Consider the following 71141-nt stretch of genomic DNA (forward strand, 5'->3'; position numbering starts at 1 on the left):
CTTAGAACTCTAGCTTCATGATTTTCTCCACCAACGACCATGCTTGCTAAAAATGTATCAGATAATCATCAACTGAAGCCGGCAAATGAATTTGTGCAAGCAAATCAATGACGTTCCATGTTCTCACATCACATGAGAACAGCAAAACTCTATTTCGAACACCATTTGTACATTAACATGGCCATGCCAAACTTTGCTGCACTCCAGCATGGATCCAGACTTTTATTACCCTGACAGCGCAGGAACGTTGAATTTTGACAGGAGCTGCTGATTATTAGTACATTTCCTCATCCCTTGACGCAGCACAAGCTCACACACTAGCAGATATGTCAGTGACCAACAAGCAGAAGTTTGAGCAATGCCATCCTTATGTAGAGGCCATTCTTAGCCTGCCTAAAATATGCAGCTCTTGGATCACTATCGACTTCTGCCGTGATCTGCAAAAAAAATGATCTCATTTAGATATCTTGGTTAAGAAGGACGTTGTCCTCAGATCACAGGTTCAAGGCAGCCTCTACGCATTTGCGGGAGAGGCTTGCCTCAGTTTATCCCTTCCCTAGACCCTACTTATATCGGAGCCTCCGGCACTAGATCTGTCCTAAATTTCTTGGTTAGCATTAGACTGCAGTGACAAATGTAGCAATAAACATAAAAAATGCAAAAGAGTGTGTCAACTCCATGTGAATTTATAACTAGGGGTGGTAATGGATCACGATCCAAATGCTTCTTCACAAAATGGTAGGACCCTAAATAAATTTTAGTTAAAAATGAATAGAAATAGGGTCTGATCCTAATCAGATCCGATTCTTAAACTTTATAGTATAAAATTTAGAACCCATTGTCACCCCTATTTATAACCAAGATTGCTGATCATACAGTAACTATCATAGTTATTTTATCAAGTTATGTGGTAAATATAATAATTTCTCCCCAATGTTAAATGATTTTGTATTGCACTTCAATGGAAAAACAAATATGCACAATAATGACACAAAGGTGAAAAGGTTCCAACCATCAACTTCCAAATCTCAATGTGGTTTCCAGCCAACTTCTAGATAGACTCATACCAACTCTTGACTATTTCAAAGATCCATAGTCTGATATCCACTGGAACCAGCTGTGGAGCAATCTTGTGGCTAAGCAGCTCCAAAGTTTACAGGAGTCTTTGACATTGGAACAGCACATGTATACTTATGAAAAATTGGTACTCTCTCTGTTCTTTTTTATTTGTCGTGTTTTAGTTCAAAAATGAACTAGCCGACCACAAATATTCGAGAACGGAGGTAGTACTTAATATCTACTTATACCAAGCTATTTAGTTTGACACAGTAACTACAACCTAATCCAAAAATAAAAGTTTAACAACTCCATCCACATGTCAACTAAAGACCAACTTGTAGTAGTGGTAATTGTGCGGTTATGTGATATGCTGGATTTATTTATAAAGTTGTTGTCAAAAGCATTTGTCAAAAATTTAGCAACTTGTTCAGAAAATTACAGTTTAAACTTATAGTTAGAAGAACTGCGAGAGCTTTGTAAATGAACTCCCAATTTGAGTTTTTTGGCAAAAGGAAAAAAACACCCCTCCAACACCTTGGTAAAATAACTCCTTAAGGGCTAGTTTGGTAACCTCATTTTACCAGGGATTTCTATTTTCCCAAGGGAAATTAGTTCATTTTCCCTTGGAAAATATAAATCCCTTGGAAAAATGGAGTTCTCAAACTAGCCCTAAAAATAAGAAGTTGCTAAAACTCCCCACGACTCGTCATTTTTTCCACGACAAATAGCACGTATCTCCCCCGGGCACCCAGGGTTTTTTTTTGCCTTCTACGGCGTCTTTCTCTATTTTGCTGCTAGTCTGTGGAGCTCCCGACCTCTGTCTGCATCAGCCATCCCTTGAAGGTAAACAGGCCTAGCCAACTCTAGTCACCGCCTAGCATTGTGTGACCAAACCTAGCCACACCTGGCCACCGACTGGTCATGGCTCCAATCTGGGTGGTTGCAGCCACCCAGTCGTGTCTGGTCGCCAACAGCCAGACATGGCTTGCCCGCGTTTTTTTTCTGTTTTGGGCGAGTCTGTGGAGCTCCCGACCTCTGCACCAGCCGTTCCTTGAAGGTAAACAGACCTAGCCAACTCTAGTCACCACCAATCATCACGTGGCCAAACCTGGCTACACCCGGCCACCATCTGACTGGCCAGGGCTGCAATCCGGGCGGATGCAGCCACCCATGGTCAGCCACCAGCCACGCCTGGCCACCCACAGACAGACATGGCCACACCCAGCCAGACCAGGCAACTGCTGGCCACACCCAGCCAGCTGCAGCTCGCCCTGGCCTCTGGCAGGGGCAGCCCTAACCTGGCTTAGGTCAGACAGGGCTGGCTGCTCCTGTCTGTTGGCAACCATTTTCAGGATCATTGTTTTGTTGATGAACAGCACCTAATACTATATCGTATAAAAAATTCATGTAAACAATGTTTTCAGTTTTTATGTTGCAATCTGTTTTACATGTGAAATAGTTTTGTCGGTTGATGAACAGTATTTTTGTATGTGGATGGCAAATTGTTTTTGTTGTGCTCTTCTATTTTTGGTTGATAAACAGTACATTCATATGTGTAGTAGCATTATGTTTTTATATTGCAACTTATTTTGTATCCCATAAATACATTTATGACATTTAGTTCATCAATTGTGTATCTGGCCATGCCTACAACAAATTACAGCTCACTGGATACTGTGAAAATTATTTCATTGATAATGACAATTTCTTACCTCATCAAGCCTTGGAAGGGGATGCATGATCACAGCATGCTTTGGCAGCACATCTAAGACCTTCTTATCCACAATGTACTTACCACGAGCAGCTTTATAAAGATCAATCCTCTCACCAAATCTTTCTTTTTGAATACGTGTTTGATAAATAACATCACACTTGGATGCCACCTCCAACAAATCTGAACATTCTTCCCATTCAACACCTTGGGAATTTAAGTAGTCCTTGATATCATCCTTTGGACAGAATGAAAACAAACATAATTCCATTTATTCTGTGTCAATAAAAAAGAGGACAATGAAACAAAGTCAAAGATATTTTTTTAATAAGACTAATACCTTCATTTTAACAACATCTGGAGATACAAAGTATATCTTAATGTTCTGGTACTTAGCAATCAAGTAAGCCAGAGAACGAACTGTCCTCCCATTAGCAAGGTCACCAACCAAACCAAGTTTTATTCCATCTAGTGTGCCAATTTCTCTCTTTATTGTATAAACATCCAACAAAGCCTGAAGAAAAAAATGAAATTGCGAGTTAGAAATGATATTGTAAATTTTCAAACTAAAAGATAGATGCAACACAAAAGGTATTTAAGCAAGTTGTTATACAAATATAGAAATGCACTCCAGCGATTATGACTGACTTTGCTTATCATCGAGATGCAGCAGATATTTGGGTATTCCACATGAACCTTTGGGTAAATAACTACAACCAATTAGCTGTAGGTACTGTGAATATGTTTGCAGATCTATCGGAAGACATTCTTGCAGGTTTAGAATTTGCCATCACGAAGTTGCCAACACAAATAACCCTAGTTAATTTGTGAACAAATGGCACAAAGCATATGCCAGTACATAGTCTGTTCTAAGGAGAACTACGAATCAGTTTTGTTTTGTTTTGTTTTTTTGCTGTGGTCATTTTCATTCCTCCTATGCTATATCATATAACAAAATACTTAATGGACCACCAGACAGATCCAGGAACACAGATAGAAACTATGTGAAGAAAATGCTACAAGAATATTCAGTCTAAGCCCTTGCAGGAGTGTCCATCCTCAAGTCCAAGTGCACCTTCCTATCCTTTTTAACCTCCCAAAGTACCCAAACTTCAAAATAGCCATCCAGAAGATCATTGTCGCTCTTGGATAAGTTTGCAGGATCCCAACCAATTACTAGACAGTCACTCGCTAAAACCCAGTTTTTAGCTCTTGTGCCAATGTTAGAAAACTAAAAATTACTGTTTCAGGAGCTAACATCCAATGATGCCAATTGACAATACCATTTTTTAAAGTAGGACAGGAGGGTGGGTCAGAAACTGAACATTTACCTGGGTTGGATGTTGCCCTGGCCCATCACCTGCATTAATAACAGGAATATTCGCAGTATATGCTGCTCTCCTTGCAGCTCCACTTTCAAAATGTCTCAGAACAATAATATCAGAATAACCCTCAACGGTTCTTATGGTATCTGCATCATGGATACACACAGTTAATAGCCCCGAATTCACACAAGATACAGAAATTGGTAAAAGTTGATCTGAAATGTACATTAAGAACAAATTTAATTCTATAATGGAAGAGGCAATCCACTACATCATTTTCCTTCCGTTTCAATTCAATCCAGTTTTAATATCAAATTTGACTATATCGGGACTGGGATTTTGTGGGAAATGGAATTTAGCAATTGTAAACTGGCGCAAAGCTTGGTATGCTCGTTTCCTCACCTGCTCGTGTGTGCTCAAGCACCACCCGCCAGGGGCGAAGCTAAGTAGAAGGCTGTAGATGCATATGCACCCACAAAAATTTATAAAACCAGTGATTTTAACAAACTTTTCACCATATATGCACCACCTATATATTAGCACTATGCAAAGGCATTTGAACCCTCCTCTAATTCGCTCTAGCTTCGCCACTGCCACCCGCTCTATACAGCATCCATAATACAAATGAGACACCGAGTTTTCCAAGCCAACAACCCCATCGCCGTCACCGATACATACATAATTTAACCTACAGTATTCAACAAAGCAGCTGAAGCTCAGTAACTCACCTTCGAGTGTCTCCCCCTTGGCGGCGGAAGAGAACTCGCGCGCGTTCTCGGTGGTGAGCACCTCCCCGCCGAGCCTCCGCATAGCGGCCTCGAAGGAGAGGCGCGTGCGCGTGGAGGGCTCGTAGAAGAGAGTGGCCATGAGGTACCCCTCGAGGACGCGACTGGGAGCGCCGTGGGAGCTCCGCTCCACGGCCTCCATCTCCCGCGCCACCTCAAAGATCTCGTTAAGCGAGTCCCGATCGAACTGCTGCGCCTCTATCACGTCGCCCAGGCGCGTGGTGACCTGGTGCTGCTGCGGCGAGGCGGAGCTGCCGGCGGTGATGGAGGTGGCAGCGCCGCCGCGCAGGCGAGGTGCGGAGGAGGGCGTGAAAAACAGATGGGGCCTGCGGCGGGAGGAGGAAGCGAGAGAGAGGTGGGGCGTCGGGAGGGCGGCGCGAGCGGTGGAGACCATGGCCGGGGTGAACTGTGAAGCAGGCGGCGGGACGTAGTGAGGGTTCAGGGTTCAGCCGTTTTTCGGGGAGAAGCGAGTCTGCGAGTGCCACTGCCGGCAGGCGGCGGCGGGATTTTGCCTGATTTTAGGCTGGCGGTAGTAATTTCCGGTCTTAGGCTGTCTCTAATGTTCTCTAAATTTCGTATATTAAAAAAATATTCTCTATCATCTACAACATATTCTAAAAAAATTCATCTTTTATATCTTTTTCATCTCTAACAACATTATTTAAATTTGATCCTCTGTATCTACAATACTAACAAAATTCTTAAACTACTTTAGTTTTTTCTCAAAATTGCATTGTATTTCATTTGTAAATTATGTATGTATTGGAAATACATAAACAAATTAATTGTTTACATTCGAAATTAGTGGCCTTGTAAGTTAATTACAATAACACAAATTTATCGGGACTATATGGTTTATATTTTTCTATTGTCGAGCACCAAAAAAACATTATTGTAATTGTTCGTCAATCTTTGGTTATGTCTCTACTATATTAAAGCACCAGTTTTGACGATCATCCCGCGTTATATTTTTACAAATAACCATTTTCTATTGTTTGAAATGACCAACAAGACACATTTTCTTCACATCGATCACATCTAATCCAATTCGTCTATCCACTCCCCGTCCTCAGCGAATCCATGCCTTGCACGGGGCGCGAGCATCTGAGTCACCCACACAATGACACAAACCCACGCATGTTATGTCTTTCGTTCGTAGCAACGAACGATATGGTAAGTGGGCCTGCACCAAATGCACCGCGACAGGAGCCCAACAACCCATGCACGTCGCTCCATACGGGACAGGGAAAGCGGTTTCAGCAGCTACGGGGTGGAGCCGTTTTACTCATCCTAATCCGCCCATCAACCTAGCTACAAAACTTCTTATTGAGGCCCTAAAGCAATAGCGGTGGTGGATCTGCTCGCCGCCGGTGGTCTGACGCTCTACAGCTACTCCGACTTGCATACGTCCTACAAGGTACGCACATACATCTAATTTTCTAACTCACTGACTCCACGGGCATCTTCACAGGCATGTCCACCGAGTTCGTGTCGTGTTCGTGGGACCTAATGGAGACTGACGCTGTCGAGATGGAGGACATCGACGGTTAGGCACGAGCCACACGGAGGGCATCGCGCGGCAAGTCACCAACCTTAGGCACGACGATGGGCATTGGCGGCAAGGCGCCAACCTTCGGCACGACGGGGGCGGCAGCGTCATGTCGGTGTTTGGAGCCCGACTGTACACCCGGGGTTACCCCTCGCGGTGCTTTTGGGTAGGACGGTGCTGTTGACTATAACTCAATGGTTCGTGTGAGATGCACGAGAGATGACAGACGATTTTCTACAGGTTCGGGACGCTTGGAGAGGCGTAATACCCTACTTCCTGGTGAGGATCTTTATGTGGTGGGTTACAAGAGGAATCTCCGGAATGGAGAGAAACTAGTGATATGGGTTGGTCATTGACTTGGAAATGATGGGGTACCCCCTAGGCCTTATATATTCGACCATGGGGCACTACATGCATATGTGATGATGATATGTTCCTAAACAATAGTGAACCGACTGAACTGATCTTCCTATAATCTTGCCAACTTATTCCTAATTCGCTCTGATATTCAAGGTCGCTGCACGCAGGAAAGTCGGGTGGGCGCTGTGGATAGCGCTTAAGTCCAACGAGTCGCTTGGGCCTGAGTCTGCTTCTTTCTCGTGTTGGCCCATTCCGCCAGCAGTTTTCTCCTGGCCCACGAAGGGATGGTCTAGCGAGATAACAGGCCTAAAGCCTCTCGCGAGGCCTTCTTACCTTCTAGTGGACCCGAGGGATATCTGTCCCCCACAAGCCCCCAATCTTTGAGTTGATTTTGAAATAATCGGCCCAAAGATTCTAGGTCTAGCTCGCGAGTTTGTGGCATGATTTCCACTCTAGCAATGGGCGTGCCGAAGGTGCACCTATTGAGCGTTGCTCCTAAACTTTGAGTGACTCAGTAAAAACAGTCTTCTCAAAGGTCTTCATTTGATGCTTTGGAGATCAGCGTCTTGTCATCATATCATGCTTTAGAAGGAAGCATTTCGTCCTCTGGGATTAAAAATCTGCACCCAATGGGTGTAGCCCCCGAGCTTTGAGTGGATTTTTGAAAATAATCCACTCAAAGGTCTTCATCTCATGCCTTATAAATCAGCATTCTGTCATCGTCTTATGCTTTAGAAATCAGCATTTTGTCTTCTGGGATTAAAAATCTATTGTAGCCCCCGAGCTTTGAGTGGATTTTTGAAAATGATCCACTCAAAGATCTTCATCTCGTGCTTTAGAAATCAGCATTTTGTCATCATCTTATGCTTTAGAAATCAGCATTTTGTCTTCATCTCATGCTCTTGCGAATTCAAACAATATTATCTACCCACACCTTGTTAGGTCTGAAATTTATTTGATCGGTGACAGATTTGACGTTTGGTAGATGGCTCTTGGCTAGTCATCACCCCGCTCTGTGCTTCAATGCCTCTGCTGATTAGACTTGCGGTTCAGTAGCTATATTTGGATTTCCTCCGATCTCTACCGACCTCTTCCTTCTGTCTCAGTACATTCATTGCGTATACTGTATGGATATGACTTCTTCAGAAAATCTTTTGAAAATCCTGGTTACCCCCCCAATGGGTGTGACCAAGGGGCGTCTTGGTACGCAGAGCATTTAGCACACTGTCCTGGAGTAGTAACTTGATGTGATCGTGGGGTGTAATCATATCGCCCGAGCAGTTGACCTTGGTCCAAATGGTGTCATGTTACGCGAAGCGGCGCCTGTTGCCTGACTCATTTTTAGGCGGCTTGAATTGCTTATTGAATACTTGTGACTGTTCGACGAGCGTGGTAGGAAGTGGACGGTCACCTCCGGCATCTATAAATAGCCTGCTTGCACGTTGTTCTCTTCACTCATCTTTCGATCATCTGTTGCTTTCCTCTAGCTTCCTCTTCTTCTCCATCCAACCATGGGCAAAGGCAGGTGAGGTCGAGGCTCGCCCCGTCGTGCTGGTGACAAGCGGAAGCGCGCCCCAAGTCCTCCCTCGGAGGACTTCGGTGATTTAGAGTACTCGGAGGAAGTTTCCTTCGGGTCCGAGGGATCGCCGGCTTTCGCTTCCCCCGGTGTCGTCCGATGACTCGGACGACTCCCAAGGGTTAGCCGCTGAGGTCTGGACGTACATCCATTCCGTCGAGCGCGCCAGGCTCAAGGGGTCGGATGAGTCGGAGGTCTCCTCGGATGAGGAGAACTCCTTCGGCTCGTCCGAGGAGCGGAGCGGCGATGACAACAATGATGAGGGCGGCGGCAGCGGCGACGACAGCGGTGACGGTGACGGCGGCAAGGGCGGTGGTGAAGGCGACGGTGGCAGTGGCGGTGGAAGCGACGACGGCAGCAACGACGACGGTGGCGGCAAGGGCGGCAGTGGCAACGTCGACAGTGGCAGCGGCAAGGCTAGTGGCAAAGCGCCACTGGTCTAAATATTAGTATAGATAATTAGTAGTAGTAGTAGTAGTAGTAGAATAATGTAGTGAAGTAATGTAATGTAATGTAGTAAAAAAAGGGGGGAAAGGCCGACTCATAATGAGTCGGCTTTTGAGTTTGTGTAACCCCCTCTAATATTAATGAAGAACTTTAGTTGCTCCAAGTGATTGTTGTATTTTTGCTGCTTTTTCTGTTTACGTGCTTGATAGTTAGTCCATATGACTGATACTGCCGGCGTTTTAGAGGTAAACGCTGAGTGATGCCTGAAACTTTGCTTTCCCGAGTAGTGACTTGGCACTTTAGAAATAGTGCCCGACCCAGGAAACCCCATTTATACTCGCGCCGACGTGCTTTTTTGCTTTTTGAGCCCTAACTTCACTTTTTCCCTTCGAACCACTCCTCTGCTTCCCTGAGATTTCGATCCTGCTCGTTCCGCCAGAAAGTTCGCGATGGCGCCAAAGCGGAAGAGGCAGAGCACCGCTTCTGCAATCATCCCGCCCATCGACCCCAACAGCCAGCTTCCATTCGCTGGTAACCATACGTCTATCATTTCTGAATCCGACCTCCTTCATCTTGTTGAAGTTGGGGTTTTGCTTCCAAAAGAGCTCTGCTCTTGGTGGATTTGCTGCGGTGTCACTGTTCCGACAGAGGATACCCATGAATCTGTCGTTTACGTTCCTTTTCTCATTCGTGGGCTTGCTCTTCCCATCTCCCCCTTTTTTCGCGGTCGCCTAGATTTCTATGAGTTGAACTTGACTCATCTGAACCCTAATTCCATTCTGCAAATTTCCATTTTTGTACATCTATGTGAGGCCTTTCTCGGGATTATCCCCCACTTCGGTCTCTGGAAATATCTTTATCATTGTCGGCCCGGGATGGCTGGGGGACAGCACCAGCTTGTTGGCGGCGCAAGTCTAGAGCTTCGCCGGGGGAGGAAAGCAGAGTATCTTGACATTCTTCTCAAGGACAGTATCAAGGGGTGGCGCCTTGAGTGGTTCATTGTGGAGAACCACTGCAAATCTCTCCCCCCTCGGTCGGGGAGGCAGCCAGATGTTCGCACACCTAGCTGGATAGAATCTCCGACCTCTCCGGAGATAACAGAGGCCAAAGTGTTGCTTGCCAAGATCTACTCGCTGAAGGATGGGGGTCTAACTGCTGAAGCTGTAGTTGTTGACTTTGTATTCAAGAACATTCAACCCTTAAAGGACAGGGTTTACCCCGCTTACTTATATAGCGGTGTCAACGATTCTACACGGGTCACGAACAGAAGGATTCCTACTGAAGATTTGCTGAGTCGCCTGGACATGATCCTGAGGGGCAGGGTTTCAAATGCTGGTGCTCCTGTGGCCTATTTTGGATGGAACCTGCTGCCACTTAGGCCATTCTCTGAGTTTGTATCCAACCCTCCTGCTCGTGACGGTAGCCTGGGTCATAGAGTGTGACCCTCTCCTGAGGATATTGAGGCTTTGATTGCTCCACTTCGGAGTCTTCCCGAGGATGAGAGGTAGACTCACTTTGAGATGCCAGCCAGCACTGATGACGCTGAGATAGATGTTGTGCTTAGCCTGTTGGCTGGGGAATCATCCGACTCTACCCACACCGAGCCGATGGCCATCACAACTAGGCAAGAATTTGGTGAAGAGGTGGAAACTCAGAAACCCGAAGGTGCCCGCCCAAAGCATCCACATCGAGTGAACCGCCCGACTGCACCTGTCGAGGAGAAAAGAAAGAAGAGGCGACTTCGGCGACTATCGTGCTTGGATCAGGATGCCGACCCTTCTGTACCGGTTCCTGATGATGTCTTGGCAGAGGCCATTCTTGAGGTTGATGCAAAGGGTTGTGATCGTGCACATGCTGCTGGCTGTATGTTTGACGAGGACGAAGAGGAAGAAGAAGAAGTCTCGCTGATCTGCAAGAACAACCGACACTATAAAGGCAGCAAGGGGGGTAGCGATATTCCCTCCCTAGCTGTGTCGGCACTTGTCAGTCTTCAGGGGCTTTCAATATCAGATTTTGATCAAGCACTAGAGGAGGTCATCCCCAAAGACATGCTATAAGAGCCTCTTGAAGATGATATCCTAGCCGTCTGTTCAGAGGTCCCAGATGGTGGGCTTTCGTTGCTTGATTCCGCCGGGCAAGAGGTAACCCGAGTGGTGTCTCGTGCATCGTCGACCTTGGAGGGCAGGCTTCCATCCAGAGACGTTGATCTGAGTCACCCGACTCCCATGGAGGTGGCTGAGGGGCCTTCAGCCTTAGAGGTGTCTACTACAGAAGACCCAGCCTCTGAGGGTGGCGCTGGCAGCTACCCAGCCCCCGAGTGTGTTGCTGGTGGCGATCCAGCTCTTGTGGGTAGTGCAAACTACACCCAGCCCCCGAGGGTGTTCAGGTGTGCTCTCTTTCCAATGACTCCATGGATGTCCACATCGGTTCATCCCCACCTCGGTCCGATGGAGCGACGGCAGCACGTGCTTCTACAGCTTTAACTGGACAAGTCGCCTTAGAGGTCGGCAAGCTAGATGCAAGGAGCCTGCTGTCTGCTAGTGGGGTTGAGGTCACCCTAGATAGTGCTCTTCAGATTGTTCCTGCTGACCTTCCCTCGTCAAGCCATGCCCCAGCTCCTCCTGCCCTGGGTCTACCGTTGTTCCTTTCCAATCTCTAGGTGAGTCAGTCTTTTGCTCTATGTTGTACATACTGGCGAATTATCTTTCTTCTGCTCATCTGTCTATGATCATAGGATTTTGTTGATGGGGTATCTGCCTAGTTGAAGTCATGCGGCGCCGCTGTTCCTGAACAAGCTCTATCTCTGATATAGTGGAATCCATTGCTGCTCCATAAACAGATCAATGATTTAAAGGCGTCAAATGCTGGTTAGTGAGCTTACAGCTTCCCTAGCTGCTTTGATTGATCAACTTGTTCTTAATCGTGCATTCCCTTTCAGCTGCATTGTCAGATATGGCTCAACGATGCTCTGACTTTGAGGAGAAGTATTCTCAAAGTCAAGCCGACTTGGCCCAGACTTCTGCTTTTCTGGACGATGCACGCTCTCTGAATTCCTTTCTTAATGCCCAGCTTGACTCTGAAAAGATGGCGCATGAGGTAAACTTCCTTGGCTGACCCTGCCATGTTATTGTTGCCTTGGTACTGAATGATGTTTTCTGTTTGTAGGAGGAGAAGCGAGCACTTGTTGCCTCTCGTGACAATCTAGACAGGTTGTACCGTGACGCCTATAACTCCTTGACCATCTTGGAGAGGAGCCACCACTTCACCATGTCTGACCTAGATCATCACCGCCATGAGCTGCAGGTATCCCAAGATGAAGTTCTGCGACTTGGACAACTGCTATCGACCAAGGATTCCACCATCAAGAATCTACGCGCTTCCAAGAAGCTTGTCGCGCAGGAGCTAGAGGCCGCTCAACTGGCTGTTAAAGCTTTAGAGGACAGTTGCACCGTCTTGAAGGCTTAGCACGACAAAGCTATGGATAAAGCCGTTCGCGCTAGGCAGATCCTAATGAGGAGGCCCGGTGTCGTGGTGCCTGACGATATTGTTGCTGATGTCAAGGCCGCGCCTGATGCTGCAAGCCGTCCTTCTTCTGTTGCACCTGTGAAAAACATTGCCAGCAAAGATGTTTCGATGCAGTGATGTCCTGCAAAGCACTCTTTTTTATCGTGTTAGCATCTTTTTTAGAGGATGTAATATGAATTCTATGTGCATGTGACAGTTGTGTTAGAACTCGAATATTTTGTGAACAGGGTGCCAGAACACGCCCTAGTGCGAGCAAGTAAAACGTTCTTTTTTTCCTGAAGAGCTTTTAATCTTAGCTAATTATTTCGCTGTTAGGGTATAGTGGTCACCCTAAACAACACGAAAGCAAGTGCGCCATGCTGTTTAAAGGTGTTTTTCGACTTAAGCCGATCGCCTGGCTGGTAGGGCATAGTGGTCGCCCTAGGTCGAGTAAGCGCGAACATGCCACACTGACTTAAGTCGTCGCCGACTTAAGTCGATTGCTCTGTTAGTAGGGTATAGTGGTCACCCTAAGTCGAGTAAGCGCGAGCATGTCGCACCGACTTAAGTCGTCGCCGACTTAAGCTGATTGCTCCGTTGGTAGGGTATAGTGGTCACCCTAAGTCGAGTAAGCGTGAGCATGTCACACCGACTTAAGTCGTCGCCGACTTAAGCCGATTGCTCCGTTAGTAGGGTATAGTGGTCACCCTGAGTTGAGTAAGCGTGAGCATGTCGCACCGACTTAAGTCGTCACCGACTTAAGCTGATTGCTCCGTTAGTAGGGTATAGTGGTCACCCTGAGTCGAGTAAGCGTGCTCATTTCAAGCCTAGCCCAATCGAAGTCAGTTGTAAGTCAAGAGTCTGAATGTGACGGAACCTCCCAAGTAATTAGGCCCACCTACAGTTGTCCTTGTCCAACGGACATCAGACAACCCTGTAGGTGCCCCTGAACTACTTGACAAGTTCGGTATCTTTCCTTACCTTACCAGGAACGTCTCACCCATCTTGTAGACATTACAGAACATCGGAGATGAAGGAATGCGGAAGCGAATTACATAAACTTACATTTTATTTCAAAAGTAAGCTTGAGTTATTTTTATTACAGACCAGACTAAAAGTGAGTGCATAGAGTAATATTATACAAATCAGGGAGGCAAAAACTCCTCCCGAGAAGACAGAAGCAAAAGATCCTAGGTGGAGGACCGAGTCCTCCCGCACTTCAGTCTTGATTTTCTTCTTTTGGAACCGCCTTGGCACAGAAGCAGCAAAAGTCTGCTACTTCCCCACCTAAAAACAACGAAGGGATAAACCCTGAGTATGGAATACTCAGCAAGTCTTACCCGACTAAAGAAAGACTCTCAAGGGTATGCTGGCTTAAGGGTGTCAAGGTAAGGCTTTTCAATAATCAAAGACTCTGTTTTGCAGAAATGCTTACTAAAGTGGATCCTTAAAATCCAATTTTATTTGTCAAGTTAAGTAAAATTACCTGCCACTAGAGTTCTTTCTACCCTAGTTCAATCACTTGTCCTGCACTAGCCAATTTCTTAACAAAAACCCATCATCTTTAGTGGAATGCTACGTGTAAGTCAGTGGCCAAGTCTCCATAACCGCGGAGGTACGGCGATCCGAATCGATTATACTCAGCTGAGGATCTCCAATCACACGACATATGTAGCACTTAACCCTTGCATATGTCAACCCGCCACCGGGGTTCTTAAGACCGGATCAGGTTCACGCAGACCGAGAGCACAGATACGCCACCGTCCAGCCTCTTGCCACGGAGGGTACACGCTACTCTCGCCACCGCTCCACGTCCATCTCGTGTTGTCTTATTCCGGCCTTAGTCTGCCCGAGGCAAGGCTTACCCATGACGAGGCATGTGACCAGTTAAAGGGTCCTCGGTCAGCAGGCCTACATCGAGACGGTCCTTAATTGACTCAGACGGAGACACTACACCGAGACTCTCTTCTCGTGCAAGTCACCCGCCCGGTCTCAGCTTAATCTTTTTAACCCAAAAACTTGGTACCTGACAGAGGTACATCTTTTCCGATGTTGGACCCATCATGGCCATGATGGATCCACCATCAAGTTTTGTTTTTGAAAACATCCCAACCACTTTTGCCAAACATCTTTTGTAAAACAAATCCTTTTGTTTTTCTAAAGCAATACTAAGCATAGTAAAACCTTTTTGTAAAAACAGGGTTTCAAGGAGGGTAATCAAAATCAAGGAAGGTAATGCAGGAATTGTTTAACAATCAACTCCTATAACTTAATGCAGCAAGCAAGTGAGAAAGATTTTAAAAACATCAAGGGAGGTGGCAAATGCACCGGGGCTTGCCTTCGTTAACAGGTGATTCAGGCTCGGATCCACAAATGTCGAAGTAGAAACTATTCCCGGCCTGAGTGTCCAAAGGTGGTTGCACTTGCTCTTCAGTTACTTCTACCTCTTCTTCTCGTTCTAATCATAACCATACGTATGTATAAGAATGGATGCCATGGGATGCTCATGAGGATGCAAAGACAACATAAACTTATTATTTATGTCTTGAATACAACTTTCCTTCACGGAGTTTCGGGAACTTAGGGTTTCCGGAGTCGGTAAAGGAGTTCATAGGGCAGGGGGGTGTTTTGGGGTTTGGTGATCAAACAAGGTCCAAATCAATTCAAACTTTACCCAAGGCTTCTAAATATTGTATAACACTCATATAAAAGTTTTGGGCAATTTAGGACCTATCAATTATTTTCTAAAAATCCATAATCAACATTTTTAACCATTTTAAATACCCTAAAATTTCTTACTTTCACTAAAAACCACCAACTTATTTTTATTAAATACTAGGGAAAATAACAAACCTAGGAAAATTAGTTTCACAATTTTAGCATTTTTCTACATTTTTCTACACATTTCTAAAGTTTTCCTGAAAAAGAAAAAGGAAAAGGGATAAACAGAACTGGGCCGATTCTGAGCCCAGGCGGCCCAGGTCCAGGGAGGAAAGCGCCCGCGCGCCCTGGCGGTTTTGCGCATAGGTCCCTGCGCTTTAGACTAACTGTGACCAGGTTCTTTTACTGTTTTCTCAAGTCACTGACGGATTGCAGAAAGGCCCTTGGGTTTCTAATTCTTCTCCACGAGTACCCCTGGTCACGGCGCGCTCCCCATTCATCACCGACGAGGTCTGTACCGGCCATGACCGGCGACGACTGCCCGGACTAACCATCGGGGAGGCTTTACGGACCTAAGGTGAGCTCGGAACACGCACTAATTTCACAAGAGCGCCCTGCGGACGGACTGTCCACGCTCACGGCGAGAACCGCGGCGTCGATCCCAAGTTCCCAGCGACCAGAGGGTTTCTAGTTCAATTGCGTGGGTCGGCGAGCATCACTAACATGCATAGATGCTAGAACAGGAACAAGGAGGGTATGAGCAGACCTGTGGAGGGCTGGCCGCGGTGAGGTTGATTTCGGGTGGCGGAAATTTGATTTGGGGGAAAACCAAAATTCAGGCGCACCGATGCATGATTGCTAGCGATTCACGGTGGCTAGGTGGGTGATGAGGTTGCGAAGCTAGTGGGGGCTTCAATTTATAGGGCTCAACGTCGGTGGCCGAGGAATCGAGCGACAACGCGCGGCGGTCGGAGGAGGAAGAAGGGTACTGGTGCAGTGGCTGGGTGTCCAGCACCGTGGCACTTGCTCCGGCGATCAACGAGGAGCAAGGGCGAGTCACGGCGATGCGGTGGAAAGGGGCAGACACGCGGCGCAAGACCGAGCAACGGCGATAACCGGCGTGCCTATCACCACAACCGCAGAGCAGAAGGGGGAGACGACGGTGAGTCACCGGAGTGACCTCCAGCTCATCGGCGGCAAAGATCCTTTACCCCGCGACGTTATCCTTCTACCCCACACGTGAATCCTGGCGCCGGTGACACGAATCACGGCGAGGCACATCGGCGGTGAGATCTTTTGGGGGCGCAGTTGGTCTGATCCCAGCCTGGTACTGTACCATGGCAATAGCCATTCAGTCAACCTGACAGACAATGTTCAACTTGAATTTTCTCCAAATTTGCTGTGGTAACCGATTCAATTCTCTGCATCAAGTTTATAGACCTATAGTCCATCTTCAACTTTGCCATGGAGCTTACCATAAAATAGTTACCAAATTCTATTCAAAATCGGGCTCAAAGTTTACCCCATCACACTGCTCCTGGAAATTCAGTTCAGGGAGGGACTGACAGCCCGACTTTGAGCTTAATTATCTCTCAAATACTCTTAACAACTATGCTTATCACCTTAAGCAAAGTTGTTCTCCTTTGATAGATCTTCAAATTTGGTGTGGTGACCTAGGGCAAAAACTCTATGCTTTGCAAGCTACAAAGCCCTAAAGTGGAGCCTTTAACACTGAATTTCAGACTTAGTGTAGAACTCAAATGAGGTCCATTTTGCACTTAAGTCCAAAACTTTGGGTTTTGCTTTCAAGTACACATTTTTGTGAACCAAGGGACTTAAGAAACCTATTTGACTTGGTTTTTGCACTTTAGCCCAAAAGTGGACTAATTTTGCATATAAGCCCCTAGGGTTTGGTTTAGGGTTTTCCAGGGTTCCAATTAGGGTTTCTGGTATCTCAGGGGTGCAAAAGTGATTCAAATTTATTTTTAGGGTCATTTTATGACTTTTACCCTAAAGTATTTAGGTTTTCCTAACTTGGGTAAAGTTTTACCCCTATAATCCCCATTTAGGGTTAAGTTCCATAACTAGGGTTCTAGTTGCAAAACACTTAAAACAATACAACTTGTTTGAAATTTTTGCCTAGTGAATGCACTCTAGGTGTATCAAACATATGCAATGCCAATGCTCATGATGCCATGCTCAAGTTTTAGTTATAGTAACACCAGGGGTGTTACATCCTTCCCCCCATAAAAGAATCTCGTCCGGAGATTAAAAAGCCTAGGGTGAGTAATGGAAAAGGAAATGTGTCACATTTTTATTTCCTTATTTTTGGTACAAGACAGGGGTGATGTGGGGGTTACTTCTTTATTACAAAAGCTATACAGGCTTTACAATTTACATGAGGCTAGAAAGCCTGGGAAATTCTTATTCAAGAAGTCTTGGGTTTCCCATGTAGCCTCGTCTTCAGAATGTTGGTTCCACTGTATCTTGTAGAACTTGAGAGTCTCTCTTCGGGTGACCCTGTCCTTTTGATCCAGAACTCGAAGAGGATGTTCCGAGTATGTTAAATCTGGTTCCAGGACAACATCAGTCACTTCTATGGTTCGATCAGGAACCCTAAGACACTTCTTCAATTGTGACACGTGGAACACATTGTGCACAGCAGACAATGTTTCGGGGAGCTGAAGTCGATACGCCACTGGCCCATATCTTTCCAGAATAAGAAAAGGACCAATATACCGTGGTGCAAGTTTTCCTTTAACTCCGAAACGCGATACGCCCTTCATTGGTGAGACCTTCAAGTAGACATAGTCTCCTTCCAGGAAATATAAGGGCATTCGCCGTTTGTCTGCATAACTCTTTTGTCGTGCTTGAGCTTTCTTCATATTATGGATAATTTTCTGAACCTTTTCTTCAACCTCTTTCACCATATCAGGTCTAAAGAAGTATCTTTCTCCAGGTTCAGACCAATTTAACGGAGTTCGACACCGTCGTCCATATAAAGCTTCAAAGGGTGCCATCTTAATACTTTCTTGATAACTATTATTGTATGAAAACTCTGCTAGGGGCAAACATTCATCCCATTTTGGTGAAAAATCCAGGACACATGCCCGCAGCATATCTTCAAGTATTTGGTTTACCCTCTCAGTCTGCCCACTGGTTTGAGGATGATAGGCCGAACTGTGGAGTAATTTAGTACCCAAGGAGTTGTGAAGTGCTTCCCAAAACTTGGCTACAAATTGGGGTCCACGATCCGACACAATGGTCTTCGGAACACCATGCAGACTAAGAATACGAGCAATGTACAATTGGGCGTAGACAGTAACCGGGGAATTTGTCTTGACCGGCAGAAAGTGAGCAATCTTTGTAAGTCGATCAACAATCACCCAGATAGAGTCATACCCTTTTGCGGTCCTGGGCAATCCCACAATGAAGTCCATGCTTATGTCTTCCCATTTCCATGTTGGTATTGATAATGACTGCAATGGACCGGCAGTTTTCATGTGTATGGCCTTGACACGTCTACAGGTGTCGCATTTAGCCACATAGCGTGCAATTTCAATCTTCATTTTTGTCCACCAGTAATGTTGCTTTAAATCTTGGTACATCTTAGTGCTTCCGGGATGAATAGAATAGCGACTAAGATGTGCTTCATCAAGAATTTGCTGGCGGAGCTCTTCGTTCTTTGGCACTACTATGCGGTTTTTAAACCATATCACACCTTGATCGTCTTCCTTGAAACACTTGGCTGTTCCAGCCCTTATCTTTTCTCGTATGTGCTTCATACCCAGATTATCCCTTTGAGCATCAATTATTCTTTGCAAAATGATTGACTCAAGCCTTAACTGATTTAGAGTTCCTTGTTGAATGATCCCCAGGTTTAGCTTTTCCATTTCTTGACATAAAGTGTTCTCGAAGATCTTTGCCATAAGACAGTGGCAGGAAGTCTTTCGACTCAATGCATCTGCCACCACATTGGCCTTGCCTGGGTGATAATGGATCTCCAGTTCATAGTCTTTGGTGAGCTCAAGCCATCGTCTTTGCCTCATATTTAACTCTGACTGGGTGAAGATGTACTTCAAACTTTTATGATCTGTATATATGTGACAGATATTTCCCAGCAGATAGTGACGCCAAATCTTTAGGGCATGAACCACAGCAGCTAACTCCAGATCATGAGTTGGATAGTGCTCCTCATGTCGGCGCAACTGCCTTGAAGCATACGCAATCACTCGGCCCTCTTGCATCAGTACACAGCCGAGCCCACTGCCAGATGCATCACAATATACGTCAAAAGGTTTAGTGATGTCCGGTTGAGCTAATACCGGAGCAGTGGTCAATAGTGTCTTCAGTTGCTCAAAGGCTTCATTGCACTTAGAAGACCAATTGAACTTAATGTCATTCTTCAACAAACTTGTGATTGGCTTCACAAGCTTAGAAAAATCTGGTATGAATCTGCGATAATACCCAGCTAGTCCAAGAAAACTCCGGACTTGGTGAACAGTTGTTGGGGGTTTCCATTCCAAAATATCTTTGACCTTGCTAGGATCTACCGCAATTCCTTTAGCTGATAACACGTGCCCCAAAAATTGAATTTCTTCCAGCCAGAATGCGCACTTACTGAACTTGGCATAAAGCTGATGTTCCCTGAGGCGCGTCAATACAATCCGTAAATGCTGAGCATGGTCCTCTTCATTCTTAGAATATATCAAGATATCGTCGATGAAGACTACCACGAATTTGTCCAGCTCGGGCATGAACACCGAGTTCATTAAATAAGTGAAATGGGCAGGAGCATTTGTGAGCCCAAAAGACATTACCAAGTATTCAAATAATCCATACCGCGTAGTAAACGCGGTCTTCGGTATATCCTCGGGCCGAATACGGATTTGATGATAGCCCGACCTGAGATCAATCTTGGAAAATACCCTCGCCCCAGTCAGTTGATCAAATAAGATGTCGATCCGGGGAAGGGGGTACTTATTCTTGATGGTGACCTCATTTAGGGGTCGATAATCCACGCACATTCTCAAGGTTTGATCCTTCTTCTTAACAAAAATGGCGGGGCAACCCCACGGGGACGAGCTTGGCCGGATGAATCCTTTATTCAGTAGATCTTGCAATTGAGTCTTCAGTTCTGCCAATTCATTAGGGGGCATACGGTACGATCTTCGGGAAATCGGAGCCGTACCGGGCTTTAGCTCAATCACAAATTCTACCTCTCTTTCAGGGGGCAGTCCAGGCAAATCTTCCGGAAATACATCTGGAAACTCACATACTACCGGAATGTTCTTGATCTCCGGTACAATGGCTTCATAGACTCTACCAGAAGTTTTGGCTGGATTGGTTGCGGGGAGAGTCAAAAGAATCTCTTCTTGGTTATAGCTCAACCTGACGGTTCTGAGTTCAGTGTTGAGGATTGCCTTATATTGGGTTAGCCAATTCATTCCCAAAATTACATCTATATCCTGGCCCTTCAGAACAATCATGTTAGCAGGAAAGTTCCGTCCGGCCATTGTTACTGGCACTCCATAGGCCACTTCTTTAGTATAAATGTGTCCCCCAAGTGAATGAATTTTAAATCCCTCCTTTGATTCATGGTATGCAATATGATGTTGTTCCACAAACTTCTTGCTAATAAATGTATGTGAAGCACCAGAATCAAAAAGAATAATTGCTGGGTGACTGGCCACGGGAAACGTACCCATCATCACCGGCTCTCCCTCCGGTGTGGTAGCCACTTGCGTATAATATACTCGCCCCGTTTTCTTGGTATTCTTGCCCGAAGTACTTCCCTTGCCTGGAGCTGAATTTCCCGATCCTTGCGAAGCATTAGATTGATTTTGCCTTGGATAGGGACAATCTTTAATAAAATGCCCAGATTTGCCACAGTTAAAACATCCAGTTGAAGAACTTGGCAAGGCAGGGAATCGAGTGCCTGGGGCACCCGACTGTTTTGGGGTAGTGGGGGCATTGTTGGGGCGGATAATAATAGGCTGCTTGAAGGGAAATGAAGGTGGACGAGAAAAAGGGCGATTTTGGTTTGAGGGTCGAATCACAAACCGTGGTTTCTTCGTCTGGCCCTGATTAGGCCGCTCACCACCGAATCCCTTAGTCTTTCCAGAATTTGCATATTTGGCCTCCACAGATAAGGCTGTGCTGACAGCCTTTCCATAAGTAAGATCAATACGTGCAGCCATTTTTCGCTGCATCCGGTCGTTCAGTCCTCTCATAAAACAATTCTTCTTTTTCAAATCCGTATTCACCTGATCAATTGCGTACTGTGACAGGTGATTGAACTTGTTGAGGTATTGAGTGACGGTATCTCCGCCTTGCTTCAGTTTCATAAACTCTTCTTGTTTCATGTGTAGCACTCCCTCAGGAATGTAATGCTCGCGGAATGCTGCTTTGAACTCGTTCCATGTAATTTGATGGTTGTCCGGCTGGATGGCCACAAAGTTCCCCCACCAAGTACTGGCAGGTCCTCGGAGTTGCTGTGCTGCAAATAGTGGCTTCTGTACTTCTGAACAGCGTAGAAGGCCAAACTTCTGCTCTATGACCCGTATCCATTCGTCGGCCTCGAGCGGGTCTTCTGCTTTGATGAAGAGAGGCGGACGAGTCTCAGAGAAATCTAGATAAGTGGTCTCACGGGGACCTTGTTGGAATCCTCTTCCTGCTTGTTGTTGAAGCTGTTGCTGACCCGCCATCTCCCTCAGGAAGCGGGTGTTGTCGGCTGTGGCGTTCACCAAGGCAGCAATTGCCTCGGCAAGCGTGGGTGGAACGGGAGGCGGATTCGGGGTAACGTCCCGACCCCCGGATGTTCCGGCTGCATCCTGTGCACGAGTCCTGGTCGGCATCTGTGGCAAAAACATTTGAAGTAAACATAATGTGCCAGAGAAAACCTCCCATTTTGCATTACTATAAAAAGTAATGATACAGACTCAATATTACACAGCAGGATACATTACCCATTATACAGCAATACACCCTACAATACCCTACCATACACTACTCTACTTCTATTACACCCTTATTCCTGCTTGCCATCAGTCTTGGCGGCTTCATCGTCAGGTGTGGGAGTCCAGACGTCAACCAACCTCAAAGAAGGAGGAGGCTCAAAAAGGTCTAACTCCCCACCCAGCGCACGTCCCGCAACGTGAGATGGTCCAGCTTCTGCCTCAGCAGGTGGTGCAGGCTCACTTGGGTGTAGTTGTGAGTATAATATATGGACTTCCTCGTGCAACGTGTTGCAGTAAACCTGCAGGTCATCAACAGTCGAGCTAAGTTCTTTAATTCGGGCCTGAGCCCTTGCTTCCTTAGCACACATTAGCAAACGAGACTGCACGGCCCAGTCAAGTGCTAAGTCTCGATCAGCCAGTTGATCCTGCAAGTGTCGGATGTCCCTTCGCAGTTCGTTGATTCTATCACCATCAGCGACCCAAGCATCAGTCCTATGTTGAAGTGCTGCTTGAAGTCGACTCACACGAGCTTCAAGGTCTCCGATCGGGTCGTTGCTTCCACTGCTGCTACTTTCATGTCGGGGAGCCAATTGATGCCGAGGCACCCCAATTGGTCCCGTGGACTTGCGTGCCGTTAGCCTGGTACGTGGGGGCATCTTTTCTAAGGGGGAAAATGTTATTAGTAAGATTCTTAGTATGATGCATGTATAATTACAGAATCAACCTTAGTCGATTCAACCTTCTATATGTTGCACTCTTCCTATCTGGTCTTTAAGATAGACTTCTTCAGAATACTTAGGTAAGAAGAGAAAAGAATTTTTAGGTAAGACCCTTAAAAATCCTTTTGAAGATGCTTCATAATATCTGCCAAGAAGGGCTACGCTCCGATACCAGCTGTGACGGAACCTCCCAAGTAATTAGGCCCACCTACAGTTGTCCTTGTCCAACGGACATCAGACAACCCTGTAGGTGCCCCTGAACTACTTGACAAGTTCGGTATCTTTCCTTACCTTACCAGGAACGTCTCACCCATCTTGTAGACATTACAGAACATCGGAGATGAAGGAATGCGGAAGCGAATTACATAAACTTACATTTTATTTCAAAAGTAAGCTTGAGTTATTTTTATTACAGACCAGACTAAAAGTGAGTGCATAGAGTAATATTATACAAATCAGGGAGGCAAAAACTCCTCCCGAGAAGACAGAAGCAAAAGATCCTAGGTGGAGGACCGAGTCCTCCCGCACTTCAGTCTTGATTTTCTTCTTTTGGAACCGCCTTGGCACAGAAGCAGCAAAAGTCTGCTACTTCCCCACCTAAAAACAACGAAGGGATAAACCCTGAGTATGGAATACTCAGCAAGTCTTACCCGACTAAAGAAAGACTCTCAAGGGTATGCTGGCTTAAGGGTGTCAAGGTAAGGCTTTTCAATAATCAAAGACTCCGTTTTGCAGAAATGCTTACTAAAGTGGATCCTTAAAATCCAATTTTATTTGTCAAGTTAAGTAAAATTACCTGCCACTAGAGTTCTTTCTACCCTAGTTCAATCACTTGTCCTGCACTAGCCAATTTCTTAACAAAAACCCATCATCTTTAGTGGAATGCTACGTGTAAGTCAGTGGCCAAGTCTCCATAACCGCGGAGGTACGGCGATCCGAATCGATTATACTCAGCTGAGGATCTCCAATCACACGACATATGTAGCACTTAACCCTTGCATATGTCAACCCGCCACCGGGGTTCTTAAGACCGGATCAGGTTCACGCAGACCGAGAGCACAGATACGCCACCGTCCAGCCTCTTGCCACGGAGGGTACACGCTACTCTCGCCACCGCTCCACGTCCATCTCGTGTTGTCTTATTCCGGCCTTAGTCTGCCCGAGGCAAGGCTTACCCATGACGAGGCATGTGACCAGTTAAAGGGTCCTCGGTCAGCAGGCCTACATCGAGACGATCCTTAATTGACTCAGACGGAGACACTACACCGAGACTCTCTTCTCGTGCAAGTCACCCGCCCGGTCTCAGCTTAATCTTTTTAACTTAAAAACTTGGTACCTGACAGAGGTACATCTTTTCCGATGTTGGACCCATCATGGCCATGATGGATCCACCATCAAGTTTTGTTTTTGAAAACATCCCAACCACTTTTGCCAAACATCTTTTGTAAAACAAATCCTTTTGTTTTTCTAAAGCAATACTAAGCATAGTAAAACCTTTTTGTAAAAACAGGGTTTCAAGGAGGGTAATCAAAATCAAGGAAGGTAATGCAGGAATTGTTTAACAATCAACTCCTATAACTTAATGCAGCAAGCAAGTGAGAAAGATTTTAAAAACATCAAGGGAGGTGGCAAATGCACCGGGGCTTGCCTTCGTTAACAGGTGATTCAGGCTCGGATCCACAAATGTCGAAGTAGAAACTATTCCCGGCCTGAGTGTCCAAAGGTGGTTGCACTTGCTCTTCAGTTACTTCTACCTCTTCTTCTCGTTCTAATCATAACCATACGTATGTATAAGAATGGATGCCATGGGATGCTCATGAGGATGCAAAGACAACATAAACTTATTATTTATGTCTTGAATACAACTTTCCTTCACGGAGTTCCGGGAACTTAGGGTTTCCGGAGTCGGTAAAGGAGTTCATAGGGCAGGGGGGTGTTTTGGGGTTTGGTGATCAAACAAGGTCCAAATCAATTCAAACTTTACCCAAGGCTTCTAAATATTGTATAACACTCATATAAAAGTTTTGGGCAATTTAGGACCTATCAATTATTTTCTAAAAATCCATAATCAACATTTTTAACCATTTTAAATACCCTAAAATTTCTTACTTTCACTAAAAACCACCAACTTATTTTTATTAAATACTAGGGAAAATAACAAACCTAGGAAAATTAGTTTCACAATTTTAGCATTTTTCTACATTTTTCTACACATTTCTAAAGTTTTCCTGAAAAAGAAAAAGGAAAAGGGATAAACAGAACTGGGCCGATTCTGAGCCCAGGCGGCCCAGGTCCAGGGAGGAAAGCGCCCGCGCGCCCTGGCGGTTTTGCGCAGAGGTCCCTGCGCTTTAGACTAACTGTGACCAGGTTCTTTTACTGTTTTCTCAAGTCACTGACGGATTGCAGAAAGGCCCTTGGGTTTCTAATTCTTCTCCACGAGTACCCCTGGTCACGGCGCGCTCCCCATTCATCACCGACGAGGTCTGTACCGGCCATGACCGGCGACGACTGCCCGGACTAACCATCGGGGAGGCTTTACGGACCTAAGGTGAGCTCGGAACACGCACTAATTTCACAAGAGCGCCCTGCGGACGGACTGTCCACGCTCACGGCGAGAACCGCGGCGTCGATCCCAAGTTCCCAGCGACCAGAGGGTTTCTAGTTCAATTGCGTGGGTCGGCGAGCATCACTAACATGCATAGATGCTAGAACAGGAACAAGGAGGGTATGAGCAGACCTGTGGAGGGCTGGCCGCGGTGAGGTTGATTTCGGGTGGCGGAAATTTGATTTGGGGGAAAACCAAAATTCAGGCGCACCGATGCATGATTGCTAGCGATTCACGGTGGCTAGGTGGGTGATGAGGTTGCGAAGCTAGTGGGGGCTTCAATTTATAGGGCTCAACGTCGGTGGCCGAGGAATCGAGCGACAACGCGCGGCGGTCGGAGGAGGAAGAAGGGTACTGGTGCAGTGGCTGGGTGTCCAGCACCGTGGCACTTGCTCCGGCGATCAACGAGGAGCAAGGGCGAGTCACGGCGATGCGGTGGAAAGGGGCAGACACGCGGCGCAAGACCGAGCGACGGCGATAACCGGCGTGCCTATCACCACAACCGCAGAGCAGAAGGGGGAGACGACGGTGAGTCACCGGAGTGACCTCCAGCTCATCGGCGGCAAAGATCCTTTACCCCGCGACGTTATCCTTCTACCCCACACGTGAATCCTGGCGCCGGTGACACGAATCACGGCGAGGCACATCGGCGGTGAGATCTTTTGGGGGCGCAGTTGGTCTGATCCCAGCCGGGTACTGTACCATGGCAATAGCCATTCAGTCAACCTGACAGACAATGTTCAACTTGAATTTTCTCCAAATTTGCTGTGGTAACCGATTCAATTCTCTGCATCAAGTTTATAGACCTATAGTCCATCTTCAACTTTGCCATGGAGCTTACCATAAAATAGTTACCAAATTCTATTCAAAATCGGGCTCAAAGTTTACCCCATCACACTGCTCCTGGAAATTCAGTTCAGGGAGGGACTGACAGCCCGACTTTGAGCTTAATTATCTCTCAAATACTCTTAACAACTATGCTTATCACCTTAAGCAAAGTTGTTCTCCTTTGATAGATCTTCAAATTTGGTGTGGTGACCTAGGGCAAAAACCCTATGCTTTGCAAGCTACAAAGCCCTAAAGTGGAGCCTTTAACACTGAATTTCAGACTTAGTGTAGAACTCAAATGAGGTCCATTTTGCACTTAAGTCCAAAACTTTGGGTTTTGCTTTCAAGTACACATTTTTGTGAACCAAGGGACTTAAGAAACCTATTTGACTTGGTTTTTGCACTTTAGCCCAAAAGTGGACTAATTTTGCATATAAGCCCCTAGGGTTTGGTTTAGGGTTTTCCAGGGTTCCAATTAGGGTTTCTGGTATCTCAGGGGTGCAAAAGTGATTCAAATTTATTTTTAGGGTCATTTTATGACTTTTACCCTAAAGTATTTAGGTTTTCCTAACTTGGGTAAAGTTTTACCCCTATAATCCCCATTTAGGGTTAAGTTCCATAACTAGGGTTCTAGTTGCAAAACACTTAAAACAATACAACTTGTTTGAAATTTTTGCCTAGTGAATGCACTCTAGGTGTATCAAACATATGCAATGCCAATGCTCATGATGCCATGCTCAAGTTTTAGTTATAGTAACACCAGGGGTGTTACACTGAATGCCTTTGAAAACAAAAACTTTATTGATGATGAAGTCCCCAGATTACAGAGTACAATGTTTCTTCGAGAATTTTTGAGGCCTCGCTAGGGGTAGAACTTTCTGAGGTGCTCTATGTTCCATGAGTTCCCCACTTCCGTGTCATCCATTTGAGTAAGCCGGTATGATCCTGGCCGAGTGATCTCATATATGATGAATGGCCCTTCCCATAGCGGTGACAACTTGTGTCGTCCTTCCTCCGTTAGAATTCGGCGAAGGACCAAGTCTCCCACTGCAAAGGACCGGTGTCGCACAAATTTATCATGATAGCGCCTCAAGGTCTGCTGGTACCTAGCCGACTAAATTACTATGTTCAATCGTTCTTCCTCCAGCACATCGATATCTTCTAGCCTGGTAGCTTCTGCTTTGGCTATGCTTTCGAAAGTCAACCTCGGCGCCCCGAATATTAGGTCGGCGGGCAGCACTGCCTCTGACCCATAGACCATGAAGAATGGGGTATTTCCATGTAGAGCTCGACTGGGTTGAGTTCTCAGGCTCCAAACCACGTATGGCAGCTCTCTGATCCATTTTCCTGCAAGCTTTTCACTCTTGTCAAATACTTTCTTCCTGAGTGCTTCCAGTATCATTCCGTTGGCTCTTTCTACTTGGCCATTGGCTCTTGGGTGCGCTACTGATGCATACTTAATCTGGATGCTCCGCTACTCGCAGAAATCGAAGAATTCAGAGCTGGTGAAGTTGGATCCCAGGTCGGTAATGATGCTATTTGGTATCCCAAACCTGAATATTATGTCTTGTATGAATTCCACTGCCTTGGCTGAGGTCAAAGAGGCAATGGACTTGTACTCTATCCATTTTGTGAATTTGTCAATGGCAACCAGTACGTGAGTATAGCCTCCCTGAGCTTTCTTGAAAGGTCTGATCATGTCCAGCCCCCAACATGCAAATGACCATGTTACAGGATGGTCTGCAGCTGCTGTGCGGGTAAATGTTGTTGCTTTGATAAGAATTAGCAAGCTTCACATCTCTGGACTAACTCGGCAGCATCACTCTTCGCTGTTGGTCAATAGAAACCAGATCTAAAAGCCTTCCTGACCAGAGTTCTGGACGCTGCATGTACTCCGCACTGCCCGGCATGGATTTCATCTAACAGTTGCTTCCCAATAGCCAAGTGAATGCACTTCATGAGGACTCTTGTCGCACCTCTTCTGTACAGTATGCCCCTCTATGAGGGTGTAGTTGGCTGACTGCCTTGTGATGCGTTCCGCTGCCACCTTGTCATCTGGTTCTTCTTCATTTTTTATGTACTTGATGATAGGCTCTTTCCAGTCATTGGGGTCCGACACTGGTTGGCTCAAGGTGCTGCACTCTTGCATCTGATCTAAGAGGATAATTGGTTGTGATATTTCTTGGACGAAGATCCTGGGTGGAGCCTGGGCCCGACTGGATCCCAGCTTCGACAACGCGTCTGCCGGCGCGTTGCGGTCTCTTTCCACGTGATGGAACTCCAATCCTTCGAATTTGTCCTCTAATTTTCGGACGGCTGCACAATACTTGCCCATGGAATCAGTCAAGCAATCCCAGTCTTTGTTTATCTGGCTTATGACCACTAATGAATCTCCATATACCATCAGCTTCTTGATGCTGAGTGATGCGGCGATGTTTAATCCATGGATCAGTGCTTCATATTCTGCTGCATTATTTGATGCCGGAAATAATAGCTGGAGTGCATACTTGAGTTGTTCACCTCCAGGAGCAATAAAGAGAATCCCTGCACCTGCTCCTTGCAACTTCAGCGAGCCATCAAAGTACATTCTCCATACTTCGGTAGTCTCCAGGTTGTCTGGGACCTGGTGCTCAGTCCACTCTGATACAAAGTCAACCAGTGCTTGAGTCTTTATTGTCGTGCGAGGTCAGAACTCTATGTCGTGAGCTCCCAGCTCACACGCCCACTTGGCTATCCTTCTGATAGCTTCTTTGTTGTGGAGAATGTTCCCTATTGGAAATCTTGTGGCTACTATGACTTTGTGGTCATCAAAGTAGTGTCGGAGTTTGCGTGCGGTTAGGAGTATCGCATACAATAACTTCTGGACTTGAGGATACCTTATCTTTGAGGGCCCGAGGACTTCACTGATGAAGTAGACTGGATGTTGACCGAGTGCGCATGTCCTTCTTCCACCCGCTCAACTACTAACGCGGTTCTAACCACGTGAGTCGTGCGGGATATATATAGCAACAGATCTTCCGTCTACTGATTTGGGGCAGCTCGGCGTGGCGGCTTGAGTACCGGTGTAGTCAGGAACTTTTCAATGCCTCTAGAGCTTCCTGTGCCTCTGTGGTTCACTGAAACTTGTCCACCTTTTTGAGCAACTTGCAGAATGGCATGCCTTTCTCGTCTAGCCTTGATATGAATCTGCTTAGGGCTACCATGCATCCAGTAAGCCTCTGTACCTTGTTCTGCGATTGTGGCGCTTCCATTTCTCATGATGGCCTCGATTTTTTCTGGGTTAGCTTCAATTCCTCGGTGGCTGACAATGAATCTGAGTAACTTCCCTGTCGGTACTCCAAAAACACACTTTTCTGGGTTGAGTTTCCACCGGTAACGCCTCAGGCTATTAAAGACCAGCTGCAAATCTTCGATGAAGCTTTCTAAGTTTTCTGTTTTGATCACTACATCATCGACGTAGGCTTCCACCCGCTTGCCCCAGTGATCGATTAAGCATGTTTGAATGGCTCTCTGGTAAGTTGCTCCTACGTTCTTGAGGCCGAATGGCATGGAGGTATAGCAGAAAGCTCCAAACGGGGTGATAAAAGCAGTCTTCTCTCCATCTTCTTTTGCCAAGCTGATCTGATGGTACCCGGAATAACAGTTTAGGAAGGACAACATAGAACAACCAGCGGTCGAATCAACCACCTGATCTATTCTAGGGAGCCCGAAGGGATCCTTCGGACAATGCTTGTTGAGATCAGTATAGTCGACGCACATGCGCCAATCCACTTTATTCTTTTTGAGTACAAGAACAGGATTTGCTAGCCACTCAGGATGCAACACTTCTCTAATGAACCCTACAACCACTAAGCGAGCTAACTCGGCGTGAATAGCTTCTCTCTTGTCAGGCGTGAAACGATGCAGCTTCTATCGAATCGGCCTTGCTTGAGGATAGACCTTCAATTTGTGCTCGGCCAGTTCTCTCGGGACTCCCAGCATATCCGCAGGTTGCCATGCGAATATGTCTCGGTTATCTTGCAGGAACCGGATGAGCGCGCTTTCCTATTTGTCATCAAGGCTGGAACTGATGATGGCAGTCTTGCGCTCATCGGAGAATCCCAGATTGTTTCTTTTAGTCTCCTCAGTCAGTTGTACAGAGGTCATGGCTTGAGCTTCATTTGCGGGTATTGCGAGGTCTTCCTCAGGCTTTGTGTCCGCCTGCATGGAGGAAGTCATCGATGGTCCAACAGTGAGGGCTGCCTGGATGGCTCCCCGAAAGCATTCCGCGGTGCCTTGGAAGTCAGCACGCACGGTGATGATTCCTTGCGGTCCCAACATCTTCAATATCATGTATGAATAGTGCGGAATGGCCATGAATTTCGCCAGTCCCAGCCTGCCGATGATGGCGTTGTATCCGCAGTCGAAATGTGCCACCTCGAACCTTAGAAACTCAGTTCTGTAGTTCTCCGGAGTCCCAAAGGTGATGGGGCATGTAGATGTGTCCGAGTGGATACTCTCCCTCGGTCGGCACGATGCCGAAGAATGGCGTATCTGACTCGGTGAGGTCTTTGAGTGCAACCCCCAGTGCTAGAAGCGTTCGGGGGAAGGTAACGTTGATGCTACTTCCCCCGTCCACTAATACTTTCTTTACCCTACTTTATTGGATGACTGGATCAACGAGGAGAGGGTACTTGTCGGGGTGGTCGAAGTTGAGCCACTGATCTGTTTGGCTGAAGGTTATTGCATGTTTCGACCGCCGATAAGGAGCTGGGGCACTGGTGGTTGCCGCCAGGACCTACCGGTCATTGAGCTTATGTTGCCTTCTATTCTCTTGCGATCCGTGACCTCCGAAGATGACGTTGACCTCCCTATCAACGCGTGGGAATGCTCCACCCCCTTCCCCTTCTGGTTGCTAAGGCTGCCTGGGCTTGCCAGGCCCTCCTCGTGGTGGGGGGGGTGGTAGAGGCTGGAACGGTCGGCCATTTTCGACGCAGTGCTTGAAGTCCCTGCAGTTCCGTAAGGTGTGGCGCATGTCCTTGTGGTACGGGCACTGGGCATCGAGGATGTCGTCCAGTGTCCGCTCGCCTCCACGGGGTGCCCCTCGGGCACGAGTGACGGGTGGTCTGATGGTGTGGACCTCCTCACGAGGCCTCTTCTCCCAACGCCTGTCGGGTTGCTGGTTCGCGTCGCGCCGCAGTGCCGGTGGTGCAGGTTTCGTTCCTCCGATGAGTTCCTGGGCCCGCTTGTCAGCGGTGATGTAGAGGTCCGCCTCTCGAAACAATTGTTTGGAGGTGGTCGGCGCTTTCTGCGGTATGGCTTGGACGAAGGCCGAGTCATTAGATCCCTGGTATAAGTCCTCAATCACTGCTGCCTCAGTGACCTCGGGGATACGATTTCTCATGGTCTGAAACCTCTTGAGGTACGACCGAAGTGTTTCATCGCCCCAACACCTGATGGATTTGAGGTCCCATGGCTGCGCCGGCTTGTCGGAGAGGGACTGGAAGTGGGCGATGAAACACCGACTGAAGTCGCTCCAATCATCGATGCAGTGTCATGGCAGATGTCGTAGCTACTGCAATGCATCCTGTCCGAGGATGATGGGCAAATATGCGGTCATCACGTCTTCGGTTACCCCAACGGGCCAGGCAGCGGTCGTATAGACAGCCAACCAGCCTCCCGGGTCCTTCTTAGGCTCATACTTGTCGACGTTGGAGATCTTAAAGTTTGGGGGCCACTGGATGGCCCTGAGACGCGGAGTAAGCGCGGATACTCCACATGTGTCTTCCTATCGATGTTCATGGTGTTGGTCCTAGGGAGGGGAGTCGGTGATGTGTCGTCTCGACCGTCCCCGAATCGGGCCACTGGTTGAGGTTGCAGCCGACTCAACTCGAGTGGCGTGACTTTGAGCTGGGACGCTATGGTCCCGATCATACTCCTCCTGGCGCCTTATCTTGTTTTCGTGTCGTCGGTCGCGCGAAGCGTTGATGGAGCTCCGCGTGTCTCGCTGGCTGTTGATGGTGTGTCGCAGGTCGCTCGGGGGATGAGCGATGGGTAGAAGATGATTAGCTTCCCAAGTAAGCAGCCGCCGATAGCCTTCAACATCCGGAGTCCGCGGAAGGCCATCAGCTATCTGAGCCAGCACTCCTCCGACTTCGCTCGGCGTGTTCATTGCGTGAGCGAAGTCAGGGTTCAGGTTTCGAGCAAAGAGAGGGTTCTCTCAGCGTAACCTTGCGCCCTGTTTAGCTTGTTCTCGATCTCGGTCTTGAGCTTGCCGGCGGTCACGTCAGCGAGAATTCCTCCTTTCTCTGAATACCTTCTCGTCGGGAGTTTCTCCCACTTCTGAGACTTCATCCCGAGATACGGGCTGCGTTGGGTCCCGCTCCCCAGCTTCATGATGTCGCCGAATATTTCGGCGTCTGTTCCTTCGTCGCAAAGCTTCTCACTGGGGAGGTTCTTCCCCTGGCACGGTTGGCTCATCGTCGGAGATGGGAGATGATTCCAATCTTCCCCCGATGAAGAGAACGTCGGGGTAGAAAGGAGCGGTTGTGATGGCTGTGGCAGAACCTCCCAAGTTATTGGGCCCACATGCACCTGTCTTTGTCCCAAAGACCTCAGACAGCTATGCATGTGCACCAGATAACTTAACAGGATCTGTCCGATTGCCCCAAGGACATCGGATAAACCACTTACAACCAGAACCGCGGGATTAAGTAACACAAATCACACACACCAATATTGTTGCAGCGGAAATCTTTCTACCAAATTTTACAGGTTAAAATAAATTTTACATTAGTTTATCGGAGTGATTACAAAAGTATAGGTTTGAAATATATGCTAGCTCAAGTGACCATCCTCAATAAGAAGTATAGAAGAAGTACTTAGACTTATAAGAAGGCCGAGCCCACCGGCACTTAACACCATCAACAACAGCACAAAGTTAGAACCTGAAAAACAACAGGGAATAAAACCCTGAGTATGGAATTACTCAGCAAGTCTTACCCGACTAAGGAAAAGACTCTCAAGGGTATGCTGGATAAATAGGAGTCAAGGAGAGGCTTTAGCAAAAATCAACTTATACTTTTGCAGAAGTAGCTTACTAAAGTGAGTCCTTACTTTCAATCTTTTAACGCCATATTAAGTATTAATAGACTCTATTTGCATCTAGTCTAATTTCAACATCTCATCAATACAACATCATTTTTATCCATAGTGTTCACATCCTGACTTTAGGTTGTAGAAAAGTGACCAAGTCTTCATAACCGCGAAGGTACGGCGATCCGAATCGATTATACTCAGCTGAGGATCTCCAATCACACGACATATGTAGCACTTAACCCTTGCATATGTCAACCCGCCACCGGGGTTCTTAAGACCAGATCAGGTTCACGCAAACCGAGAGCACAGATACACCACCGTCCAGCCTCTTGCCACGGAGGGTACACGCTACTCTCGCCACCGCTCCACGCCCATTTCGTGTTATCTTATTCTGGCCTTAGTCTGCCCGAGGCAAGGCTTACCCATGACGAGGCATGTGACCAGTTAAAGGGTCCTCGGTCAGCACGCCTACATACGCATTAATCCTTAACCAACCTGGGTAGAACATCACCTGTTCCTAACCCAAGTCTCAATTTAAGTATTTCCATCCTCAGGATTGTGTCTGTTCCTTAGGATGAAAGAGCATCACAGGGAACTTTGCAGTAAGATCCCACTATTGCTCCAAATGAAAATATTCTTGCAGGTAGAAGCCATCCTCTCCCGGGTTAGACTGAGGACAACCTCTATCCACAAGATCTAAGCAAGGCTAAGCATTTTTGTAAATCATATTTTTGATACTTCACGGAAGTATCTATAAAGGTATGGATATCAAGGAAAGCAATGCATCAAAGTGTTCCAAGCAACTCCTATGAACCTAATGCACATTTCACTAGACTTAAAGTGTGCGAAAATTATTTAAAAACACAAGAAAAGGGGTTGCATGCACCGGGGCTTGCCTGAGTAACACTAGGTTAGTGTTTGTTAGGCGACCACTTGGCGAGTATCCTTTGGCTTGGCACTCATTCAGATTATCCATCTTCCGGTTCGTCCATCAGCTTCATCCTGCGGAGTAGTCCACGCTTGGGGTCGACTTGGCTTGTCTTCCGCATCACGCGATTAATTAACGTACCTAAATGAAATGCATTATGCACATGAATGCATATCGACAAGAATATCACACACCTAAATAGTGCTACGCGATGGCGAATTTAAACACCTAGCGGCGAGGCATTGTACAATTTTGTACGGAAACACTAGTTATTAATATACGACCACGCGCAATAATTACGCTTTTCTAGATTAAACGAACCTAACGCAAACATTACGAACAATACATTAAACATAATCAGCTTAAACACAACTCATTAGCTAATTGGTTAAATGCTAAATTCATTTCCCCGCTTAATAAATTATACCACCTTGTTTCCTAAGAACCTATTTAATTTTATCAAACAATTATAATTCGTCAGAAGTAATACTAACAATATTATTGTCTAGACATTTAAAATACTAAATTTAACCTGCGCGTCACCGAAATACTATATTCTACAAAATAGAACTCGTTCAAATATATTCGGCAACTAAACTTCTCGAAGCACACCTCGCCTTACTGGTATTTCTAACTTAATCATATATGCATACGAAGCGTTTTATTTTACGATCATAAAACCGATAGTAAAAATAGTGAATCGACTCACCACATCACAACTTGATTTGGTAGTTGCCTGAACGACGGTGGCCTTCAGCTGAAGTCCTTAATCGAACACCTGGCGAGCGTGATCGACGAGCTAAGGCTGAGGCGAAGCTTGACGACGGGATCGTGTTTGAAGCGAGCTGGTGAGGTGGGGGTCGAGCCAGGGATGACGTGTTTGACGACTCGACGGCAAACGACACAACGACATGAGCAGAAAGGCTTGGCCACGGTGGAGACTGAATGGGTTGATAGTGAGCCGGGCCACGACAGATCAAGGCTGAGTCGCAGTAATCCCAAATTAAATTAGAAGGAGACCGACGAGCTGAAGGCGTTGATTCTTGAAAATCGGCGACCACCAGATCGACATCGGGGCTCGACAAACACGAACCGCCGACATGCTTTGGTTCAAGCCTCTCGCCGAGCACCAGGTGAGCGACCTTCTACCCTTCGCTTTCTTCAACTAATCTCCTCCTACCTCATCAGCACACAGGCAAGTCGCTTACCACCGGACGGTCTGTGTGAGGCTATAGTTATCGCGACGAGGACGGATCGGGGTGAGCAGCAACCGGCGCATGACCATAACAGGCGCCAACCGACCGAGTCCTGATGGCCAGTAGCACGGGACTCATGTTATGGGGACAACATTTTGACCACGGCGGTCGAATCCTAGGCGAGCTTGCCAAACTCAGCGTGGAGGCAGAGGTCCGATGACTGGGCGCAGAACTGGAGGGGAACCCGCAGCTGGGACACGCGAGGGAGCAGAGAGCTCCGGCAAGCTGCAGATGGCCAGAGACGCGAGCAGGGACGGCGCGGGCGCATCCACGACTGCTCCAGATTTCCAAGAAGCAGGACCTCGACGCGGCTAGGAAACTTCAGGGAGCAGGGAGGAGTATGACGGAGAGAGCTCGTGGTGGCACGTCCAGCAAGCTCGACGGGGACAGCACTCAGGCGCGGCTTGGGAAACGGCGTGGGGGAGGAGTCGGCCAGGGAGTTCAGGCTGCGCGCGCGCGTAAGGAACAGAGGGAGATCCGAGCCGAGCAGAGGGAGCTTCAACGGCGCTGGGCAATGTCGAGGGAGCGACTCAGGAAGGTGCTCCATGGCGAGGGTCGCGGACGCACGGAGGAAGCCGAGCTGGAGTTCCGAGCAGAAGCAAGGAGTAGAAGTGGCCGGCGCCAGGACTCACGGCCAGGAGGTCCATTCCATGGGGCCGAGCAGCAAGCCGAGAGGGAGGGGCTGGGGCTGGGCGTGAGCTGGGCGAGCACCGGCACCACGGGAAAGCAGAGCTCCATGGATCCAGTAGAGAAGAAGACACACGCAGAGAAAGGGCCTCGGCCAGAGAGCAGCCATGAGAGCAAGCTGCGTGCGGCCAGAGCTTGAGCACAAGGAGATGCGAGCTGAGGGAGAGGTGGAAGAAGTCCGGCTGGAGGAGCTCCACTACGAGCTGTTGCCAGGCGCGCGGCAGGGGGTAGAAGATAAGGCCGATGACCCCTGCGGCGGTGAAGATATTTGCCTGGAGCGGAGCGGCGCGGATAAGAACGATGACAGAAAAAAAAATCAGACCGCATGCGACCTGAGGGAAATATCCAGCGTCGGATAGAAGGAGCGCTGAAAAAAAATCTCCACTCGAAGTGTTTGCAGATAACGGGAAAAAAACAGCCATGCGGAGTAAAAAGAAAATAAAAGATTTATCCTCTCTATTTTAACAAAACATCACGCATAAGAGATAAGGCTGAGGTCTAAGGAATAGAAAATTGGATTATTTCTCTTAAAACAACAATATGAATATAGACATGATTATAATCTGAGTTTTAGGGTAGAATTTAGGAGAGTCAAAACGAATCCTATTAAGGCACTATTATGGCACAATATTTAGACGAAGTTTGAATTGATGAGCATTTTCGCGAGGTCAGATAAATTTTTACCAGTTATATATTCAGACATTTGGATCTGGGTGAGATATAATCGGACAGAACCACAGTATCGACTTTGATATTTAATCTGCATTTGATGCAGTTGGCTTTCAGACAAATTCCGTTCGGATAGTTTTCGTGACTGTTTCGGGCAACTCGGAAACGGAATGGATATCAGATACATTATTCTGAGACAACACTGGTTTAGTCGAACTCGGATAAAAATTTATCCGATGTCGAAACACAGTTGATTTTATTATTTTACAGAGTGTGCCGAAGAATAAATTGGATAACAACTTCATGCACGATTTTTCTCGGACAACGCGCGATACAGATTATTTTGCCTCGAACATTTTAATCATCGAGTTCTTAATCTGTTCGGTATAAAATCATCCAGTGGGTCGGGCTTCCGAATTCGTATTCGCACGAGCGACGAATTTTAAATAATCATCGGATGCACCGATTTTCGAACAACTATGTTCCGAAAATTTAGGAAGAGCCCGGATAGATAAATATAAAAGCGATGTCGCACTTGCGGCAAATGAAACAGATGCGATATTAAAATCGCGATAAGCGAGGATGATTAAAATTTAACATCCGTTTTATCCACTAATTACGTGCTTAAATCCGTACTCGTTATCGAGCGGAATATAAACACCTGGTGTGTTACAGCCCTCCCCCCTTAAAAGAATCTCGTCCCGAGATTCAGAGCGAAAGACTTTTAAGAGTAGAGAAGCATGTAACCCATGTCCATATCAGCGATAACCCTAAGACAGTCCGGAGCGAAGGTGAGTGTCTCAGGATGTGGTTCCTCTAGTGGACATAATATCGCCTTAAGAAATGTCCACCAATAGAGACGCTGTCTGCCAGAGGAACACATAAGGTTCCATGTGTGCAGTTTGCTTTTTCTGATGACACTGTACTATCTGAGTCTGTCGAGCGAGCGGCAAATACGCGATTTTACCCAAACAGAATCAGATACACCATCTTGGGTAAAACACACAGAAAGAGATTTACCAACAATGGTCACAGTGAGTTCGTAGCACACGAGACGGATGTGGATGTCGAATACTGTCACGGTTAACATGTGGTTAACCCGAGAATTCAAGTCCACAAAAGATGGTATAGATTCGAGAAAATCACCCGCGAAGGGATCTGTAAATACGGACTTTACAACCAGTCCATTTTATCTAGCACTAATCACAGCTCGACTTGATCACACATGCTGGAAAAGCACACGCGAGGCGATCGAGGCATGACTAGAGCGATGGTTAGGTGGTTATTGGTCGAATTAACTTGGTTTTTTTATGAGTACTTTCTTTAGAGTGGGTTAGACCAAAGTGAGTTTAGGAAAATCGATAAAACGATCTCTAAACTCAACCTTTGCTTCAAATGCAGTTACAAGTTAGTCAAAACCAACTTGTTGAACTACTTTTGACATTGAGCAAGTCCTCTCAGTACCATCGGTAAGCCAAGGGTTGAGAGTTCACATTTGCTAACAGGAAATCCTGCACTTGGTTAGAAATCTATTTGGTCATGTTATTTATCCATTTCTTCACGCGAGATAAACTGACTTGGTTAGGAAATACATGGATTAAATAGGAGAGCGAATGAACAAACTCCTGCATCTCAACAGCAGGGGAAAACAAACCTCCATTTTGAGAGCTAATCAGTTGTTTTCCAACACTAAAAAGCTCCAAGGCTTCACAAAGAACGTAAAGGGAACTTGTATAAGTAGTCACTACCAAGATCAAAAGAAATAAGACCACACATGAGAGTGGTATGCCCTTTTGATCCAACGGAGATGACAGATGTTGCTTGATCACGTCACAAACAACATAGAATTTGTTTCAAGGAAGGAGTCCACGGAAGATCACACATCGGTGTAGTTCCACAATGGATCATGACTAGAGACTTCGATACCAGCACGCGCCAAGCAGCAAAATCATGTGTGCGCATTCACAGGAGGCCCTCAGTTTCGCCGCGGTACCATAAGTCCTTAACCACGACACCATTACAAAACTGGCACCCATAATGAATCTCACGTGGTAAGAACAATTTGTGCAGAGATAACATATTGATATAACCTCGTAATGGATTATGACTACTAACTATGATACTAGCGTGTAACGAGCAGCACAACCATGTGTATGCATCCACTGGAGGCCCTCGGTTTTAACGCGATGTCACCGATTTTAGTCATAACACCATTACTAGACGTAACCAATAAGAAATCTCACACAACACAAATAGACTGGTCAAGGATGACAATTTACAAAGAGTTACTCCACCTGTAAGAAGGGTTACAAGTAGAGAGTCAAAGAGATTATGGCCCGATGAAATGAACAAGGCACGACCATAACCTAAACTTGATGAAAGGAGTACGATGCGAGACTGTTAATTCAGCCCCAAGCATATTTCTATGCCCATCGCAGAGATTACAAGGTCAAGGATTAAGTTGATATGCCTTCGATGAACATAAGGAAACCAAGGCATCAACTGAACAAAGGAATGGTTCTAGAAGGAGACATGACTTGAGATCCTTGTTTTAAGCTTAGGTACATTTTATGTCTAATAAGGAAATTGTCTACGCATTTAATTGTATGGGCTTTGTCATGGAGTAATAATGGACAATTCAAATTTGGGCATGGTTCACTAAATAAGAATATGACCTAGTTTTGGGTTTAGGCAATCAAGTCTCTAACCTTCTATCGACACATAAAGCACAAGAGCACATATAAAGTACCCTAAAAGGTCACCTAAAGAATGGAGGACACCTATTTCATCGAAGTTCATAATTCAGCATTACACCATATTATCTACAATCAATGGTTACTAGAATAAAGATGAGAAAAGCATCTTGGGTGTATAGGTGACAAACATGATGCAACAATCAGGATGCATGCTCGTCCTACACGTCCTCACGAGTTTTGCCAACACACTGTGGCAATAACGTTCTATATCGGTGGCATAATTACGATTCTCACGGTATTTTGCTAGTCGTCAACTACACATACGTTTTCGAGGTTAGTGTACCTGCAGAAAATCCATTGCAGCCCAATTTCCCAATGATGCAAGTCACACATGACAGTTTATCACAGTTTATACTCCATATATTTCTATATGGAGGCCAGCTCATCATTAAGCGCTGAGCCACGCATAGGCGCCGTTGCCACACTTTAACCATAGGGCAACTCATTATGGTAACTCACCTTCTTACCTGAGCGTAGGTGCGTCGTTACAAGTACATTACATTTCTCAGTACTCCCATGTCTGTATACCCATACACATCCATGGGGTACTGAATTCCCAGAAAAGTAAATACTCCACATCGCAGCCTTCATATATACATATGTAGAACATGTATATAATCAAGCGCTATTTATACTCTTCCCTAGACCGACGTTTGTTCAGTCATGCTCTCACATCTCACCTTACCTTGGGCGTCGATCCATTCAAAACTGAATGGTTTTCAAAAATAACAATACACATGTATGCAATAACCACCCGGTTGTGGGTTAGTGGTTTTCAACTAAGCCACCTAATAGTACTTAGTTTAGGGCTTAACAGAGGATGTCGCTAGCATTATAGTTTTTCAAAACCAAACAATGTGTTTAGTTGAAAATAGGTTTTTCAAAACCAAAACTTTTGTTTTAAAAATACGTATGTGACTGTAGATACTTAATCCAGCTCCGATACCAGCTGTGGCAGAACCTCCCAAGTTATTGGGCCCACATGCACCTGTCTTTGTCCCAAAGACCTCAGACAGCTATGCATGTGCACCAGATAACTTAACAGGATCTGTCCGATTGCCCCAAGGACATCGGATAAACCACTTACAACCAGAACCGCGGGATTAAGTAACACAAATCACACACACCAATATTGTTGCAGCGGAAATCTTTCTACCAAATTTTACAGGTTAAAATAAATTTTACATTAGTTTATCGGAGTGATTACAAAAGTATAGGTTTGAAATATATGCTAGCTCAAGTGACCATCCTCAATAAGAAGTATAGAAGAAGTACTTAGACTTATAAGAAGGCCGAGCCCACCGGCACTTAACACCATCAACAACAGCACAAAGTTAGAACCTGAAAAACAACAGGGAATAAAACCCTGAGTATGGAATTACTCAGCAAGTCTTACCCGACTAAGGAAAAGACTCTCAAGGGTATGCTGGATAAATAGGAGTCAAGGAGAGGCTTTAGCAAAAATCAACTTATACTTTTGCAGAAGTAGCTTACTAAAGTGAGTCCTTACTTTCAATCTTTTAACGCCATATTAAGTATTAATAGACTCTATTTGCATCTAGTCTAATTTCAACATCTCATCAATACAACATCATTTTTATCCATAGTGTTCACATCCTGACTTTAGGTTGTAGAAAAGTGACCAAGTCTTCATAACCGCGAAGGTACGGCGATCCGAATCGGTTATACTCAGCTGAGGATCTCCAATCACACGACATATGTAGCACTTAACCCTTGCATATGTCAACCCGCCACCGGGGTTCTTAAGACCAGATCAGGTTCACGCAAACCGAGAGCACAGATACACCACCGTCCAGCCTCTTGCCACGGAGGGTACACGCTACTCTCGCCACCGCTCCACGCCCATTTCGTGTTATCTTATTCTGGCCTTAGTCTGCCCGAGGCAAGGCTTACCCATGACGAGGCATGTGACCAGTTAAAGGGTCCTCGGTCAGCACGCCTACATACGCATTAATCCTTAACCAACCTGGGTAGAACATCACCTGTTCCTAACCCAAGTCTCAATTTAAGTATTTCCATCCTCAGGATTGTGTCTGTTCCTTAGGATGAAAGAGCATCACAGGGAACTTTGCAGTAAGATCCCACTATTGCTCCAAATGAAAATATTCTTGCAGGTAGAAGCCATCCTCTCCCGGGTTAGACTGAGGACAACCTCTATCCACAAGATCTAAGCAAGGCTAAGCATTTTTGTAAATCATATTTTTGATACTTCACGGAAGTATCTATAAAGGTATGGATATCAAGGAAAGCAATGCATCAAAGGGTTCCAAGCAACTCCTATGAACCTAATGCACATTTCACTAGACTTAAAGTGTGCGAAAATTATTTAAAAACACAAGAAAAGGGGTTGCATGCACCGGGGCTTGCCTGAGTAACACTAGGTTAGTGTTTGTTAGGCGACCACTTGGCGAGTATCCTTTGGCTTGGCACTCATTCAGATTATCCATCTTCCGGTTCGTCCATCAGCTTCATCCTGCGGAGTAGTCCACGCTTGGGGTCGACTTGGCTTGTCTTCCGCATCACGCGATTAATTAACGTACCTAAATGAAATGCATTATGCACATGAATGCATATCGACAAGAATATCACACACCTAAATAGTGCTACGCGATGGCGAATTTAAACACCTAGCGGCGAGGCATTGTACAATTTTGTACGGAAACACTAGTTATTAATATACGACCACGCGCAATAATTACGCTTTTCTAGATTAAACGAACCTAACGCAAACATTACGAACAATACATTAAACATAATCAGCTTAAACACAACTCATTAGCTAATTGGTTAAATGCTAAATTCATTTCCCCGCTTAATAAATTATACCACCTTGTTTCCTAAGAACCTATTTAATTTTATCAAACAATTATAATTCGTCAGAAGTAATACTAACAATATTATTGTCTAGACATTTAAAATACTAAATTTAACCTGCGCGTCACCGAAATACTATATTCTACAAAATAGAACTCGTTCAAATATATTCGGCAACTAAACTTCTCGAAGCACACCTCGCCTTACTGGTATTTCTAACTTAATCATATATGCATACGAAGCGTTTTATTTTACGATCATAAAACCGATAGTAAAAATAGCGAATCGACTCACCACATCACAACTTGATTTGGTAGTTGCCTGAACGACGGTGGCCTTCAGCTGAAGTCCTTAATCGAACACCTGGCGAGCGTGATCGACGAGCTAAGGCTGAGGCGAAGCTTGACGACGGGATCGTGTTTGAAGCGAGCTGGTGAGGTGGGGGTCGAGCCAGGGATGACGTGTTTGACGACTCGACGGCAAACGACACAACGACATGAGCAGAAAGGCTTGGCCACGGTGGAGACTGAATGGGTTGATAGTGAGCCGGGCCACGACAGATCAAGGCTGAGTCGCAGTAATCCCAAATTAAATTAGAAGGAGACCGGCGAGCTGAAGGCGTTGATTCTTGAAAATCGGCGACCACCAGATCGACATCGGGGCTCGACAAACACGAACCGCTGACATGCTTTGGTTCAAGCCTCTCGCCGAGCACCAGGTGAGCGACCTTCTACCCTTCGCTTTCTTCAACTAATCTCCTCCTACCTCATCAGCACACAGGCAAGTCGCTTACCACCGGACGGTCTGTGTGAGGCTATAGTTATCGCGACGAGGACGGATCGGGGTGAGCAGCAACCGGCGCATGACCATAACAGGCGCCAACCGACCGAGTCCTGATGGCCAGTAGCACGGGACTCATGTTATGGGGACAACATTTTGACCACGGCGGTCGAATCCTAGGCGAGCTTGCCAAACTCAGCGTGGAGGCAGAGGTCCGATGACTGGGCGCAGAACTGGAGGGGAACCCGCAGCTGGGACACGCGAGGGAGCAGAGAGCTCCGGCAAGCTGCAGATGGCCAGAGACGCGAGCAGGGACGGCGCGGGCGCATCCACGACTGCTCCAGATTTCCAAGAAGCAGGACCTCGACGCGGCTAGGAAACTTCAGGGAGCAGGGAGGAGTATGACGGAGAGAGCTCGTGGTGGCACGTCCAGCAAGCTCGACGGGGACAGCACTCAGGCGCGGCTTGGGAAACGGCGTGGGGGAGGAGTCGGCCAGGGAGTTCAGGCTGCGCGCGCGCGTAAGGAACAGAGGGAGATCCGAGCCGAGCAGAGGGAGCTTCAACGGCGCTGGGCAATGTCGAGGGAGCGACTCAGGAAGGTGCTCCATGGCGAGGGTCGCGGACGCACGGAGGAAGCCGAGCTGGAGTTCCGAGCAGAAGCAAGGAGTAGAAGTGGCCGGCGCCAGGACTCACGGCCAGGAGGTCCATTCCATGGGGCCGAGCAGCAAGCCGAGAGGGAGGGGCTGGGGCTGGGCGTGAGCTGGGCGAGCACCGGCACCACGGGAAAGCAGAGCTCCATGGATCCAGTAGAGAAGAAGACACACGCAGAGAAAGGGCCTCGGCCAGAGAGCAGCCATGAGAGCAAGCTGCGTGCGGCCAGAGCTTGAGCACAAGGAGATGCGAGCTGAGGGAGAGGTGGAAGAAGTCCGGCTGGAGGAGCTCCACTACGAGCTGTTGCCAGGCGCGCGGCAGGGGGTAGAAGATAAGGCCGATGACCCCTGCGGCGGTGAAGATATTTGCCTGGAGCGGAGCGGCGCGGATAAGAACGATGACAGAAAAAAAAATCAGACCGCATGCGACCTGAGGGAAATATCCAGCGTCGGATAGAAGGAGCGCTGAAAAAAAATCTCCACTCGAAGTGTTTGCAGATAACGGGAAAAAAACAGCCATGCGGAGTAAAAAGAAAATAAAAGATTTATCCTCTCTATTTTAACAAAACATCACGCATAAGAGATAAGGCTGAGGTCTAAGGAATAGAAAATTGGATTATTTCTCTTAAAACAACAATATGAATATAGACATGATTATAATCTGAGTTTTAGGGTAGAATTTAGGAGAGTCAAAACGAATCCTATTAAGGCACTATTATGGCACAATATTTAGACGAAGTTTGAATTGATGAGCATTTTCGCGAGGTCAGATAAATTTTTACCAGTTATATATTCAGACATTTGGATCTGGGTGAGATATAATCGGACAGAACCACAGTATCGACTTTGATATTTAATCTGCATTTGATGCAGTTGGCTTTCAGACAAATTCCGTTCGGATAGTTTTCGTGACTGTTTCGGGCAACTCGGAAACGGAATGGATATCAGATACATTATTCTGAGACAACACTGGTTTAGTCGAACTCGGATAAAAATTTATCCGATGTCGAAACACAGTTGATTTTATTATTTTACAGAGTGTGCCGAAGAATAAATTGGATAACAACTTCATGCACGATTTTTCTCGGACAACGCGCGATACAGATTATTTTGCCTCGAACATTTTAATCATCGAGTTCTTAATCTGTTCGGTATAAAATCATCCAGTGGGTCGGGCTTCCGAATTCGTATTCGCACGAGCGACGAATTTTAAATAATCATCGGATGCACCGATTTTCGAACAACTATGTTCCGAAAATTTAGGAAGAGCCCGGATAGATAAATATAAAAGCGATGTCGCACTTGCGGCAAATGAAACAGATGCGATATTAAAATCGCGATAAGCGAGGATGATTAAAATTTAACATCCGTTTTATCCACTAATTACGTGCTTAAATCCGTACTCGTTATCGAGCGGAATATAAACACCTGGTGTGTTACAATGGCGAGTTCCTTTCTGTCCTCCTTTGAGGGCGAAGATGCTGGAAAAATAACTCAACGGACCTCTGTCCCTTTTCTAGGAAGGCTTGCTTCTTTCTTTCTTGTAATCCGTGTCCACTCCTTTATGGGTGAAGTGGGCAACGGAGTTCTTCGGGCAGGTGAATTCTCGATCCTCGGCTTGCAAGAAGTAGTCTTCGCCCGAGGCACAGGAGGTCGTGCTATCTGTTATCTTGTTCCGGCTTTCCTGGGAATTTCCGAGGAGAATTTCTCCTTCGGTGGATCTTCTATGCAGTGTACAATTCCATCCTCGTCTGCTATGGACTAGATGGTCCTAAAGCAGAACATGGATCCAGGGCTGTCGGGGACCATAATTAGGGGTACCCTCAAGACTCCTAATTCTCAGCTGGTAACCCCCATCAGCACAAAGCTGCAAAGGCCTGATGGGTGCGACTAAGTCAGGGATCGGTCCATTCGAGGGACTCGATCACGCCTCGCCTGAGCCCAGCCTCGGGCAAGGGCAGCCGACCCCGGAGGATCTACGTCTCGCCCGAGGCCCCCCTCCAGCGACGAACATACTCCCGGCTCGCCCGAGGCCCAGTCTTCGCCAAGAAGCAACCCTGGCCAGATCGCCACGCCAACCGACCGAATCGCAGGGGCATTTAATGCAAAGGTGGCCTGACACCTTTATCCTGACGCACGTCCTCCAGTCGACAGAGCCAAAGTGACCGCAGTCACTTCGCCGCTCCACTGACCGACCTGACAGAAGGACAGCGCCGCCTGCGCCGCTCCGACTGCTGTGCCACTCGACAGAGTGAGGCTGACAGGCAGCCAGGCCCGGCCTCAGGCACCATAGGAAACTCCGCTTCGCCCGACCCAGGGCTCGGACTCGGGCTCAGCCCCGGAAGACGGCGAACTCCGCTCTGCCCGACCCAGGGCTCGGACTCGGGCTCAGCCCCGGAAGACGGCGAACTCCGCTCCGCCCGACTCAGGGCTCGGACTCGGGCTCAGCCCCAGAAGACGGTGAACTCCACTCCGCCCGACTCAGGGCTCGGACTCGGGCTCAGCCCCGGAAGACAGTGAACTCCGCTCCGCCCGACCCAGGGCTCGGACTCGGGCTCAACCCCTGAAGACGACGAACTCCGATCCGCCCGACCCCAGGGCTCGAACTCGGGCTCAGCCCCGGAAGACGACGAACTCCGCTTCGCCCGACCCCAGGGCTCGGACTCTGCCCTGGCCTCAGCCGACGGTCTCCGCCTCGCCCGACCCAGGGGCTCAGACTCGACCTCGACCTCAGAGGAGCCTCCACATCGCCCAACCCAGGGCACGGACCGACCACGTCAACAGGAGGTGCCATCATTACCCTACCCCAAGTTGACTCAGGCTACGGGGAACAAGACCGGCGTCCCATCTGGCTCGCTCCGCCAGACAAGTAATGATGGCGCCCCGCACGCTCTATGACGACGGCAGCTCTCAGCCCCCTTACGGAAGTAAGAGGACGTCAGCAAGGACTCGATAGCCCCGACACCTGTCCTTCTGCCAGGCTCCAGCGCTCCTCCGACGGCCACGACACCACACGAACCGGGTGCCAAAACCTCTCCGGCTACCACGATGGCATGTACTTAGGGCGCTAGCTCTCCTCCGCTAGACACGTTAGCACTCTACTACACCCCCCATTGTACACCTGGATCCTCTCCTTACGCCTATAAAAGGAAGGACCAGGGCCCTCTTACAGAAGGTTGGCCGCGCGGGGAAAGGACGGGACAGGCGCTCGCGCGAGGCCGCTCGCTCCCTCCCGCGTGGACGCTTGTAACCCCCTACTGCATGTGCACCCGACCTGGGCGCGGGACAAACACGAAGGCCGCGGGATTTCCACCTCTCACGCCCGTCTCCCCCCTTCGCGCTCCGTCTCGCGCCGACCCATCTGGGTTGGGGCACACGACGACAGTTTACTCGTTGGTCCAGGGACCCCCCGGTCTCGAAACGCCGACAGTTGGCGCGCCAGGTAGGGGCCTGCTGCGTGTTGACGAACAGCTTCCCGTCAAGCTCCAGATGGGCAGTCTCCAGCAACCTTTCCAGCCCAGGACGATGCTCCATTTTGGGAGTCTTGAGTTCATGTCCCTCGACGGTGGCTACGACATGATACTCCTTCCCCCGCCGTGCGACAGCGACAATGGCGGCCGACAGCCCGCCCGCCGGTGGTGGAATCAACGACGTCTTCCCTGCGTGGTGGAAGAACAACTTTCGAGCTCACCCCGTCCCCTCCCTCGCCGACGGAGGAGGAGGCGGGGCGACCAAGGCCAAGCAGGAGGCAACACCTTGTCGGCTGTCGAGCGAGTCGACGGCGCCGGCGCCCCAACGGGGGGCACGTCGAGCATCGACCTCGCGTCTGAGACGAAGACGAGCGCCGTCTCCCCGCAACACGCCAATCCCGAGCAAACGGACGACGCCAGCACGCTCGCGAAAGGCTTGCTGGGCGTCACCCTCGTACCTGAGACGACGACGTAATCAGTCCCTGACGTGACTACGTCACCGCCCGTCGACCAAGAGGTACCCACCGATTCCCATCTCACGCCTTTCGGATTCAGCCTCGACCCGCCAAGTGGCTTCGCTTTGGCGAGCGCTCTCGTAGAGGTGAGTCCAAACCCTCTGGGGTATCGCATGCGGTCGCCCTGGGACCGGCTGACGGATGTCTCGACCTACGGGCCCTCGGGTTCCGAGGAAGATGACGAGCCCGACTTTTGTTGGGATTTCTCTGGACTTGGTAACCCCAGTGCCATGCGGGACTTCATGACCGCATGCGACTACTGCCTTTCCGACTGTTCTGACGGTAGCCGTAGCCTCGGCGACGAGGACTGCAGCCCAAGTCGTGAATGTTTCCACGTCGATCTAGGGGGTCCCTCCGAAGGCAACCATCTTGGTATGCCGGAGAACGGTGATCTCCCTAGGCATGTGCCTCGCGTTGACATCCTACGGGAGCTAGCTGTGGTCCCCGTTCCGGCGGGGGGTCATGACCCACAGCTCGAGCAAATCCGCGGGGTGCAGGCCAGGCTCGACGAGGGAGCAGGAGCACTTGAGCCGATCCGCCGGGACGTCGGGCAGGAATGGGCGGGCCAACCTCCGGCCGGAGAAATGCATCATCTACCCCAGGGTATCCAGCACCGCATCACCGACGATGTCAGGGTAAGGCCGCCACCGACTTCCAGTGGAGTCGGCCAGAACCTGGCTGCAGCGGCAATGCTTCTCCGCGTGATGCCGGAGCCATCAACCACCGAGGGGCGGCGAATCCAGGGAGAGCTCAAGAATCTCCTGGAGGACGCCGCGGTCCGACGGGCCGAAAGCTCCGCCTCCCGAAGGCAGGGGTACCCCTCGGAACATCGCGCCGCGACTTCCCGATTCATGCGGGAAGCCTCGGTCCACACCGGGCGCACGCGCAACACAGCGCCTGCGGCCCCGGGTCGCCTCGGCAACGAGCACCATCACCGCAATCGTCGGGCCCACCTCGACGAAAGGGTGCGCCAAGGCTACCACCCCAGGCGTGGGGGACGCTACGACAACGGGGAGGATCAGAGTCCCTCGCCCGAACCACCCAGTCCGCAGGCTTTCAGCCGCGCCATACGATGGGCGCCGTTCCCGACCCGGTTCCGAACCCCGACTACTATCACAAAGTACTCGGGGGAGACGAGACCGGAACTGTGGCTCGCAGACTACCGGCTGGCCTGCCAACTGGGTGGAACGGACGATGACAACCTCATCATCCGTAACCTCCCCCTGTTCCTCTCGGACACCTCGCGCCTGGTTGGAGCACCTGCCTCTGGGGCAGATCTCCAACTAGGACGACCTGGTCCAAGCCTTCGCCGGCAATTTCCAGGGCACGTACGTGCGCCCTGGAAACTCCTGGGACCTCCGAAGCTGCCGACAGCAGCCGTGAGAGTCTCTCCGGGACTACATCCGGCGATTCTCGAAGCAGCGCACCGAGCTGCCCAACATCACCGATTCGGATGTCATCGGCGCGTTCCTCTCCGGCACCACCTGCCGCGACCTGGTGAGCAAGCTGGGTCGCAAGACCCCCACTAGGGCGAGCGAGCTGATGGACATCGCCACCAAGTTCGCCTCTGGCCAGGAGGCGGTTGAGGCTATCTTCCAGAAGGACAAGCAGCCCCAGGGCCACCCACCGGAAGATGCCCCCGAGGCGTCAACTCAGCGCGGCGCCAAGAAGAAAGGCAAGAAGAAGTCGCAAGCAAAACGCGACGCCGCCGACGCGGACCTTGTCGCCGCCGCCGAGTACAAGAACCCTCGGAAACCCCCCGGAGGTGCCAACCTCTTTGACAAGATGCTCAAGGAGCCGTGCCCCTATCATCAGGGGCCCGTCAAGCACACCCTTGAGGAGTGCGCTCTGCTTCGGCGCCACTTCCACAGGGTCGGGCCACCCGCGGAGGGTGGCAGGGCTCGCGAGGCAGGAGAGTTCCCCGAGGTCTGCGACTGCTTCATGATCTACGGTGGGCAAGCGGCGAACGCCTCGGCTCGGCACCGCAAGCAAGAGCGTCGGAAGGTCTGCTCGGTGAAGGTGAAGGCGCCAGTCTACCTAGACTGGTCCGACAAGCCCATCACCTTCGACCAAGCCGACCACCCCGACCATGTGCCGAGCCCGGGGAAATACCCGCTCGTTGTCGACCCCGTCATCGGCGACGTCAGGCTCACCAAGGTCCTCATGGATGGAGGCAGCAGCCTCAACATCATCTACGCCCAGACCCTCGGGCTCCTGCGTGTTGACTTGTCCTCGGTCCGGGCAGGCGCTGCGCCTTTCCATGGGATCATCCCCGGGAAGCGCGTCCAGCCCCTCGGACAACTTGATCTTCCCGTCTGCTTTGGGACGCCCTCCAACTTTTGAAGGGAGACCCTCACGTTCGAGGTGGTCGGGTTCCGAGGAACCTACCACGCAGTACTGGGGAGGCCATGCTACGTGAAGTTCATGGCCATACCCAACTACACCTACCTCAAGCTCAAGATGCTGGGCCCCAACGGGGTCATCACCGTCGGCCCCACGTACCGACACGCGTTCGAATGCGACGTGGAGTACGTGGAGTACGCCAAGGCCCTCATCGCCGACCTGGAGAGCCTCTCTAAGGAGGTGCCAGACGTGAAGCGCCACGCTGGCAACTTCGAGCCAGCGGAGACGGTTAAATCCGTCCCCCTCGACCCCAGCAGCGACGCCTCCAAGCAGATCCAGATCGGCTCCGAGCTCGATCCCAAATAGGAAGCGGTGCTCGTCGACTTTCTCCGCGCAAACGCCGACGTTTTCGCGTGGAGTCCCTCGGACATGCCCGGCATACCGAAGGATGTCACCGAGCACTCGCTGGATATCCGAGCTGGAGCCCGACCCGTGAAGCAGCCTCTGCGCCGATTCGACGAAGAAAAGCGCAGAGCCATAGGCGAGGAGATCCACAAGCTAATGGCGGCAGGGTTCATCAAAGAGGTATTCCATCCCGAATGGCTTGCCAACCCTGTGCTTGTGAGAAAGAAAGGAGGGAAATGGCGGATGTGTGTAGACTACACTGGTATAAACAAAGCATGTCCGAAGGTTCCCTACCCTCTGCCTCGTATCGACCAAATCGTGGATTCCACTACTGGGTGCGAAACCCTGTCTTTCCTCGATGCCTACTCAGGGTATCACCAAATCAGGATGAAAGAGTCCGACCAGCTCGCGACTTCTTTCATCACACCCTTCGGCATGTACTGCTATGTCACCATGCCGTTCGACTTGAGGAATGCGGGTGCAACGTACCAACGGTGCATGAACCATGTGTTCGGCGAACACATTGGCCGGACGGTCGAGGCCTACGTCGATGACATCGTAGTCAAGACGAGGAAAGCCTCCGACCTCCTTTCCAACCTTGAAGTGACATTCCGACGTCTCAAGGCGAAAGGCGTGAAGCTCAATCCCGAAAAGTGTGTCTTCGGGGTACCCCGAGGCATGCTCTTAGGGTTCATCGTCTCCGAGCGGGGCATCGAAGCCAACCCGGAGAAGATCGCGGCCATCACCAGCATGGGGCCCATCAAGGACTTGAAAGGCGTACAAAGAGTCATGGGATGCCTTGCGGCTCTGAGCCGCTTCATCTCATGCCTCGGCGAAAGAGGCCTGCCTCTGTACCGCCTCTTAAGGAAGGCCGAGTGCTTCACTTGGACCCCTGAGGCCGAGGAAGCCCTCGGGAACCTGAAGGCGCTCCTCACAAACGCGCCCATCTTGGTGCCCCCCGCTGCCAGAGAAGCCCTCTTGATCTACGTCGCCGCGACCACTGAGGTGGTTAGCGCCGCGATTGTGGTTGAGAGACAAGAAGAGGGGCATGCATTGCCCGTCCAGAGGCCAGTCTACTTCATCAGCGAGGTACTGTCCAAAACCAAGATCCGCTACCCACAAGTTCAGAAGCTGCTATACGCAGTGATTCTGACGCGGCGGAAGTTGCGACACTACTTCGAGTCTCATCCGATAACTGTGGTGTCATCCTTCCCCCTGGGGGAGATCATCCAGTGCCGAGAGGCCTCGGGTAGAATTGCAAAGTGGGCGGTGGAAATCATGGGCGAAACGATCTCGTTCGCCCCTCGGAAGGCCATCAAGTCCTAGGTCTTGGCGGACTTCGTGGCTGAATGGGTCGACACCCAGCTCCCAACGGCTCCGATCCAACCGGAACTCTGGACCATGTTCTTCGACGGGTCGCTGATGAAGACGGGAGCAGGCGCAGGCCTGCTCTTCATCTCGCCCCTCGGGAAGCACCTACGCTACGTGCTACGCCTCCACTTCCCGGCGTCCAACAATGTGGCTGAGTACGAGGCTCTGGTCAACGGGTTGCGCATCGCCATCGAGCTAGGGGTCCGACGCCTCGACGCTCGTGGTGACTCGCAACTCGTCATCGACCAAGTCATGAAGGACTCCCACTGCCGCGACCCGAAGATGGAAGCCTACTACGATGAGGTTCGGCGCCTGGAAGACAAGTTCTACGGGCTCGAGCTCAACCACATCGCCCGACGCTACAACGAGACTGCGGACGAGCTGGCTAAAATAGCCTCGGGGCGAACAACGGTTCCCCCGAACGTCTTCTCCTGAGACCTGCATCAACCCTCTTTCAAGACCGACGACACGCTCGAGCCCGAGAAGGCCTCGGCACAGTCCGAGGTACCCTCGGCTCGGCCCGAGGCACCCTCGGCTCAACCCGAGGCACCCTCAGCTCAGCCCGAGGTACCCTCGGCCCCAGAGGGTGAGGCACTGCGCGTCGAGGAGGAGCGAAGCGGGGTCGCGCCTAATCGAAACTGGCAGACCCCGTACCTGCAATATCTCCACCGAGGAGAGCTACGCCTCAACCGAGCCGAAGCTCGGCGGTTGGCGCGGCGCGCCAAGTCGTTCGTCTTGCTGGGAGATGGGAAGGAGCTTTACCACCGCAGCCCCTCAGGCATCCTCCAGCGATGCATTTCCATCGCCGAAGGTCAAGAGCTCCTACAAGAGATACACTCGGGGGCTTGCGGCCATCACACAGCACCTCGAGCCCTCGTTGGAAACGCCTTCCGACAAGGTTTCTACTGGCCGATGGCGGTGGCCAACGCCACTCGAATTGTTCGCACCTGCGAAGGGTGTCAGTTCTACGCAAGGCAGACCCACCTGCCCGCTCAGGCCCTGCAGACGATACCCATCACCTGGCCTTTTGCTGTGTGGGGTCTGGACCTCGTCGGCCCCTTGCAGAAGGCACCCGGGGGCTACATGCACCTGTTGGTCGCCATCGACAAATTCTCCAAGTGGATCGAGGTCCGACCCCTAAACAGCATCAGGTCCGAACAGGCGGTGGCGTTCTTCACCAACATCATCCATCGTTTTGGGGGTCCCGAACTCCATCATCACCGACAATGGCACCCAGTTCACCGGTAGAAAGTTCCTGGACTTCTGTGAGGATCACCACATCCGGGTGGACTGGGCCGCCGTGGCTCACCCCATGACGAATGGGCAAGTAGAGCGTGCCAACGGCATGATTCTACAAGGACTCAAGCCTTGGATCTACAACGACCTCAACAAGTTCGGCAAGCGATGGATGAAGGAACTCCCCTCGGTGGTCTGGAGTCTGAGGACAACGCCGAGCCGAGCCACGGGCTTCACGCCGTTCTTTCTAGTCTATGGGGCCGAGGCTATCTCGCCCACAGACTTAGAATACGGTTCCCCGAGGACGAGGGCCTACGCCGACCAAAGCAACCAAGCTAGTCGAGAAGACTCGCTGGACCAGCTGGAAGAGGCTCGGGACATGGCCTTACTACACTCGGCGCGGTACCAGCAGTCCCTGCGACGCTACCACGCCCGAGGGGTCCGGTCCCAAGACCTCCAGGTGGGCGACCTGGTGCTTCGGCTGCGACAAGACGCTCGAGGGCGGCACAAGCTCACGCCTCCCTAGGAAGGGCCGTTCGTCATCGCCGAAGTTCTGAAGCCCGGAACGTACAAGCTGGCCAACAGTCAAGGCAAGGTCTACAGCAACGCTTGGAACATCCAACAGCTACGTCGCTTCTACCCTTAAGATGCTTTCAAGTTGTTCGTATACCTCGTTCCCACGCAAAGTTTAGTCATCAAGGAAGGGTCAGCCTTGCCTCGGCAAAGCCCGACCCTCCCTCGGGGGCTAAAAGGGGGGAACCCCCTCTACGTCGAAATTTTCCTCGAAAAAAGATCTTTTCTGCCAGAATGTCTTTCGTGCTTTTCGACTACTTCGAAAGTGGATCCTGAAAACGGCGGAGTACACGTAAGCAGCCAAGGCTGACCGAGCCGAGGGACTCCTACGCCTCCGGGATACGGATACCTCACTCATCACCTTCTGCGATAAGTAACTCACGTTCGGATAAGTGATTCCGTGGACCGAACAAGTCTTCACGCTCGAAAGCTCTTCTGCCGAAGCGATTCTTCGGGCCTTCTCGACTGCGTCGGTGACAGAACCCCATGGACGGGCAAGAGCGCGCGTAAGCGGCAAGGCCGATCGAGCCGAGGGATTCCTACGCCTCCGGGATACGGATACCTCACTCATCGCCTCCCGTGAAAAGCAACTCTCGCTCGCACAGACAATTCTGTTACCGACGAAAAGGTCCAGATACTCGAAACAAGAGGAAAAGAAGTGCAGCTTTACAACACGACGATGGTGTGTTTGGGCCTCGGCGGCCGCAGAAAACACACACTACAAGATAATCCGATCCTGTAGGATCGGATCTTGACAGTTGAAGGGAGCAGCAGCACCCTCGGCGTCGACTACACCTTCGGCGAGGTCCGACCTAGCCTCGGACGGCGACGTGGTCCGAGGATCTCCACTCTGAAGGACGACGTCATCATCACGGCCGGGCCATCGCCGCCAGGGTCTTCTCCAAGAATCCGGCTCGAGCAGGCGGCTTGGCCAGTCACCCCGAGGCCTCGGCCAGCTGTCCCCCGAAGACATCAACCCGGCCCGAGGCCTCGGCAACTCAATTCTGGCGTCGGTCCCGCTAACGGACGACCCGGCCAGGCTCCGGCCGACCAAGTCTTCTTTTCGAGCCAACTCTGCCTCTGTCCGTGCTGACACCGCTACCCTGGCTTCGGCTCATCGAAGAGCGGCCGAGGGGTTCCTTTAACTAAGCAAGAGAAGCCTCAGACAGCAACCAACAGAAGTGGTTCAGACAACCAACAGAAGTGGTTCCTTTAACCGACGGAGCCGAGGGACTCCTACGCCTCCGGGATACGGATACCTCACTCGTCACCTTTGCACGGGGCGACTCACGCTTGGTGAAGTGGTTCAGACAACCAACAGGCGAGTCTTAGTGCTCGAAAATGAGGAAAAAACACGGCTCCACGCCAAAAATACATACACGTTCAGGCCCCGACAGCCACAATGAACAAAAGACCGGCATTCAAGGTGCCATTACAAACGGAACTCCGGTTCCACCTCCGCATGTACGAACGACCCCACACGATTGGGGGGCCTGCGGAGCAACAGAAGACCGACGAACGGCTCGCCGTCGCCCGCTCCAGCAGCGGCGGCGACGACGACTTCTGCTCCGGGGGGCCGAACAGCAGCAGCGATGACCTCAGGGCGGATGCTGCTGCCGTGAGGCCCTCGCCCGTGCCCCCACTCGTGAGGCAAGGACAGGCAGAAGGCCGTAGAGTTGGAGGTCGGTCCGTGGGCGGCCCCGGCTATCTCGTCGGCGAAAGAACCTCTTCCAGCTGCTGTGGCGGAAGGCGGCGCCGGGAGCGGCTCCGAAGCCACTCGGGTTAGAGAGCCAGGCACGCGGCAGCTGCCAGCGCCACGAACGGTGAACGCCCTTCCCCCCGATCACTGAGGGAAGGAGCAGGCCGCCGCCCGCACAGGGGCCGACCCCAACTCGGCACACTCCCCTCCCCAGCACTGATGATGAAAATCCTTGAGGCTGAGGGAGGGGTAGAGGCCGCAGCCCGGCTTGCTTTCCCCCGCCATCGAACTGGAGGTCACCGTCTTGGGTGACCGCCGGCGGAGGGGTGCAGTCGGGCTGCATGATGAAAATCCTTGAAGCCGAACGATGGCTAAAAGGTACCAACTCCCACAGAGTTGCGTTCCTCCAACGACAAGGTGGAAGGATTGCAGGTGTCCCCCATCCGGGGGCTCGGAAGGTGGAAAGACACGATGCATAAGGGAGCGCGAAGACATGGTCGCCTTTCAAGGGGGTCACCCTCCTTTTAAAGGCGACTCTCCCTACTTGCGTCCCCAGCCGTTGTGGGCTGAGTCTTCTCCAACATGCTCCAAGGTCCTCCCCCTACGGCGCGGGGGCTGGGTCCCACGCGTCATGCAAGCTGGCCCAGAGCAGAAGAAGCCAAACCGCCGCGCGCGGTGCATGCAACCGCCCAGCGGTTACGAGCATTCCTCCACTTTCGCCCAGACCAGCGGGCGAAAGGGCGGGCAGCCATGCAGGTGGCATGCAACCGCGCCAAGTGGGCGCGCCCCTCCGACTTCCAACGCACCCAGCATGGGAGCCCACGCCCACGCGTCATGCAACCGGCGCGCCGGTCGCTACGTGCAAGCAACTGCACCGCCACTCGCACCACTACCACGCCTCCTCGACTGTGGAACCAGTACCGCGACTCGAGGCGACCCTGCGTACGACCCAGCAGTGCCAGCCTGGCGCGACGGTCAATACGGCCAAAAATGGGCCGGCAGTAATGGCGGTGGCAGGCGGGCAGGAGCAGCGGTCACGTCGTCAGCCAAGCTTACGTCCCATCCAGGGACAGCGAGAGAAACCTCTCTCACGGCGTGAAGAAGGCGCGCCCGTGTTCCGTTCCTCGAACGGCTCGCGCACGCGCAACGGCCGCCCCGCGAACCACTCGCCCCGTCGCATTAACTCCGCGGCGGGACAGGCGGCGCCTCTGGCAGGGGAAGCGAGCGACGCTTCGCCTTCGCCATAATGACCGCGTCAAAAAAGGTACACCATGTCATTCGATTTCGTATCCTTTTCCTCTTTCTCTCTCTTACAACAGGGACCGGGAAAGGGGATACCCCGAAAAGGGTCCTTCTCCGCGAAGGAAACATGCTCCGAGCCTCCCTACTGATCAGAGGTTCAAAGGCTGGCCCCTTGGAAGGGTTCAACAGCCGCCTCAGAGCGCATGGGCTCCACACCCACTACTGGTCAGAGGTTCGAAGGCCGGCCCCTCGGAAGGGTTCAACGGCCGCCTCAGGCCACTCGGACTCCGCGCCCACTACTGATCAGGGGTTCGTAGGCTGGCCCTCGAAGGGTTCACAACCGCCTCAGACATAGAGCGAGGGATGACCCTGGGTACGTTCGATACATAACCAAGGCTCGGGCTACGCTCCCGAGGTACCCTAGGACATTTCCGAGACCAGCTGGAACGATCTTGTAACGGAATCCCATCAGAGGGAGGCATCGAGCCCTCGGACCCCGTCGATAGGGGACCGGGTCCGGCAGATCACCCGCAGGTACTTTTGAGCGCGCCTCCGGGCCTCTAGCCTACTCCTAACAAATGGGGCACGAGCGTCCACTCGGATTACCCGCCAGCAGCTCACTGGAGACACCATGTTCGGCGCCCTCCGAGGGCAACATGGCGCTTTCCCCCCTCCTCCTTGCGGAAAGGCGACGCAGGGGCGTATGTAAAAAAAAGTCGAGTCTGTCCTTGACCGTCCTCTCTCCCTGTGCGGAGGCTCGGGGGCTGCTCTCGCAAACCCGGCTCCGGCCAAACCGTTGACAGCGTCAACATACCAGCCCGAGAACTTGGGACCCGACCGTGCACCCGGGCTACGGCCAGCTCGCATGAGGGAACGACCAGACCAGCCGAAGCATTGCATGAGGCATTAAGACCTCGGAGGAGTCAAACCACTCCTCCGAGGCCTCGGGGGCTACACCCGGCGGGTGCGCTCGCGCGCACCTACCGGAACAAAATGCAACCGAGAAAGGCTGGTCCCCTTGCAAAAAAGTGCGACAAAAGCCTCCAAGCGAGTGTTAACACTCCCTTCGAGGCTCGGGGGCTACTGTCGGGGATCATAATTAGGGGTACCCTCAAGATTCCTAATTCTCAGCTGGTAACCCCCATCAGCACAAAGCTGCAAAGGCCTGATGGGTGCAACTAAGTCAGGGATCGGTCCATTCGAGGGACTCGATCACGCCTCGCCCGAGCCCAGCCTCGGGCAAGGGCAGCCGACCCCGAAGGATCTACGTCTCGCCCGAGGCCCCCCTCCAGCGACGAACATACTTCCGGCTCGCCCGAGGCCCAGTCTTCGCCAAGAAGCAACCCTGGCCAGATCGCCACGCCAACCGACCGAATCGCAGGGCATTTAATGCAAAGGTGGCCTGACACCTTTATCCTGACGCACGTCCTCCAGTCGACAGAGCCGAAGTGATCGCAGTCACTTCGCCGCTCCACTGACCGACCTGACAGAAGGACAGCGCCGCCTGCGCCGCTCCGACTGCTGTGCCACTCGACAGAGTGAGGCTGACAGGCAGCCAGGCCCGGCCTCAGGCACCATAGGAAACTCCGCTTCGCCCGACCCAGGGCTCGGACTCGGGCTCAGCCCCGGAAGACGGCGAACTCCGCTCCGCCCGACCCAGGGCTCGGACTCGGGCTCAGCCCCGGAAGACGGCGAACTCCGCTCCGCCCGACCCAGGGCTCGGACTCGGGCTCAGCCCCTGAAGACGACGAACTCCGATCTGTAACACCCCAGGTGTTTATATTCTGCTCGACAACGAGTACGGATTTAAGCACGTGATATCAGTAAATAAGACAGACACTAAGGTCTAATTATTTTTGCCTATCGCGATTTTAATATCGCATATGTTCCGTCTGTCGCGAGTGCGACGTCGTTTTTATTTTTATCTATTCGGGCTCTTCCAAAATTTTCGTGTTATTCGGAACATAGTCATTCCGAACATCGGTGCGTCCGGTGATTATTTAAAACTCATCGCCCGCGCGAATACGAATTCGGAAGTCCGAACTCACTCGGATGATTTTATCCCGGATAAGTTAATTTGAACTCGACAACTAAAAATTGTTCGGGGCAAAATAATTTGTATCGCGCGTCGTCTGAACGAAATCGTGCGCGCGAATATGATTCAATTTATTCGTCCACACGCTGTTTGACGACGAAATCACGTATACATTAACGACTCTGGTTTCGGCTAATTTCGGTCGAATCACGCAGAGAAGATTAAAATAGCGAAGCCAAACTCGTATCGATCTGGTCCGTTTACATCGTGGCCAGAATAGTCACGAAAATTATCTAAACAAATTTTAGTCAGAATCGTAAATCTCGGATGTTCTGTTTCAGGATCCGAGAAAATAATGTGCGTAGTCAATTGCTGTATCACACATTAAATGTTCGGGACGAAAGTAGATGAGTTTATCCGACTTCGAAAGATCTGCGATTTCCGTAATAAAAAAAAGAAAAAAACAAAATATCCTGTCTTCTCTATCCTCTCGTCGCTCTCCCCTGCCGATTACCGTTGCCGTGTGCGCCTGTTCTTATCCAGCCGTCGCCTGAGGTTCTTCAAGAAAATCCGGCCGCCGCTGTTGAAGATTTTTCTACGCGCGCGCTCCTATCCTCAGTCGCCGCTCAAGCCGCCGCCCTGGATTCCTACAAATCCCGCGGGAGTTCCGCTCGGTGTTCCCCTCCCCGGTCGTGAGCTCGCGAGGTTCCCTGGCGTGCAGGCTTCTTCTCCACCGCGCTCCTCTGCTGCCTGCTCGCCCCTGACCTCCCATGGAGCGCTCCTCTCTCCTCCCCAGCCGAGGCCCTTCCTTCCCGTGGTCTCCCATGGCGCACCTTGAGCCTCACGCGGCCGCACCTGGCCGGATTTCCCAGCCGTAGCCCCTTCTCTCCGTGTGTCCTCTTCTCCGCTGGATCCATGGAATTATGCTTTTCCATGGCGCTCGGCGTCCCAGCCATGGAGTGCCCAGGCTCCTGGCGTTTCCTCTTTCCCCCGCGCGCAGATTCCTCAAGATTTCTTCCATGGCGCCTGAGGTTATCTCCTTCCCTCTACTCGCCGTGGAGTTCTACGCGTGCCTGCCCCCTGGTGGTTGCTCCCACGCGCGCCCCTGCTCCAATTCTCACCCGGGTCTGCATCAGCAGGTCACCAGGGTCGCCTGAAGATGTTTTCCCTATTGCTCCTTGTCCACGGCCTTGGAACTCTGTATTCTCATCCGTAGTCGCCGGTTATTAACCTTGGCGAGGTCCTCTCCATCGTTTACAACCCCAGAGTCATCGTCGTGGTTAGTCGTGGTCACAATCTCGCCTTGCTGCCATAGCCGCACCTACTGCCGCGTCCGGCCTGCTCCCTTGTGCACGCTCTACTTCCTCGCCGAGCTCGTACCTGCACGCCGAGATCGCGTGCAGCTTTCCCAGCTCGTCGTTCTTCCCTGCGCGCGCAAGTTCTCTGTTGGGCGCGCGCGAAGCTCTCTGTTCGCCATCAAATCGCCTGTTCGCTGTCCGCATCGACGAAATTACCTCGCCGTGCGCTCTGGCATCGGCTGCTGCCGACCCCGCCATAAAGTTCACGAGCGCTCCTTGCTCGGCTCATTTCACCATGGGCAATTTTTCCACGCCTCAAATCCGTACTGCTTGCCCCGTGTGCGCTCGCTTTTCGTCCATCGGGTTTTGCGCGTGCTCGCGTTTATCGTCGAGTCGTCAAACCCGTCATCCCCAGCTCGATCCCCACTTCGCCAGCTCGCTCCAGACACAATCTCGTCGCCGTTCCGTGCGTCGTCAAGTAATCCCAAGAATCAGGTGAAGACGAAGCTAGCAGCGCGATATTCCCCAAGCCCTCGACAATTGTCTGGATCTGAAAATCACTACCGATCTCACGGATTCGAGTTGGCTATTGAAACGGTAAGCTGATAAATTATCCAAAATAGTTTGATCGTTGTATAAATTGATGTGCTAGTTCGAGGCGCATTAAGGTGCTCGATAAATTGCGTAAGTCACGAACCTTTCGCCGACTTCGCAGTTCTTGCGATTATCGAGCCAGATTCAGCTATGGCGAATTATTTCGCTATTCTAGTCACTTAGCTGAATTAGTGGACCGAGTAGAATTTTGGTAGGCATGGGTGATGTTAAAATATTTTAATCACTTATAAAGATGTAGAATAATTTATAAAACAAGGGATAAGGTTAACATTTAATCAATTAGCTGGGGAGTTGTGTAGGCTAATTGTATTTAATGTGTATAGTTGTTGTTCGTGATGTTTGCGATAGGTTCGAGAAGCGTAATTATTGCGCTTAGTTATACGCTGATAACTAGTGTTTCCGAATAAAACGGTACAACGCCTCGCCGCTAGGCGTTTAATTCACTATCGCGTAATACTTTTTAGGTTTAAAATATTCCTGTTTATATGCATTCATGTGCATAATGCATTTCATTCAGGTACGTTAATTAATCGCGCGATGCGGAAGACAAGCCAAGTCGACCCCAAGCGCGGGCTAACCCGCAGGATGATGCAGATGGATAACCCGATCAAGTACCAAGACAAAGGCTGCCCGTCAGGCGAACGTCGTCTAACAACACTAACCTAGTGTTACTCAGGCAAACCCCGGTGCATTTGCCACCTCCTTGTGTTTTTAAAATCTTTCTCACTTGCTTGATGCATTAGGTGATAGGAGTTGATTGATAAAACAATTCCTGCATTACCTTCCTTGAATTCGATTACCTCCTTTGATCACCCGTTTTACAAAATATTTTTTATGCTTAGCCTTGCTTTAGAAAAACAAAATGTTTTGTTTTCCAAAATATGATGTGGCAAAAGTGGGTGGGATGTTTTCGAAAATAAAATTTGATGGTGGATCCATCAAGGCCTTGATGGGTTCAACATCGGAAAAGATGTACCTCTGCCAGGTACCAAACTTTGGGTTTGAAATGATTAAGCTGAGACCGGGCGGGTGACTTGCACGAGAAAGGAGTCTCGGTGTAGTGTCTCCGTCTGAGTCAATTAAGGACCGTCTCGATGTAGGCCTGCTGACCGGGGACCCTTTAACTGGTCACATGCCTCGTCATGGGTAAGCCTTGCCTCGGGCAGACTAAGGCCAGAATAAGATAACACGGAATGGGCGTGGAGCGGTGGCGAGAGTAGCGTGTACCCTCCATGGCAAGAGGCTGGACGGTGGTGTATCTGTGCTCTCGGTTCGCGTGAACCTGATCTGGTCTTAAGAACCCCGGTGGCGGGTTGACATATGCAAGGGTTAAGTGCTACATATGTCGTGTGATTGGAGATCCTCAGCTGAGTATAATCGATTCGGATCGCCGTACCTTCGCGGTTATGAAGACTTGGTCATTGACTTACACGTAGCAATCCAGTAAAGATGATGGTTTGTTAAGAAATTGGCTAGTGTAGGACAAGTGATTGAACTAGGGTAGAAAGAACTCTAGTTGCAGGTAATCTTACTTAACCTGATAAATTAAAACTAGATTTTTAAGGATCCACTTTTAGTAAGCATTTCTGCAAAACAGAGTCTTTGATTCTTGATAAGCCATACCTTGACTCCCTTAAACCAGCATACCCTTGAGAGTCTTTTCTTTAGTCGGGTAAGTCTTGCTGAGTAATTCCATACTCAGGGTTTTATTCCCTGTTGTTTTTCAGGTTCTAACTTTGTGCTGTTGTTGATGGTGTTAAGTGCCGGTGGGCTCGGCCTTCTTATAAGTCTAAGTAACCCTTCTATACTTCTTATTGAGGATGATCCCTTGAGCTAGCATATATTTCAAACTTATACTTTTGTAATCACTCCGATAAACTAATATAAAATTTTTGTAACTTGTAAAATTTGGTAGTAAGATTTCCGCTGCAATAATATTGGTGTGTGTGATTTGTATTACTTAATCTCGCGATCTTGGTTGTAAGTGGTTTATCCGATGTCCTTGGGGCAATCGGACAGATCCTGTTAAGTTATCTGGTGCACATGCATAGCCGTCTGAAGTCTTTGGGACAAGGACAGGTGCATGTGGGCCCAATAACTTGGAGGTTCTGCCGATCCGCCCGACCCCAGGGCTCGGACTCCGGCTCAGCCCCGGAAGACGACGAACTCCGCTTCGCCCGACCCCAGGGCTCGGACTCTGCTCTGGCCTCAGCCGACGGTCTCCGCCTCGCCCGACCCAAGGGCTCGGACTCGACCTCGACCTCGGAGGAGCCTCCACATCGCCCAACCCAGGGCACGGACCAACCACGTCAACAGGAGGCGCCATCATTACCCAACCCCAAGCTGACTCAGGCTACGGGGAACAAGACCGGCGTCCCATCTGGCTCGCTCCGCCAGACAAGTAATGATGGCGCCCCGCACGCTCTATGACGACGGCGGCTCTCACCCCCCTTACGGAAGCAAGAGGACGTCAGCAAGGACTCGACAGCCCCGACAGCTGTCCTTCCGCCAGGCTCCAACGCTCCTCCGACGGCCACGACACCACACGAACCGGGTGCCAAAACCTCGCCGGCTGCCATGATGGCATGTACTTAGGGCGCTAGCTCTCCTCCGCTAGACACATTAGCACTCTGCTACACCCCCCATTGTACACTTGGATCCTCTCCTTACGCCTATAAAAGGAAGGACCAGGGCCCTCTTACAGAAGGTTGACCGCGCGGGGAAAGGACGGGACAGGCGCTCGCGCGAGGCCGCTCGCTCCCTCCCGTGTGGACGCTTGTAACCCCCTACTGCAAGCGCACCCGACCTGGGCGCGGGACAAACACGAAGGCCGCAGGATTTCCACCTCTCACGCCCGTCTCCCCCCTTCGCGCTCCGTCTCGCGCTGACCCGTCTGGGCTGGGGCACGCGACGACAGTTTACTCGTCGGTCCAGGGACCCCCCCGGTCTCGAAACGCCGACAAGGGCGAAGAGCGATCTTGCACTGGGAAGTAATGGCCATTGAGCTAGCTTGGATCAATGACACACCCCCTACCTGGCACGCCAGCTATCGGTGTTTGGAGCCCGACCACACACCCGGGGTTACACCTCGCGGTGCTTTTGGGTAGGACAGTGCTGTTGGCTGTAACTCAATGGTTCGTGCGAGATGCACGAGAGACGACAGGCGATTTTCTATAGGTTCAGGTCGCTTGGAGAGGCGTAATACCCTACTTCCTGGTGAGGATCTTTATGTGGTGGGTTACAAGAGGAATCTCCGGAATGGAGAGAAACTAGTGAGATGGGTTGGTCATTGACTTAGAAATGATGGGGTACCCCCTAGGCCTTATATATTCGACCGTGGGGCACTACATGCGTATGTGATGATGGTATGTTTCTAAACAATAGTGAACCAACTGAACTGATCTTCCTATAATCTTGCCGACTTATCCCTAATTCGCTCCGATATTCAAGGTCGCTGCACGCGGGAAAGTCGGGTGGGCGCTGTGGATAGCGCTTAAGTCCAACGAGTCGCTTGGGCCTAAGTCTGCTTCTTTCTCGTGCCGTCCCATTCCCCCAGCAGTTTTCTCCTGGCCCACGAAGGGATGGTCTAGCGAGATAACAGGCCTAAAGCTTCTCGCGAGGCCTTCTTACCTTCTAGTGGACCTAGGGGATATCTGTCTCCCACACGTCACTTTTGGCATGATGGGGGTACTACAACCGTCATAGGGGGCAGCGCGGCGATGTTCAGCACCACATAGATCTGTGGCACGACGCCCACCATGGAAATTGTCGGTATGGCGAGCATTAGTGAAAGGGTGGCCATGGGCACGATCGGCGGCTTTGGCACGACAGGAATGTTCGGGACGGCGAAAGGAGCGACGGGGGGCGGGGCATGAGCAAGATATCGCACGGCGTGGCACGTAGTGTTGCCGTCGCCGATGAGCAATATGAGTGCCATCATCACGAGTGTCGTGGCGGAGAAGAGAGACGAAGCGTCACAAGTCATTGCTAGCGGCTAGGAGAAATGCTTCCTCAGGAGTGAGAAGCTACAAGGCCGTCGCGCGCTTGCGACGGGTCCTTGGCGATCATTTTATTATAGCTCCATTCGAAGCTGAGCGTGTACTGTTTCACCAGAGCTAAGCCAGTTGTGAACGAGATAGAGATGGTTGGTGGCCTTCCGATGCAAAGCATGGACGACATATACGTAGTGGATGGCTGTTGTTCGAGGCATTTGGTTCATTAGCTCATTTGTTTCTTATAGCTAGATCGGAATTAACCACCCCTCGTGTATGACACAAGACAATACTGGATACCGCTCAACTCATGCATGGCTCATGCATGCTGCATCATGAATTCCTGCATGGGCTCTGTTTGATAATTACTGAGGCATGTTTTCTTTTCTATCAAATTATTGTGCAATAGCCAGAGACATCTTTATGGTTCTATCTGTCCATGAATTGTGTGTTTAATGTGTATGTCTAAGAGAAAATAAAAGGGCATAGTGAAAGGGAAATAGGGTTAACCTTTTCCTACAATTAATTTTGGTGGTTAAATGTTCATGTCGGTGTTTCGAGACCGGGGGGTCCCTCAGGCCGACGAGTGAGTGCCCCAGCCCAGATGGGTCGAGCGCGTGGGCGATCGCGAAGGGGGGAAAGGAGCGAGGCGGCCGGAGACCGGCACGAGAGAGGTGGGAATCCCGCGGCCTTCGTGTTCGTCCCGCGCCCAGGTCGGGTGCGCTTGCAGTAGGGGATTACAAGCGTCCACGCGGGTGAGGGAAGCGAGCGGCCCCAAGAGAGCGCCTGTCCCGTCCTCGTCCCGCGCGGCCAACCCCCTCTAAGAGGGCCCTGGTCCTTCCTTTTATAGACGCAAGGAGAGGATCCAGGTGTACAATGGGGGTGTAGCAGAGTGCTACGTGTCTAGCGAGGGAGAGCTAGCGCCCTGAGTACATGCCAATGTGGCAGCCGGAGAGATCTTGGAACCCAACTAGTGTGACGTCGTGGCCGTTGGAGGAGCGGTGGAGCCTGGCGGAGGGACAGCTGTCGGAGCGGTAGTGTCCTTGCTGACGTCCTCCTGCTTCCGTAAGAGAGCTGAGAGCCACCGTCGTCACAGGGCATGCGGGGCGCCATCATTGCCTATCTGGTGGAGACAGCCAGATGGGACACCGGTCTTGTTCTCTGCGGCCCGAGTCAGCTCGGGGTAGGGTGATGATGGCGCTTCCTGTTGACGTGGCTGGCCTGCGCCCTAGGTTGGGCGACGTGGAGGCTCCTCCGAAGCCGAGGTCGAGTCTGTCTTCCATGGCCGAGGCCGAGTCCGAGCCCCTGGGTCGGGCGAGGCGGAGGTCGTTGGTAGAGGCCAGGGCGGCGTCCGAGCCCTGGGGTCGGGCGAAGCGGAGTTCGTCGTCTTCCGGGTCTTAGCCCGAGTCCGAGCCCTGGGTCGGGCGGAGCGGAGTTCGCCGTCTTCCGGGTCTTAGCCCGAGTCCGAGCCCTGGGTCGGGCGGAGCGGAGTTCGCTGTCTTCCGGGTCTTAGCCCGAGTCCGAGCCCTGGGTCGGGCGGAGCGGAGTTCGCCGTCTTCCGGGTCTTAGCCCGAGTCCGAGCCCTGGGTCGGGCGGAGCGGAGTTCGTCGTCTTCCGGGTCTTAGCCCGAGTCCGAGCCCTAGGTCGGGCGGAGCGGAGTTCGTCGTCTTCCGGGTCTTAGCCCGAGTCCGAGCCCTGGGTCGGGCGGAGCGGAGTTCGCCGTCTTCCGGGGCTGAGTCCGAGTCCGAGCCCTGGGTCGGGCGGAGCTTCCTATGGTGCCTTTGGCAGGGACTGGCTCCCTGTCAGCATCACTCTGTCAAGTGGCGCTGCAGTCGGAGTGGCGCAGGCGGCGCTGTCCTTCTGTCAGGCCAGTCAGTGGAGCGGCAAAGTGACGGCGGTCACTTCGGCTCTGCCGGAGGGCGCGTGTCAGGATAAAGGTGTCAGGCCACCTTTGCGTTAAATGCTCCTGCGATTTGGTCGGTCGATGTGGCGATTTAGTCAGGTTTGCTTCTTAGCGAAGGCAAGGCCTCGGGCGAGCCGAAGATGTGTCCGCCGTTGGAGGGGGGCCTCGGGCGAGATGAAAATCCTCCGGGGTCGGCTGCCCTTGTCTGAGGCTAGGCTCGGGCGAGGCGTGATCGAGTCGCTCGAATGGACTGATCCCTGACTTAATCGCACCCATCAGGCCTTTGCAGCTTTATGCTGATGGGGGTTACTAGCTGAGAATTAGGAGTCTTGAGGGTACCCCTAATTATGGTCCCAGACAGTAGCCCCCGAGCCTCGAAGGGAGTGTTAGCACTCGCTTGGAGGCTTTCGTCGCACTTTTTTGCAAGGGGACCAGCCTTTCTCGGTTGCATTTTGTTCCGGTGGGTGCGCGCGAGCGCACCCGCCGGGTGTAGCCCCCGAGGCCTCGGAGGAGTGGTTTCACTCCTTCGAGGTCTTAATGCCTTGTGTGATGCTTCGGCTGGTCTGGTTGTTCCCTCATGCGAGCTGGCCGTAGCCCGGGTGTACGGTCGGGGCCCAAGTTCTCGGGCTGCTATGTTGACGCTGTCAACGGTTTGGCTGGAGCCGGGTTTGCGAGAGCAGCCCCCGAGCCTCTGCACAGGGCAAGAGGGCGATCAGGGACAGACTCGGCTTTTTTACATACGCCCCTACGTCGCCTTTCCGCAAGGAGGAGGGGGGAGAGCGCCATGTTACCCTCGATGGGCGCCGAACATGGTGTCTCCGGTGAGTTGCAAGCGGGTAATCCGAGTGGACGTCCGTGCCCCGTTCGTTAGGGGTCGGCTAGGGGCCCAGAGGCACGCCCAAAAGTACCTGCGGGTGATCTGCCGGACCCGGTCCCCTGGCGACGGGGTCCGAGGGCTCGATGCCTCCCTCCGATGGGATTCCGTTGCAAGATCGCTCCCGCTGGTCTCGGAAATGTCCTAGGGTACCTCGGGAGCGCAGCCCGAGCCTTGGTTATGTATCGAACGTACCCCTGGTCATCCCTCGCTCGGCGTCTGAGGCGGCTGTGAACCCTTCCGGGGCCAGCCTTCGAACCCCTGATCAGTAATGGGCATGGAGCCCGAGTAGCCTGAGGCGGCCGTGGAACCCTTCGGGGGGCCGGCCTTCGAACCTCTGACCAGTAGTGGGTGTAGGGCCCACGCGATCTGAGGCGGCTGTTAAACCCTTTGGGGGGCCAGCCTTCGAACCTCTGATCAGTAAGGAGGCTCGGAGCCTGGTTCCTTCATGGGGAAGGATCCCTTTCGGGGTATCCCCCTTTCCCGGTCCCTGTCGCAAGAGATAGAGAAAGAGGAAATAGGGAAATGGATACGAAACCGAACGACGCGGCGTACCTTTTTTGGCGCGGTTGTTTCGGCGAAGGCGAAGCGCCGCCCGCTGCTCCTGCCAGAAGCGCTGCCTGTCCAGCCGCGGAGTTAATGCGACGGGGCGAGTAGTTGGCGGGGCGGCCGTTGTGCGTGCGCGAGCCGTTCGAGGAACGGATCACGGGCGTGTTGTCTTCACGCCGTGAGAGGGGGTTCTCTTGCTGCCCCGGATGGGACGTGAGCTTGGCTGACGACGTGACCGCTGCTCCCGTGCGCCTACCACCGTCATTACTGCAGGCCCACTTTTGGCCGCGTTGACCGCTGCGTCAGGCTGGCGCTGCTGGGTCGCGCACTGGGTCGCCTCGAGTCGCGGTATTGGTTCCGCAATCGAGGAGGCGCGGTGGTGGCGCATGTGACGGTGCAGTTGCTTGCATGCAGCATCCGGCGTGCCGGTTGCGCGGCGCGTGGGCCTGGGCCTCTAGGCTGGCGTGTCGGGAGTCGGAGAAGCGCGTCCACTTGGCGCGGTTGCATGCCGCCTGCATGGCTGCCCGCCTCTTTCGCCCGTTGGTCTGGGCAAAAGTGGAGGGTCACTTGTAACCGCTGGGCGGTTGCGTGCACCACACGCGGCGGTTTGGCTTCTTCTGCTCGGAGCCGGTCTGCGTGACATGCGGGACCCAGCCCCCGCGCCGCAGGGGAGGGCTTTGGAGCGCATTGGAGAAGACTCAGCCCGTGACGGTTGGGGGTGCAAGCAGGGAGAGTTGCCTTTAAAAGGGGGGTGACCCCTTTCGAAAGGCGACCGTGTCTTCTCGCTCCCTTATGCACCGCGTCTTTCCACCTTCCAAGCCCCGGATGGGGGATACCCGCCGTCTTTTCGCCTCATCGTTGGAGGAACGCAACTCCGTAGGAGTTGGTACCTTTCAGCTATCGTTCGGCTTCAAGGATTTTCATCACACAGCCCGGTTGCTCCCCTCCGCTGGTGGTCACCCGAGACGGTGACCACCAGCTCCTGGGTGGGGAGGAGCAAGCCGGGCTGCGATCTTGGTCCCACCCTCAGCTTCAAGGATGTTCATCATCCTCGCTGGGGTGGGTGCCGGGCTGAGCCGGCACTCTACCTCCCGCGCGGGTTCGTGGGTCATCCTATCCCGCGGCATTCGAGGGAGAGGGCGCTCACTGGCCCTGCGGGCGGCCCGGACTTCGACAACGCGGAGCTGGTCGACGGCAGGCGTCGTCACCTCCAGCGTGTCGGGTTCGTCGGCTTGGCTCCCGGCGCCCCCTTCTGCCGGAGGGCGGCTGCCGCGCCGTGTACACGGGAGGACCACCCTAGATGTCGCGCGCTGCTAGGGCGGCGTTCGTGTTCTGGGGTGGTCCTGCCTTTGCACCGGGACGGCACCTTCACGCGGAGGCCGGTGCCCCACTCGTCCGGGAGGATTTGAGTGGGGATCTGTCGGAGGGCTAATGGCCCCTGCCGTCGGTGCCAAGGCGGAGGCGGCTCGAGAAGTCCCCATCGCTGACGGGATCACTGCCACCATCCGCGCTTCGGGCCTCCGGCTCTTTGTACTTGTCCTCGCCCCTCGAGCGTCGGCGTGGGCGAGGGCAAGATTGCAGCAATGCCTACCCTGAGGCCTGCGCTGCTGCAGTTCGGCCATCCGGAGTGGGGGTCGTTGTCGTCGTAGTCAGAGCGGGCGGCGGCGAGCCGCTCGTCAGTCTTCTGTAGCCCCGCAGGCCCACTGATAGTCGCCTAGAGAGGGGGGGTGAATAGGGCGAAACTGAAATTCTCAAAAATAATCACAACTACAAGCCGGGTTAGCGTTAGAAATATAAACGAGTCCACGAGAGAGGGAGCAAAACAAATCGCAAGCAAATGAAGAGTGTGACACGCGGATTTGTTTTACCGAGGTTCGGTTCTTGCAAACCTACTCCCCGTTGAGGAGGCCACAAAGGTCGGGTCTCTTTCAACCCTTCCCTCTCTCAATCAGTCCCACGGACCGAGTGAGCTTCTCTTCTCAAATCACTTGGGAATCAAACTTCCCGCAAGGGCCACCACACAATTGGTGCCTCTTGCCTCAATTACAAGTGAGTGTTTGATCACAAGAAAGAATCAAGAAAGAAGGAAGCAATCCAAGCGCAAGAGCTCGAAAGACCACAAGCAAATCTCTCTCTCTAGTCGCTAGGGCGTTGTGTGGAATATGGAGAGGATTTGATTTCTTTGGTGTGTCTAGAATTGAATGCTAGAGCTCTTGTAGTAGTTGGGAAGTAAAGAACTTGGATGCCATGAATGGTGGGGTGGTTGGGGTATTTATAGCCTCAACCACCAAACATGACCGTTGGCTGGGCTGTCTGTTCGATGGCGCACCGGACAGTCCGGTGCCCCCGCCACATCACCAGAGCCGTTGGAAATCGACCGTTGGAGTTCTGACTTCTGGGCCCGCCATGATGTCCGGTGGCGCACCGGACACGTACTATAGAGTGTCCGGTGCGCCAGCATGCGCGTGCCTGACCTCTGCGCGCGCTGGCGCGCAATAAATGCGCTGCAGGGAGCCGTTGGCGCCTGAAGTAGCCGTTGCTCCGCAGATGCACCGGACAGTCCGGTGTACACCGGACAGTCCGGTGAATTATAGCGGAGCGGCTGGAGTGAAAACCCGAGGCTGGCGAGTTCCTGAGGCCGCCCTTCCTTGGAGCACCGGACATGTCCGGTGCACACCGGACAGTCCGGTGAATTATAGCGCGAGTGCCTCTGGAAATTCCCGAAGGTGGCGAGTTTGAAACCTGAGTCCTCTGGTGCACCGGACATGTCCGGTGGCACACCGGACAGTCCGGTGCGCCAGACCAGAGGAGCCTTCGGTTGCTCCTTTGCATTTTTGTTGAACCCAACACTTGGTCTTTTTATTGGCTAAGTGTGAACCTTTGACACCTGTATAACTTATACACTAGAGCAAACTAGTTAGTCCAAAGATTTGTGTTGGGCAATTCAACCACCAAAATTATTTAGGAACTAGGTGTAAGCCTAATTCCCTTTCAATCTCCCCCTTTTTGGTGATTGATGCCAACACAAACCAAAGCAAATATAGAAGTGCATAATTGAATTAGTTTGCATATTGTAAGTGTAAAGGTTGCTTGGAATTGAGCCAATATAACTATTTACAAGATATGCATGGATTGTTTCTTTCTTATTTAACATTTTGGACCACGCTTGCACCACATGTTTTGTTTTTGCAAACTCTTTTGTAAATCCTTTTCAAAGTTCTTTTGCAAATGATCAAAGGTAAATGAATAGGATTTTTCAAAGCATTTTCAAGATTTGAAATTTTCTCCCCCTGTT

The 71141-nt window shown here is 50.8% G+C and overlaps 3 protein-coding genes across 4 annotated transcripts; 1 reads left to right on the forward strand and 2 right to left on the reverse strand.

The window, feature by feature from the left end:
- Positions 1–43: 43 nt before the first annotated feature.
- On the reverse strand, positions 44–5402 carry LOC100282482 (aspartate carbamoyltransferase 1). Its single transcript, NM_001155391.2, has 5 exons — positions 4824–5402; positions 4102–4241; positions 3111–3284; positions 2772–3008; positions 44–437 (listed from the first exon to the last, which is right to left on the reverse strand). Exons 1-5 carry the CDS (start codon positions 5272–5274, stop codon positions 330–332), a joined length of 1110 nt encoding a protein of 369 aa, NP_001148863.1. The 5' UTR covers positions 5275–5402; the 3' UTR covers positions 44–329.
- A 29404-nt stretch (positions 5403–34806) lies between these two features.
- Positions 34807–36273, forward strand: LOC109939277 (uncharacterized). The gene has a single exon (XM_020551844.3). It carries the CDS (start codon positions 35690–35692, stop codon positions 36173–36175), a length of 486 nt encoding a protein of 161 aa, XP_020407433.1. The 5' UTR covers positions 34807–35689; the 3' UTR covers positions 36176–36273.
- A 5606-nt stretch (positions 36274–41879) lies between these two features.
- Positions 41880–44314, reverse strand: LOC124544576 (uncharacterized). Of its 2 annotated transcripts, NR_175275.1 has the most exons (2): positions 42591–44314; positions 41880–42022 (listed from the first exon to the last, which is right to left on the reverse strand). NR_175275.1 is itself a non-coding variant. In NM_001402556.1 (1 exon), the coding sequence occupies exon 1, from the start codon at positions 44244–44246 to the stop codon at positions 43668–43670; it is 579 nt and encodes a 192-aa protein (NP_001389485.1). In that variant the 5' UTR covers positions 44247–44314; the 3' UTR covers positions 42129–43667. The 2 variants fall into 2 exon arrangements, 1 of the variants encoding a protein (NP_001389485.1); NM_001402556.1 differs by lacking the exon at positions 41880–42022 and having other exon boundaries at positions 42129–44314.
- Between the last annotated feature and the right edge of the window lie 26827 nt (positions 44315–71141).

Source organism: Zea mays, chromosome 4 (assembly GCF_902167145.1).
Source record: "Zea mays cultivar B73 chromosome 4, Zm-B73-REFERENCE-NAM-5.0, whole genome shotgun sequence".
Taxonomy (NCBI): domain Eukaryota; kingdom Viridiplantae; phylum Streptophyta; class Magnoliopsida; order Poales; family Poaceae; genus Zea; species Zea mays.

Excerpts from the sequence above, each read along its gene's own strand:
- LOC100282482 (NM_001155391.2), bottom strand. The coding sequence starts at position 5,274 with ATGGTCTCCACCGCTCGCGCCGCCCTCCCGACGCCCCACCTCTCTCTC. Across the intron at positions 4,242-4,823 it reads CAAGGGGGAGACACTCGAAG|ATACCATAAGAACCGTTGAG; the intron begins GTGAGTTACTGA and ends TCCATGATGCAG. Across the intron at positions 3,285-4,101 it reads CAGGGCAACATCCAACCCAG|GCTTTGTTGGATGTTTATAC; the intron begins GTAAATGTTCAG and ends TTTTTTCTTCAG.
- LOC109939277 (XM_020551844.3), top strand. The coding sequence starts at position 35,690 with ATGACGGAGAGAGCTCGTGGTGGCACGTCCAGCAAGCTCGACGGGGAC.
- LOC124544576 (NM_001402556.1), bottom strand. The coding sequence starts at position 44,246 with ATGGCTGTTTTTTTCCCGTTATCTGCAAACACTTCGAGTGGAGATTTT.